General features: G+C 38.9%; 1 long non-coding RNA gene across 3 annotated transcripts; it reads left to right on the top strand.

Annotated features, from left to right (window-relative positions):
* Positions 1-49,230: 49,230 nt before the first annotated feature.
* LOC118479647 lies at positions 49,231-51,828 on the top strand. Of its 3 annotated transcripts, XR_004859778.1 has the most exons (6): positions 49,231-49,705; positions 49,804-50,387; positions 50,471-50,559; positions 50,764-50,877; positions 51,406-51,496; positions 51,650-51,828. It is a non-coding gene; the product is annotated as an uncharacterized LOC118479647 (long non-coding RNA). The 3 variants fall into 3 exon arrangements; XR_004859777.1 differs by having other exon boundaries at positions 49,804-50,559; XR_004859779.1 differs by having other exon boundaries at positions 49,804-50,559; positions 50,764-51,190.
* Positions 51,829-72,089: the final 20,261 nt, after the last annotated feature.

Here is a 72,089-nt window from a genome sequence, read left to right as displayed (position 1 = left end):
AGCTATCGACCTCGCGTTCATTGCAAAGCTCATAGCTAGAGTGATTACCGGACAAGATTCTGAACTTGCTTCCGTAGGAGATGGCTGCTCTTCCCTCTCGATCGTGAAGGTGCCTGACTACGGTAATGATGGCGAGGCAGAGGCGGCAACCTTGAACGAATTCTTAATCAACGGGACGAGATCCCAGCGACTTTTGTGAAGCAAGATTGACGACATACTTGACCAGAAAAGGAAGATGAAGTATTCGTCTTGAAGGTGCCCCTCCAACTACTGGGAATTCTCTTTATTCCTACTTCATCTAATCATCGTGCCTATTCGCGTGTAACGACAACGAGTGTTAGCGTGTGGACCACCGCAATGTTCCTTCCCAAGACAAGAGGTATAAGGACAGTAGTGTCCCCCCATTGATTGATCATCTGCTTGAACGAAGGAAAACTGGGGTAACTGTGCAAGACAATTAATTATTACGGGGGCCCACGTGATAACAACTTGTAGTGCATGGAAATCTTGGTGAAATCTGCGGGTCAAGCTAAAGATCACCATCCCTCCAAAAATAATCTATTGGTGTTCACACCTTCATATGGTAAAACAATACCTAGACAAGTGCCTTAGCACTTTATAAAGTAGGAAACCTGTTTTGCCTACTTCATGTACGAGACGTCTGAGAAAAGACATTTAAGCAAGTAAAGATGGATAGCATTCGAAAAGATTCAGCGACGTTACACTCTCTATCACCTCTACACGAACAACCCCATCACTAGGAAAATATACACATCAATAAAGCTAATATAGCAGGAAATAACTGAAACCTAAATGACCGAGGCGATGTAACCTCGAGTTCATTTTATTACAAACAATAAGCCATGTTGGCAAGCCTATGTGAAGGCTTAGTAATTGTTTCCTCGCTCATACATTGATTATATATACCTGTGATAATGGGTGATTACCTGTTTACTTATGGTGCTATAGACAATTATGGAATGTTGTCTAATCCATCCCGTATTTTTAACAGAAAAGAATGCCGCCCAGACGTGACACAAACGCCAGTACGTTACCAAGAACAGAAGTCGAGCTTCAAGAACGCATCTCGCAGGCAATAGCACGACATGAAGCCCTCCGCACCGAACATAGCGGGGGCACTCCCAGAAATAACCCTCCAACTGGCTGCACCTATAAACAATTCCTGGACTGCAAGCCATTAAACTTTGATGGCACAGGAGGTGCCGTTGCATTTGTTCGTTGGTCAGAAAAGACTAACTCCATTCTAAGAATAAGTAACTGTTCGCCGCAACAGAGTGTTACCTATATCTCAGGGTTGTTTTTGGATGGCGAACTCTCCTGGTGGAACCTTCAGGTTCAGACCCTTGGTGCAGATGCTGCTTATGCACTGAGCTGGGACGAGCTCAAGGAAATGATAGAAAAGAAATACTCTTCTAGGGCTGAAATCCAGAAGCTTGAGGTGGAGTTCTGGAATTTGAAAGTGGACGGACCGAAGATTCCTGAATATGTCCAGCGATTTCACGACTTGTCTAGAGTCGTCCCCTACTTAGTCAAGCCAAAATTCAAGAGGATTGAGCGATTCATTTGGGGACTTGCACCTCAGATCAGAAGCTTGGTTACTACCTCAAGGCCTACAACCATCGCAGAGGCTATCAATTTAAGCGTTACGCTTACTGAAGAAGCTCTATGTGCGGGAGAATTTTCGGAATCTGAGGATAACAAGAAAGAGACTCATGTGGAGTCATCAGGCAATAAGAAAAGGAAGTCTTCGAACCTAAAGGTGGGCACACAATCCGGCTATGGAAACTCTAAAGCAGGCAAAAGGAATAAAGTGAAACCGCCGCATGGCAGGAAAACTGATGGAGCCACTAATAAGGCCGTTAGTAAAATTTACTCGGGGACTAAGCCAAGGTGCGGGGAATGCAATTTCCACCATGAAGGATGGTGTCTGAGGCCTAAGTGCGGAAAGTGTGGAAAAGAAGGGCATAGCAAGGACGCCTGTTGGGCGAAGTACCCAGATGGGAGAAATAAGAGAGTACCAGGTTGCTACAAATGTGGTGAAGCAGGACACTTTAGGAAGGATTGCCCTAAGAAGAATCATGCAAGGAAGGGTTTTCACGATTGAAACTCGTGAAACACGCCAGGATCCAGATGCGGTTACGGGTACGTTCCCTATTAACCAACCTTATGCATCTATTGTTTATTAACACTGGCATCAACTTTAATTTTGTATGCTTAGAACTTAAGAAACTGCTTGGTCTAGTTCCGAGTAAAATAGACGTCCCGTATTCTTTAGAAATGGGCATACGGAAGGCTAGTTTAAGTAGACGAAGCAATCAAGGATCGTATTTAGGGACTCAGAAGGCCGGAACCTTCTGTTACCGTTGACTCGAGAAGTCATAACATGATAGTCAGCATGGATTGGATATCCAAGTATAGGGCCTGAGAACATCCCTGTGATGAAAGAAGTTCCAGAAGCATTTTCTGAAGACTTGCTAGGAACGCCCCTCCGCAGTGACAAGAGAGGATTAAGATGAGCCTCGTGCCAGAAGCAGCACCAGTGACAAGATGACGCCTTATCAACTAGCTTCGTCCGCGAAGCATGAGCCTCCGGTATGCCGACAAGAACTGCTAGACAAAGGAAATTAGAGACATGACATCCTTAGTTAAGGATCCCCAGAGAAAGTTGACAGTTCCATTTTACATAAAATCCGGAGAATCGAGAATCAGAATCCTTGCCAAGGATTGATGTCATGAACAGACGAATCGTAAGGTTCAAGTTACTACTCGAATATCGACTTGAGGACAAGGTGTCCTCAACTATGAATACAAGAGGAAATATCCCTAAAACGACTTTTAGGACTCGCTTCGAGCATTACGAGTTCCTTGTCATACCATTTGGCTTAACACATGCATCGAAAATATTCATGGACCTCATGAATCGAACGTGCAAGCCATACCTGGATAAATCACGATTATACTTATTGACATTTTTATATGGCCAACGACCAAGGAAGGTCGTGAGAAATAGCTGCAATTTACCTTGCAACTCTTAGAGAAAAGAACAGTTATGTGCTATGATAACGAAAAGCGTTTTTCTGAATTCGCGAGGTAAGAACTTTAAGATACATGATGGATAAAGAACGAGATCCATGCCAAACCTGCAACCAAGAGCTAAGGTGTTAGAGTTGCAGTTATGTGACGCTTCTTGACTAAGTCTCGATTGTACGTCGATGCAACGAGACCACAACATTGCATACGCGGCACATTGATTAAGGAATCATAAGAAGAAACCTTGAGCTAGATACAGTATTGCGCGCCGCAAATTTGACGTCATTACCTGAAGGAAAAAGCTGCACGATCTCTACTGATCACAAAGATTGCAGCGCACCGTTAATCGTAAGAACTTAAATATTAACATAGATGGACTAAGCTACTAAAGATTCAGGCGGTATGGACATGTTGCGTGCTTGTGTGATAAACTGTGATGAAAAGTTGGAACACTCACTTGCCCTTAGTGGGGTCTTCCTACAACAGTAATTATCACACCGCCGTTTAAACCGCTACGTGTGAAGTGTTAGATGGAACGTAATAAGTCAATCCCCGTCATGTTGAACGGAGACCGAAGATAAACAATCTACTGGTCCGAGATGGTCCAGGAAAAACTAGAGGCAAGATCGTTCAGATACGTGATCATATCGAGACAGCCGCGGAATACAGAAAGATTGCGCCGATGAGCAGCGGAAATCGTAAGAATTTGAGATAAGAAGTATGACTTTAATGAGAGCCTCACCTAGAGAAGGCGTAGTGTGATTTGGAAAACTAAAAGGGTCGAATCCCCGGTGTAGGGACCAGAACCATTGCGCACATGATGAAACTTCTAGAAAAGATCTGTAGTGATCGCGACACATTCATATGTCTAGTCTTTAGAGGAGTCTGACTCAAGGAACAGTCGTAGTTCCCACAAATAAGATTCACGTCATTGAAAAAATGACAAAATTACTATAAAACCTGTTAAGGTTTTGGACCAAGAGTCCACATTACTATAAAACCTGTTAAGGTTACGGACCAAGAGTCCACAAGGCACCAAAAAGACAATTGATTTACTTGAGTACGATAGAATTTATAACATGACCCAGAGTACATGGGCACATGAAGACAAATGTTAAACATAAGTGACCATATTTGATTCACAACTCCCCTGCGACCAATGGCATCCCTTGAATTTCGGGACAAAATTCTTTTAACAGGGGGAGACTGTGACAACTGTCACTTTTCCGTACATTCCGTACACTAGTTGAACAGTAATCTATACTTAAATAATTGTGCATGATCTAGTTTACAAGACAAATGAATTTTTGATTACTGTTATATACATACAATGGCATTTCATATTCGTTGCTACATACAACACGATATAGTGCTAACAATGCACAGAACATAATTGGCACCATTATTAGACAAACAACAAAAAAAAATGCTGACGAAGTTCAGTACATAGACAGACAATATTTTGAGGCCCTGTATGAGCTAGAGATGAGGTATTACACTAGTATAGTGTGTAGGAAAGTAAGGACCACAAAACTGCATGCTTAAATGATAGACAAAGTGTCGGAAAGTGCCTAAAACACACTAAAAGTGCAGATTCTACAGAAAATAACCAAAATTCAGCTATTTTCAGCATTTAAACGTCTAATTATAATGCAGAAAAATGGTTTAATGGTCCAAAATACTTTCCTAAGTGTCGGGAACCGAAACTGTCATAAAAGACAACATAATGATCCATTCCTGTTAACGAACTGGTAACCAACCGAACAACCGGACACTACCCGAAACACCAAATTTTCATTTGAAGCATTGTTTTAGTATTATGAAGCTAGTTATGGTAACGGAACATCGTAACATATCCTAAAATACCATAACACACATAACACTAACTATTATCCTTGAAAACTAACCAAGATCTTCAACTATCCATTACATCCTAACTAGCACCCCCCCCCCCGCCCCCTAATTCACGGTTGGAGACATGGGGTCCACCCCATGATTTTCTAACAATTGTTTAATAGATTTGTTTCATACTTTAGAAACATTTTAACCAATAGTTTATAAGATGTTAGAAGACTTTTTATATAACCATGAGTCTTAGCATACACATTCATTTCATCACTTTCAACTTACACCAACACCTCCCTTCCTTCCTCCATAGCTACGGCCCAACACCACCACCATACACTCTCCATTTTCAATCAATCTCCATCCATTATAAGCATGTTCTATCGTGTAAGAGGCTTAATGAAGAAGTGTGGAAGCATTGAAACTTGAAGGACCTCTCTCTAGTGCTATTAACCACCTCATCTTCACCTTGTGATCATCCCAAGCCTTGAGCTAGTAGTAAGATCATCTAAACTCCATTTTACATCTTATTTAGTTGGTTAAAGAATGATATAAGTAACTAATCTTGAAGAACACTATGAATCTTGAACATGAAACTTAAACATAAGCTTAAAAATCAAAAGAAATCATGTTGTTAAGTGTTATTATGCTTCTTGATGATTGATTATTTGTGTTTATGATGTTGATCATAATAAGAACCTTGCTAGATGATGATTAAACACATGATCTAGCAAGTATAAGGATAGATCTTAAGAAAATCATAATGGTCATCTTTTATGTAAACATGAACTTGAAAAATAAAGTTATTTTTATCTATAATGAAGTATGAAACATGTTATGAATCTTGTAAATGGGTGATTACAAAACTAGTTTTCTCAAGAAACTAAGTTAAATTAGAAGATTTACATAAACTTGGTTCTTAAAGAAACCAATCACATTTTTTGTGGTTAATCAAGTGTATAAACATGTATTTAACAAGAAAAATGCAAGAAGAAATATTTTTAGATAAAAATATTTTACAAGTTGTAAAGATCTAAATTCTTCAAAAATGATGTTTTAAATAAACAACGACACCTTAAAGGGTAACTAAGCTTACTAAACACACTAGTAAGTTACTACAAATCTTGTAAATTTTCAAGTTCATGACATAGTGTAAATTTCATATTTTTCACATATGGTAAGTGTTGAATGATTTGTTGATGACTGGTGATGATTTTACAAAAGAAAATGATATGCTTGAAAGCATGGAAACCTCCATTTTCAGGGGAAACTATGGCAAAATTTTCTAAAAATACCAACACTTAGAAAATATTTTCTAAACAAGTGTTTGCAAGTGTATTTTTAACTATGATTTTCCATACAAACTTTGCCATAGATTTTTGTAACAAAAATACAAGCATTGGAGATTGGTTTTTACAAATAAAAATGGGTAAATATGTATTTAGAATATATATTTACATTTAAGACATTGTGTGTGATTATGTGAAATAGTTATATTATTTTAGGGAAAATAATATAACTTACAAATACCAAGAATTTACAAACACCAAAATAATACCAAAAATTACATGAAATGGAATATATAAGTTACACACTTGATATTGTAAAAACAAACGCAATAACGTAACTTACGAAATATTCCGAGAAGTACCGTTACAATATATTTTTGGTAAATATTATTTTGGAAACGAAAGAAATGAAAATATGATTTTCGTTATTATTACAAAGTATATCATATTTTCGGCAAAGAGGAAATATATTACTTTGGAAGTAAAAATATATTTTCTTAGAATATTTTAGAAGATATATGATTTTTGAATAAAAATATATATTTTCTTGACGATACGATATTTTTGGACAATACAAGTCTACATATAATTTCTAAGTGAAAATATATTATTTTCAAAACTACAAATACAAGAATACATGTATGAAATACTCCCATCCTTGGGAAGGAAACACGAAAACGAATACTTGAAAAGTATTATAACTCTGGATGATGTAAAGACATAAAGAAAGCGTAACTCAAAACATGAATACTAAGGCATGGCAAGGCACGGCCCACTCGTCTAATAGACCCTAGCACATTGTCGGTAGTCGTATTTGCTGACGAGATTTGAGTTACGAGTACTGAAGACGCAAAATAGTGAGTTCATGCTCCCCCTTTTCTTTAACAGTTTTTGGTTTTATAACTCTCGGGGGTGAAATACATGTACAAATACTAAAACGGTATGAAATGCCTATGAAATACTAGATCATGTGAGCATAGACTAAATACTAAAAATGCCATAAAGTCTAGGTGAAAACTAGTACCAAGCCATTAAAAACATTCATTAATTAGGGACGAGGGTTAGATCTAACGGGTACGGCTAAACCCCACTCATGGTCACAACTAGTACCTAGTAGTGTTTCGGAGTCCCAGTCGAGGTTAATCGACACAGTCGAGGTTAATCGACACAGTCAAGGGTAATCGACACAGTCAAGGAGTCAGAACAAGTACTCCGACAAGGAATCAGAACGAGTATTCCGACAAGGAATCAAAAGGAGTATTCCGACAAGGAGTCATAACAAGTACTCCCCATGTCCTCACATGCCTTAAAAATTTTGTAAAACATTCATGTTCATACACGTTTTTCATACCTGTTTACAAAAGAGTCTCTCAAAGATTTACAAGAATTATAGTACACAAACTAGACGCATGAACTCGCTCAACTTTTTGTTGATGTTTTCCAAAATTACATGTATTACAGGTAACAGGAATGGATCTTGGACGCATGTGTCGTAACTAGAAGTTTAGATGTCATCCACTTTTGTTGGTTTGTAACCTAGTCGAAGGTTGTGTTTTAAAAAGTTGAATAAACAATGTTTGTAATACATAAATTTTATGAATGGATGAACATCGCTTTGATCATGTAGTTGTTTATTACGATTGAATGCAATGATATTAAACCAGTCACACATCTTACGCTTCCGCAAAAGACAGGGTGAAAATTTCGAGATAGAAACATAAAATCAATATCTTGCTTATCTCGTGGGGAACATCTCTCGGATGTATGCATAACCTCCGAAATCTCGTTTGAGAGGTTGTCTGGTTTTGAGATACAAGGTCTTTATACTGTTTGACATCTGGGGTATTATACTTGGTCTTCTGATTTTGCGTCAGCAATGGCCTAGACCTCATATAATACTTTGCGTGCTCTATAAAAAGCTTTCCCTCTGCATAAAATTTGAAAAATATCTAAAGATATAAATCTAGAGCAGTTGTAAAGAAGATCCCTAAGTGGGACACACCTAAAGTCAAGCCTTCATCTCTTTAACTTAACGGTAGTTCATACCTGAGCTCTCAAGGTGTCGCACTAACCTAAAGTACAGATATCAATATAGTAAACTAACCTGTAAAACTGAATCTAGGGAATCTTGATACGGGAGTATATTCTGAGGTGGGACACGTGAATAAGTTTAAGTTCTTAAAATACTAATCTCGTATCTCCAATCAGTTGAACTTTGTGTGAAAATTTAAGTGGATCAATATACTGACAATCTAAGTGAATCGTTTCGAACTTAAAGTGTTTATAGCTCAACGGTGCTAGTGATGTGATCCTTTGACACGAACTCAAACAAAAATATGTCTGTAAATATTTATTTACTGCTTTATGTTTTAGACAAAATACAAAAGGATTTTGTTTCTACTTTAGTTTCGACGACCGATGTCTGAATGCTAAGTTTCAAAATCTAAGTATGCTGAACATGTTTCTGAAAATAAATAAGTTCGTTAATTTGAAACTTGATGTTTTACACGAAAATTTCAAAAACAATTTGTGAAAATCTACAAGGTCATTAATTTGGACTTGGATGACTATCTATGAGGTTTTTGGATGCTTAAACTGTCAGATATAGAGTTTCTTGATAGGGGGAGTAGAATCGGATAATTCTGGAAGTCTACATATTGTTACATCTTTGTTTAGAGCCAGATTATCATTCAAAAAGCTTTCAATGTTAAATATTTGTGATTTTCAGATGAAGAACCAGGTGTCGATCCTGAAAAGCATGGAAGCTTAACGAAAGGGGGAGCCTAAAGAATGAGCCAACCGAAAGGGGGAGCTGATTCAGAACGCAGAATCAAGAAGAGCTTGAATAGGGAGTCTGTGGTGCTGAAGAGTGTTAAAGCTTCTAGAAGACTCAAAGAGAGAGAGAGAGAAGACAGAAAGCTACGATATTGACTGTTGTAATATCCAAAGGGGAGTCTGTGAGTGCATAATGTCTATCACTTCTGTCAGTCGTGCATCGTAGCAAAAACAGAACAAGACAAGGTTTTTGCAATATTAAATATAACGGAGTGTCCATCCGGACGGATGGAAGTGAGTCCATCCGGATGAATGGGAGGATATTAATGAGAGAATCCCTCCTTCCTTAGAACCTTAAAAATAGGACTTGTTTTGTTTCATTTACAACTTTTGCCACTTTTGTATCTTTGGAGCTTTAAAGGTCTAGAGAGAGAAAGTAGTGATCAAGGTGATTCAAGGTGTAAACATAGTCAGATTATTAATCGAATCATTATTATATTTTGTTCTTATGTTCGATCCACACACGTACACGGATTCCGCACGTGATACGTTTTCTTCGCAATCGTCATGAGTTCGTATTCGATCCTAAATCACATTCACTCAAAGAAAAGAAGGGCAAAGAAGCAGACAACTAAGAAGCGGACAACTCAGAAAAGAACTCCAAAGACGATGTTTCGTGATGAAAGTGAGGAAGATAATGTGATTTCTGCCACATCTGATAGAGAAATGGCTAAGAAGGAATAAAAGGTAGAAAAGGAAGAAAAAGTCAACTGATAGTGAAAATGAACCGTATGTTCCTTCAGATCAAGAACGACGAATTAATAAAGCAACGAAGAGACAAAAGAGTAAAGTTGGTTCTAGTGTGAAGAAGACTACTTCACCGTTGACTAAGAAGGCTAGAAAGAGAGTTGAAGAGCCTACGATCGAGAAAACAACTGCTGGAGCTGAACAAGTAGTTACTAAAAAGAGTATACCAACGGCTGAAGTAGAAAATGTGATCCCAATACAAAGTCCAATAGTTCCACAGCAAGTTCCTACAACACCAATTCCACCAATCTCTCCACAACCTCGAGTTCAACCTCAAGCACAACCACAATCTCAACAACTTCAACAATCACATCCAATTGGTCCATCTTTCATAGATACCGAATTTCTATTTGATGATGATCTTCAATTTCTAAACATTGATACGATGATTTTGGATTTCCTCGATGATCCTAATGATAAGAGAATAAAACATTTGGAAAGAAAGGTAAAGAAATTGGAAAGTGAAGCAAAGCATATGCAAGCTGTGATAGCTAGTCTTGTTTCTGAGAATGAAAGATTAAGGAAGACATCAAGTGATTTAGAAGCTGATAAATGTTTGAAAGACAAGAAGCTAGAGATGTTGTAGAAAGTATTAGAAAAGAGGTTTGGAATGAACACTAAAGATGAATTCAATAAGATAGAAATTGAGGAAGCAGGGATTAGAGTTGCTGAAAGGGTTAGAAAGTCTACTGCTGAACCAGATGTTGTTAGTACTAATAAAGGCAAAGGAAAGATTGATGCTATTTCAGAGATTATGCCTGAACTTGAAAAAGAAAAATCACCTGAACCTGAGAAAGAAAATCACCAGAGCCTTAAATAGAAAAGTCTTCTAAAAATGTGATTGCTACTGAGACTGAAGCAATTGATATTATGAAGTTTATTTTGGTTAAGAGTATATATGACGAAGAAGAGGAAAAAGAGGATGACGAAGAGTTGGATATTGACGGGTCAGATCGTGGTGATAATGATGAGAAGGGTTATGACGATGAAGATAATAATCAGGGCGGTACTTATTTAGTGGTGTATGAGGGGAGAACAACTAAAGATGATGTTCTGAATGAGTATATAAATGACACTGAAAATCAAGAGGATGCTAACAGAGAGGGGGAGTATGATAATGATATTGTGAATGATGAAGATACCTCAGGAATCTTCACAGGCGTTGTTCCTCTAACGGCTGTTCCTGAAAGTAACAAGAGAACTATATATCTCTGCCACGATATTGAAGAAGGTGAATATGTGCACAACTATTCAAAAGAAGAAATTGCGCAGATGTGCGGTATTGATGAAAACTCATTTGAGTTTGATTTTGAAGAAGAATTGAACAACATTGATATTGCAAAGCCTGATGACTATGTGTTCAAATACGTTCAAGAGGTTGATAACTACGATAATGTTGTCGTGGAAGATGATTCAGATAATGAAATGCCTAAGTATTCTGGTGAAGGAACTGGTGATTTCCCAACATTTCATGAGATGTTTGATCAAGAAACGAAAGATTTGTTAAAAGGAAAGATTGAAGAAACAATCAAACATGGTGAATTTCCAAGGCTGGATAAAGATCAGATTAAAGAAGCGAGAGAGGCTTGATTTAAAGCTATGTCCAGAGAAAGAAAGTTTAGAAGACCACGCATTCTTTACAAGAAACCAGGATGTATCACTGGGGGATATTGTTAGTTAGGGATGGATACCAGAGTTGACTTTTGGGGAATTAAAAGTAAATAGAGTTGGAGTTCAATACTTCCGATACTTGCAAGATATAAAGACTCTACCGTGGTGGGACATATAGAAGTTGTGTCAAACAAACCTGATTAACTTTCAGATGAAACGAGGTGATCAAAAGCTATAGAAGTACGTCAGATTTGAAGCGTGTCATAATTTTACTAAATGGAAACTACATTATCCTAAAAGAAAAATAGAGATTGTTCCAATAACACAACTGCCTGATGTGACCTTAATTGTTAAACGTGCTCGAGCCATGGAGCATATGCCTCTAATGAAGCTTGAACAAGTGTGACACCCGGCTTTTCAGGCCGTACTATACAATTGTAACACGTGTTGTGAATAGATAAAAGGCCGTATTTGACTATTTATGATGTTTATATGTGAAATTTAATGATTTGTAAATTTAAAGTTTGGTAAAAATTATGTTGGAAACGGTAAGATAAACCCTTATCGCGTAACAGTTAAAATGCGAAACGAACGTCGGTGACCACCCGATCAATGTTAAAATTATAAAAATAGTCTGTTATGATTAGAATAATAATTTTAATCATATTTTTGAGGAAAAATAATTTAAAAAGCTAAGAAACTCTATTTTTCGAGTTTAAGCGTGTATCGCACGATGCAGCGCGTGTACCGACAAAATACTTTCAACACAGCCTGTCAAGGCAACAGATAATCATTTTAGTAATAATTTGATGAGTTTATTACTATAGAAGGATAAAAATAAATAAAAACGCTTAAACTCCTATTTTTGCGATTTTAAGCGCGTACCACGCAGCACAGCGCGCATACTGCCAAATACAGGCAATGTCGCCAGTCCAGGCAAACAAGATATTGTTCAGTAATATTTTGGCGGGTTTATTTTTATAGAGCGTTAAAAATAATGTAAAACGCACTAAAACGGGATTAAAACGCCAGATAAAATACCCGGTATACAGTAAAATACCAGTTTTTGATCTATATATATATATATATATATATATATATATATATATATATATATATATATATATATTATACATACGTATGTGTGCATATATGTGTGAGAGATGGCATAAGGTGGGAGCCATATAGGTGCATTCTCTCTCCTCTCTCTCCTACAAGTATTGGCTAGAAAAGAGGTGGGGTGATGATTATGCTTTTGTGTAATCTTCCATATCTTACCTAAACCAAGAATTGAAATCACAACCATTCTCATTCTATCTCTCTACTCTACACACACATACACACACTAGAAAATTTAAATTTTGAAGTTCTTGAAGATTCATACTCATTTCAAGGCATTTTCAAGTCCATATGGTGGTTTAGAAGTGATTTCAAGGTGTTTTCAAGCAACAATCAAGCCCCAAATAATCAAATTTTACTAAAAATCATTCAAGAACTTGAAAGGTATAAAATTTATTTTAAAAATACATTCTTGATTTTAGTGATGATAGAGATGATTAAAGTTTCTCTTGAACTTGGAATTTAACATAAACTTGGAAACAATGAAGGATGAGATTTCCATCAAAATGAAAATGGGTGTATATATATATATATGTATGGCCGTGAGTTTATGTGTGTGTGTGTAAATGATTGTGTTTTGATTTTGATTGAAAGATTCATGATAAACATGTTACTTGAAAAGTAGGATGCATGTCAAAATCAATATATGTCATAAAAGAATGTTTTAGAAGATGATTCAAGATTTGAAAGTGATATGATAAAAGTGAACTTTGGAAGTTCATATGTATGTGTATATATGTCGTATATGTGTGTATGTGTATGCATACAATTGAAGTTTTGTTGCTAGTTCATAAATATGTGAGAACATGCTTCTTGTATTTATGGTAAATGATGAGGATTAACCATGTATAGATGATGATGTTCTTGACTACTTGAACATGACTTAAATGTATGTTGGGTATAAAATTTAGATAATATAAAATGATAATGATACTATAAGAATTCATTAGAAGCATTTATTTTGAACATGCATGATGAAAGATGAACATAAAATGATGATTTAGATATGATTTGATAAAAATGATTTAGATCAGATTCTAAACACTAAAATATGAATATTTGAAGTGTAAAAATGATATAAAACTATGTCATAAAGTTTGCTAGCTTTGCATGTGGTACTTGGCGCTTTATGTGTTGTAAAATACGTGAAATCGCATGATTTATGTGACTTACACAAAAACTGAACTAATCTGATTATAACCACTATTTTAATCAGTAAATAACATGTGTTGTGTTAAAATATCAAGTCGTTTCGAGTTGGGATGATTATAGTAACGTTTAACGCAAAACTATGCGTTAAAACAGTCAAAAATCGGCTTTTCGAGTGATTTTTATAAAACTGATTTAAATCAGTAAGTAAACTGATATTTTTAGTTTAAAAATAAGTATTTTAACTAATTTTAAGTTTACATGGTGTTTGGTTAGTCATACGTGACTTACGACGCCCGAAAACGTTACCGAATCACTAAAATACGCATTTTTCAAAGTACACTAGTATGGGTAAAATTTTGGGTAAACATTATGTGTTAAAATGTGTTATGTGATTTAAATATGAGAATGTGAAAATAAGTAAGTTTTGACATGATTTTAAAGATTGGATTATGTATGTATATTTATATGTTTTGTGCGGTAGAAACGGTAAAAATCGCGTTAAAGTGTGTAACTTGTTTGTCGAGCATGAAATTTGATACATATGAGATATTTTATGTATATTTGCTTTAAAAATGACAAAACAGATAAGTTAACAAGATTTCGTGTGTTTCGATGAAAATTTATGTGAACATTTAGGTATATATATATTACGACGCGCAAATCGTAGATATATTGCGTATAAACGGGAGTGTTAACGGGTTTACACAATAATGTTCACCAATAAAATCGTTCAAGTTGCAAAATCATAAATATATATATATATATATGGACTCATATATATATTAACGAGCCAACATGATAAAAAATGATAACTTTTCGAGAAAATCTCAAAGTTATGTGATAATTCTTAGAAACGGAGAAACTTAGGATTTTTGTGTTAAGAATGTTGATTTAAAATCGTTCCTATATATATATATTAGGACGTGTAGAAATCAATCACTGGGATTGCGCTATTTAAAATACGCACCCAAAGGTGAGTGTCACTAAACCTCTCTTTTTACTGCTTTGTATATATTTTGGGGGTAGAACACGTCATTAAAAGGGTTTAATAATGTTTTCGAAATAAAACATACCTTTTAATATAAAATATATATTTTCACTGAAAATATATGAAATTTGATAAGTTATACGTTTCGAAGTAAAACATTTTTGATGAATGAATATTGTATGTACGGTATTTCTTAAGTGAAACAAGACCGTACAGTTGGGGACGAATTCTTGACTGGGTCTCGTATGATGGAGAATAAGGGGAATTCGTACAACGTCGTGTATTAAATTGTCATACTAGTAGGATATATATTGTACCTGAGGTAGACATCATATTGTTCTCAAAGAGAGAATCATGCGCCCATGATGTCGTTTAATTAGTTAAGTATTGCACGCGGTGAATTTTTGGTAGATCTATCGGGTTGACAACCCCGTCGCGACCGGTCGCCCCATATCAAGTCAAACGTCGAATTAATATTCTGTTTATTGTCTAGCTTTGATTATCCCTGCATGGTTAATATATAGTCCGTATCGTCTAGCTAACATACGAGTCTGAAAATTGACGCAATAATTTAATATACAAACTTGGGCAATATATATATTACAGTTGTCGGATTGATGAACCGGCGGAAGGCCCATGGATTTTTATTACAAAAGTAAAATAGTCTTTCTAAAATTATATGGATGTTTTCAAATAAACACCTAGCAGGAAGTTTTCCTTGGAATAAAATTGTTTGTAAGTGAATAAGTGAACTCACCTTCCTTTGTGTTGACACTTGATTTTTAACGTGTTCTACAGGTACTTGAGTTCGGCTTCGGGAATTATGGCGTATCTTGTGGTTGTTGATGCATGTTTTGTCACTTAAATATGTTGGACTAATTTTAAAACTTTCTGGGACAAATGTAATAAGATCCATAAAGATCAAAGACAGTTTAACTATGTTGTGGTTGTGTCATGTTATGGGACGTCATACTTAAAAACTTATGTTTTAATTAAGTTAATATGTCCAATACTATAATGCATCAAACATCAAGATAGAAATGGGCACCAGCTTCCGTCACCACTACGTTTTATATTCCGCTGCGCCGTTTTTGGGGTGTGACAACAAGATTTTCATACAGATTTCAGATGGTGGGATTATGATCAAGTGACCGATGAAGCTGTGATTGTGCTGAAGACTGATGGTTTATGGAGGGCTATAAGGATTCTAGATCCTATGTGGTTGGTTAATTTGTTTGAAACAGGTACTTGAGTTCGGCTTCGGGAATTATGGCGTATCTTGTGGTTGTTGATGCATGTTTTGTCACTTAAATATGTTGGACTAATTTTAAAACTTTCTGGGACAAATGTAATAAGATCCATAAGGATCAAAGACAGTTTAACTATGTTGTGGTTGTGTCATGTTATGGGACGTCATACTTAAAAACTTATGTTTTAATTAAGTTAATATGTCCAACACTATAATGCATCAAACATCAAGATAGAAATGGGCACCAGCTTCCGTCACCACTACGTTTTATATTCCGCTGCGCCGTTTTTGGGGTGTGACAACAAGATTTTCATACAGATTTCAGATGGTGGGATTATGATCAAGTGACCGATGAAGCTGTGATTGTGCTGAAGACTGATGGTTTATGGAGGGCTATAAGGATTCTAGATCCTATGTGGTTGGTTAATTTGTTTGAAAAGGATATTGAGTGTTTGTACTACAACAAAACATGCTATCAGGTACAAGATATAGTACCGGCTATGCAGTACTAGAATGTCATCAAAATCTGCTATGCCTATAAGATTAATTCTAGGAAAATGTGGAACATGAAATGGCGAGAGATTGAAAGAAAAGAGTTTATGAATGATGTGCGAAAGGAAGAAAGGATTCCAGCGAGAATGAAAAAGGCTTCTGTCAGAAGATTTCAATTTATAAACAAGCCAATTCCTATAGATCAAACATCGATGTCATACTTTGAGCTAAAGCGTCAACGTGTTAGAAAGCATTTCTTCGGGCGTTGGAAGTTTTTGAATTTATGAAGATTTTGAAGACTGATCGAGACTGCGGCAACATCAAAGGGGGAGTTTGTTGATACACAATGTCTGCTGCCTACGTCATCGAGTCGTGTCGAGTCTGTAATAGGATTTAATGTTAGATTTTTCAGTTTATGTTTTGTAAATACATCCGTACAGATGAAGTCACTTCCGCACGGATGTAATCTCGTCCGCACGGATGAGCACGAAGATAATCTAGGTTCGCACGAAGATGTCTCATCGTAGCATAAACAGACATGAGGACTTAGTGTTTGGTAGATTTTGCTGAACTGGCAACGAAGCTCTATCGGATGGATTCCTTGATTGTAATCAATGACAAATTAATGAAATCATTGAAAAATTAACAAATCTTGTTATGTCACCTAATCAAAATGGATTCCGCACATTATGACTAGGTTATAGATACTACCTGAGCTAAACGTCTATGGAAAATGGTCTTCACAAGGCACTATTTCCACTAATAGATAACTAATATTTTAACAAGGTTAAATATACGTAGTTACATACTTTATGTTAATACTATAATGAAACATGGTAACCGAAATTTAGTATTTGAGGGGTGTTATAGAATACTATTTCCACCATTACAAACTTACTTGAAAGATTATTATTTTAATTCTACGAGAAATCGGGATGTTACAAGTCTACCCCCCTTAAATAGGTTTCGTCCTCAAACCCGAATCATACTCTACATTAGGATATTACCCTAGTAGTTTAATAACTATCTCACTTGTTTGCTCCTTAAGCTTAAGCAATGAGTTATTATTTTATTCAACAATCATTAAAACTAAAGGTGTCCATTAAATGGAAGTCACATTTACAATTTACTTACCTGTATGATCAAGTAGAGCATTCATCCATGCTCGTTTGAGTCCCGCTACATACCACCTATGCAACTTGCACACGCCTTCAACTTTTAGCTCTAAGCACTTCTTAGCCACCACACACACCTATTAGTCAGTTTTCTTGCTACAGTACTACAATAACTTAACATAATAGGCCAAAGCAATATATCAATGATCAATATCCTTATTTAAATATACATGTCCCATATTGAACACTAGTTCTAACATGAACCCCTTCCTTTATATGACGTTACACAACCTCTAGTTCTTTATTTCAATCCAAGTAAAATCTCTTAATTCTTTTATTATTAATTAGTTTTTGTTCACATTTTTGTTCCACCTCTGAGTGTTTATACATTTTGAAAGCGATTACTAATCATTTTACATTCACATTTCGTGAATATAACTTTTCATCTTTTACCCAATTAGTTAACAATGGTTTCACACATTACAATTTATGGGATTTAAATTTTACTTGACACTCATGAAGCTTAAGGCTAGTCACTCGTGTGGTACTTATCCTCATGTTCATTTCCCATGAAGTGCTTAGACATCAGTGTTATTACCCATGAAGTCCGGACACGTCATGTTTACACCCTTGAAATCCGTACACTTCAACTTATCATCCGCTAATGTTATTATTACAATTTATCACTCTAATTTCTTCCTTTTTATTTGCTAGAGTCTGTATTTTAAGGTTCTTAGGGGTTTTTCATGTAGGATCGGTTTTGACACCGTTCGATTGCGTAACGAACGTTCGACGTGCGGAATCCGTGAACGTGCGTGACCGAACACACAAGAACGTACTAATGACGTGATTCTATTGATATGATGTCGTGTACAAAGCCGTGAATCACGTAGAGAGACTTTCTCTCTCTAGGATTAAATCTCTAAATCTCCAAATGAGCCAAAAGTCTTAAACTTTACAACTAAATGATCTATTTATAGGCTAAGGGATATAATGAGAAATCTCATTATTTACAAAATTGCCACCTTGCCTTTCTAACTAGATTTAACACTAAAAGCTTAGAATTCTTCGGTTTCTGCTACGGACTAGATTGACGGAGGCGATATACAGATAATGCACTATCTGATGCAGTTACAAAACCTTTCAATTTCATTTCAAGTTCATCAATCTTGTTTCTTGAATTCTCAGCTTCTTTTTCAAGCTGAGAGATTCTTTCAAGATAGAACTTGATTGAATTTTCATTTTCAATTTTAAGATTTTTAAGAACAGATATTTCATTTTCCAAAACTTTTAACTGTTCTTGAAATCTTGTTTCATTTTTTTCAGATTTTTGTTTTCCAGTTTTATCAAGAAATCTTCATCTTCTGAAGATTTTCTTTTGCTTTCAAAATATTTTTCATTTTCTTTCAAAATTTTGTTTTCTGATGTCAAACTGTTTAAATCATTTAACAGTTTATCATTCTCAGATTTCAGTTTTTCACAGTTCAAGCGTAACTCCAGAATCTGTTCATCATCAGCTTTCTTGTCGATCTTCAAAGTTTTGTTTTCCAATGTCAAACTCTCCACTTCCTTCAAAAGTTTCACACTGTCTACTTCTGATTTTTCACAATTCGAACATTTTCCATTCATCTTTTTCTCTTCTTTTTCTTTCTTCTCTTTCTCTTCTTTCTCCTTTTTCTTTCATTTTCTTAGTTGGAGTTCCCCACCATTTATTCTGCCAATACTCATCCTCTTCTTTGTACTCCTTGATTATGGCTTCGATATCAAGTGTTTTGTCATCGATCGCAATGTTTCCATATGGATCAAGATAACACTCCCTGTTCGGATCCCATCTTTTTGCTCTTCTCGCTTCCAAATAGATACGAGAAACTCTAATGATTCTGTTTTCAGCAATCATTTTCCTATAGTTATACTTCTGCTCTTCAGTACGATTATCTTTCCACGGAATAGGTTCATCTTTCGCCATGAACTTATATTTGTGAATTACCTTGTAAATTGCCTCGTGTCACCTGCAAACCAACAATCAAACAATCAGTTTAAACTGAACTGAATACGTGAAATTGTGTTTGTGAAGCCAATCTAAGATTCGTTGTCAAAGGTTCGCGGATAAATGTTGTTCGGAAGAAATCTCTAAATAAATGAACTTGGGCCTTCACTGATTGGGCCGTAAACTTTTACACTTGATTTAATTGGAACAACAAATCCACTAAAGCCGACAATAGTGATGTTTCACTCAAATCTAATTAGTTCAAGATTACTTGGGCCAACACTTGAAATCATCTCACTTCTTTGGGCCTTTCAATTTGACAAGGAAAATCACAAGGGCCGGTGCACACTATCAGACCTTTATTGAGCCGCAAACATGTAATTAGATCCAAGTATATCACATGTAACCATCAATGATTGGGCCTTTTGTTTAAAGTTTATGATTGGGCCGACCTCTAAAACAAATGATATTATGTAAACAATTGGCTTGAGAATCTCAATTAAGGAGCCGACAAATCTAAATGTTCACTGTGATTGGACCAACACAGTGATTGCACCGATGACTTAACACATATTGTCAAAACCTTTGTGATTGTCAAAATTGTACTTCACTGTGATTGGACCGATGACTTAACATACACATATGATTGGGCCGCAAAAATGACCAACTACTTCAATTTGCCAACACAATATGTCCGACAATTTACAACCACCAGAGACTTTAATTTGGCCACCCAATCCACTTAACCGACAACATGAGTGGGCCTATTCAATATGTAGCACATGGATACAGACAATTCAAATTAATGCATCCTAAAATTTCATGTGAATTATATAAACGTGGCCGACATCATCAATCTCGAATCAATCCTATTGGGCCTTCACATCCACTAATCCGACAACATTTAATGTTCACAATTTTTTAATTGGGCTGTTGAATTATGTTGATCACATGCAGGATTCTTATTTAATTCTCGTGGCCGACAAACTTTATTTGACCATTGAAGCGAAGCTATATGACCAAATAAGCGAAACTCTTTAATGTTCACAAAAGCGAACCACAAAAGCGAAACCTGAGTTTTGATCGTATGAGCGGAACCTTTGGTTCACAAAAGCGAACCACACATGTCACAATAAGCGAAGCAGACATGTAACAATAAGCGAAACTACACATGTCAAAATAAGCGAACAAGACATGTCACAATAAGCGAAACTGCAGATTTTTGACGCGAAAACGGATCAAAAAACTTCGATTTCTCCTAAACGGCTAGAAGTTTGGATCTGAAACTTGGTAGGGTTATAGATCAGGTGTTTTCGCACAACATATCAAAAAATCAGCCGATTCGGACCGTAAAATCCCGTTCAATTTGACGAATTTCAGTAAAAACGTGAAAAATGAGTAGAAGATGAAGAAATGATGCAATTCGGATCTAAAAAAGCTGAAATCTGGTACGAATCAATGTGTTTGATCAGTGCAATCGAGCTCCTAGCTCTGATACCACTTGTAGGATCGGTTTTGACACCGTTCGATTGCGTAACGAACGTTCGACGTGCGGAATCCGTGAATGTGCGTGACCGAACACACAAGAACGTACTAATGACGTGATTCTATTGATATGATGTCGTGTACAAAGCCGTGAATCACGTAGAGATACTTTCTCTCTCTAGGATTAAATCTCTAAATCTCCAAATGAGCCAAAAGTCTTAAACTTTACAACTAAATGATCTATTTATAGGCTAAGGGATATAATGAGAAATCTCATTATTTACAAAATTGCCACCTTGCCTTTCTAACTAGATATAACACTAAAAGCTTAGAATTCTTCGGTTTCTGCTACGGACTAGATTGACGGAGGCGATAGACAGATAATGCACTAACATTTCAATCTAGAGTGCGGAATTGTCTATGGATCTTGACAGAATAGTCTATCCAATCTAGAGTGCGGAATCTTCTAGATAAGATTGTTACAGAAAATAGTAGAAACAGAATTATATTTAAACAATCTTCTATTGATTATCTAAACTTGCAGTTTTACAATCAACTCAAGACTCACTCAACCTCACAGCCTATCTCTGTGATCTTGTCTCACACACATAAATTTGTTTTTCTCTCTCTACGATGTCTCTCTCTAGAATTCTCCAAGACCTCTAAAACCTTAATCACAAAACATGTATACATACCACATGTCTGTGAACTGGACTTCTAACTGGGCAATGCCATTCTCCAAGCCCGTTACAATAATTAACCCCCTAACCAATATGCTAAGCCCTTTACAAAATATCCAAAAACTAATAATCAAACTATTAAGTTGTTGTCATAGAATATGCACCAACAGATTTCCCCTTGACAATAGCTTCATAGTGTAACTTTGTCTTCAAACATCTTATGTTCTTTTGGTCTTTGGATAGCTTCAGCTACAAAAAGTTTCTAATATCAACAGACTCCCCCTTAGTCGATGCTTCCAATCTCCAAAACTTTCATTCATTGTAGATCAGTGAACTAGCAAACTTTGGTTATTCACGTATCTCCAAATTCTTCATATCACTCTACAATGTATTAAAAGGGTCCTACCATGCATCTTCACATGTTCTTCACTTCACTCTTAATCTGCACTTTACTTGTATTTTGCACTTCATTTTGATAACTGCATCAATCTATTTAGAAATACAAGCAAGTATCTCGAAAAACCATTAGTCTTTTTAACAGTCAAGTTAAACCAATATTTTATCTTATCATGCAAAAACAAGAACCTATGAGTTCAATATGGAAGTCTTTTAGAAAGAAAATCTTTTTGGTAATTTTGATATTTTTCAAAAAAAAACTACACAAACTGAAAAAAATATATAGAATACATCTTTTTGTGAGACTTATGTGCAAGAAGATCATATCAGCAAAACCAAACTGTTTCACACACATAGTTCTTCAAGTTAATTTTCGTGAAATGCATTCCAAGACGATTACCAGTATTGTTTATCCACTTAAACAAAACACGTGAACATTTCAAGTTCCTTTAACTTGTTATATGATTAAGGTTATATTATACTGTTGTACTAGTGTGTCCCACTTCAGGACATACCCCCGCGATCAAGGTATGCACAAAGTTTCATCGTAGTAGGTGAGTACACCAAATTCATCCTTTTTGTTTAACAACGTTAGATAATTGGTGATCAGGTCAGTACTTTCGTATAGAAAAGAGACCAATATCGAACGAGGGCTAAGACAAATACCAACTTTGGTACGATTTATGCATTTTGCACATTTGAATGACTCTCTAGGAGAGCTTCTTCAATTTCTAGGTTTTTGCCATTTTTAGCTCTTCTAGGATATCTTGGTTGTGCTTAGGTCAGCATATATCTAGATGCAGCAGAAGGACAACCTACATATCACCGGATGAAATAACAATATAATGCCCTAAAACCTCAGAATTTGGCAATCTATCAATGTAAAATTTAAGGTTATAAAACCGTACGCCACTGATATGTTACTCACTCATACTCAGTTTGTTAGGTTTATATCACATTGGTAAGTTGACTATTTCAAGTATTTTTTTCTACTGGTACATCATATGCTGAAGCTGCTATCACACTTAAGCAAATTAATTTCAGTTCAAGTGTGACAGTCTAATTTGCTAATGTACTATCATCTCTTCTTTTTCACACAATGAAATCTCTTTTTTCAATTTTTTCACTTTTTTTTTGTTTTTCATTTTTCAATGTTTTTGGATTTTTTTAAAATTTTTAACTTACTCCCCTTAAACTCACGCACTAACTAAACTCTTTTTGGCTTAGGTAAATTTCTCCCCCTAAATTTTTGTTTTTATGGAGCAAGTTTTAATAACACAAATTTAAACACAAACAGACTTCCACTTCAACCTGACAATAAGTTTTTCAGTTTTGAAGTTTAGAATAATCATAACAATCATTAAAGTAAATAGTCTGTTACCACTTTTAACCTACTATTCACCTCAGATGCTTTACAGGAACAACCAATGTTGAACACATCAACAGTCCTTCTTGGTCATCCTGCACACACTCAACAACTAGTTAGAATGAAGAACCCAAGCCCAGATAGTCTTGGGTTGTCCAGATTCATCACAAATTTGAGCTTATTTCCAAGATTGATTTTCATTAGGTCGTTGGTCATGAGAGTTCCAATAAACTCTCGGAGTTTCCAACCTTCGAAAATTACTCTTTTGAACCCTTCTTCTCCCATTATCATACCATGAATTTTGAAAAAAAAGTTGGATTACGTTGAACATTTGAGTTACTAAAACCCCTATATTCGTTTCTTCTTTGAAACTTTCGATTACCCGAAGTCTGGTATCGATTTTTATATCCAAAATTTTCCTGATGGTGAAGTCTTCGACTTGATTTACCATTAAAATGACTAAATTGTCGAGAAATACTTCTTGGTCTATCAAATCTTCCTGATGGTGAAGTCTTTGACTGAAATCTTGGTTGATTACTTTGACAATGTGGTTCCACATTAGTATTTAAACCAACCCTATTCCCATCCTTAACTTCATCAACTTTTTCCTTATATTTCTTAAAAGGACAACAACTTGCCACATGCCCTTTATTGTGACATTTAAAATGAGATTTGTTCTTATGAATTTTCTTTTTGTTAAATCTCTTTTAAATATTTGCTCTTTTCGTCTTTAGTATCCTCATCCAATTTATGAGGTGTACTATTAGACCCAATAGATTCTTTCAAAGAAACTGGACTGTTTGGCAAGTCCCCAGTTATCAGATCCACTACAGGTGGTGTAGTAGGCACAAAATTAGTTAACTCATTCTCATTTGATAAAAAAACAGTAGTTTTGATTCTTAAAAGGTGAAGCTTTACTAAACCCCACCCCAGTTTTATCATTACTCTTTTTCAACCTTTCTTGAATGTGAACCCTAACTAATGAAGATTTTCCAAATTTGTCTAACTTTCTATTAAGTTCAATGATTTGGTCTTGTGCAATGGCTAATTCCCTGCACTTTTTAGAAAATACATTAGTTTTATCCTTCACAGTTTCGCGAGCCAAATTAATGATCTGCAACAGTTCGTTGACTTTGTTTGTCAAACTGCTGATTTCTTGTTCATTTGATTTGAGTTTATTTAAACAATTTGACTCACTTTTAATCAAAAGAACATTTGAATCTTTTAATTTTTATAAATCAGCTAACAAAATTTTGTTTTGCTTTGATAGTCTGTTAACCTTACCTTGTAGTGCAGTGCAATTATGACATGTATGACTTACAAGTTCTGATTGTAGCTTTACCTCTTTTGTAAGTTCATTCAAACCATTCAAGCACTTTGAGACTTCTGCATCCTTCTTCTCAACAGTCTCCTCATCAGCTTCCTTCTTCTCTTCTCCCACAACATCTGCTTCTGCATCTGAAGCACAATCTCCTACACTCTGTCTTGATGAACTCTGATAAAATTTTTCTAAAGCTTCCCATAGTTCTCTAGACGTCACATACTTACGGAAACTATAGCTAATTTCCACTAGTAAGGATTTCTTTATCACTGCTAAAGCTCATTTTTCAGCATCAAACACCTGTTTCTCAGATTGATCCATCTTCTCATATGAAAGCATTTGAATTCTCTCGTTAACTTGTTGTGTGGGAGAAATGTACCCATCAATCATACAGCTCCACATTATATCATCTTCACTTTGAACAAATGTTTCAAACTCCTTCTTTCAAACAGCGTATTGCAAGACTTTTATCAGTTGTGGCGGTTTATTTACAGTGTCACACCCCCAAAATCCACCTGCGGAGTATCACCGCTTGGGAGCGTGACTGACCAGGATCAAGCCACCAATCATATTGAACATGTAATTAATAAGTAAAAGTAAATGCCATTCAATCACCAATATGAAAGGTGTTCCAAAACATAAGTAGGTAATCACTGTTTAGCGGAAGCGTATAGATAAAACCCAACATAAATAAGTATGTAATGTCATAAAGTGTTTAACAAACAATCACGATCCAAGCCCACAAGGACCAGCTCCTCCCTGTGCAAGCTCCATGTATCTAACGACCTGCAAGGCATGTAACAGAGGATCAACAACTAGTTGAGCGAGTTCACAGAAAGTAAATGCATAATAGTAAGTTCATTTGTAACATGTGGCTCTACTGGGCTGATAGTACGTTCTATTGGAGGGGGCTTCCCATGTTGTATAACCACTAGACTATTCGTAACCATAAGTGTTCTACATATCCCGAGAACAGTAATACGTACAAATTTACGTAGGTTTTACGTAAGTATCCTTCACAACCGAGGATAGGGGTACGCGGGGATTTACGTAGGTTTTACGTAAGTGCCTGACACAACCGAGGCAGTAGTGAGTATAAGTTCACGTAGGTTTTACGTGAGTGTCCTTCGCAACCTGAGGACAGTGAGTAGCGTAAGTATACGTAGGTTTTACGTATGTGTCCTGCACAACCGAGGACGATGGTATGGTAGTCTAGTAACAGTGTATGTACGAATCTAGTCAATCTCATTCCTTCAATCCCATTCCCAAGCCCTTGGGAATCCCATGCCTTAGTAAGAGTGTGAACTCACCTCGATTTGCTCGATATGTTATTGCTTCTAGGGTTAATTAGTGTTTAAGTCCGTTACTCACGACCTAAGGTATATTGCACATAAATCCAAGATAAGTGTTGACGTTCAATTAGGGTTTACAGGTTCTTGATGCTCAAACAGTAACTTATAGAATCATATTACACAGTAGCATGTAGTTATAGTATCATACAGTATACAGTGTTTTGAATTCAGTATTGTAACCATTATAAGTATCTCAAACTATAATAGCATCAACAATGGTCACACTAAGTATCACTGCGAAGAAACTCGGACTATCAGCATGTAATCAAGGTAACACTATATTTAAATCATAAAAGTCGGAAACAACAACACAACTAAAAGGTCAGGCAACAATTCCAAGCCAAGAAATTCGGACCAAGGGTCATCAAGCATGAGGGTTGAACTAGTATACACAACAAACGTGGATTATGTGCATGTGTTGCCAAAAACTCGGACCCAAGGCTTCCCCCCTTACAAGATCGGACAGTGTTTTCCCCCCTAATGAAACTCGGACATGTATCATCAAAAAAGTCGGACTTTACTTCCACTTAATGAAACTCGGACATGGGGGGGGGGTTTCCCCTTCACAAAGTCGGACTAAGGGTCCCCCCTCACAAATTCGGACCCTTTACTACTTTAAAGGTCGGACTCCTTAATAGCCATAAAAGTCGGACACTTTTGAACTCACAAAGGTCGGACACTTGACGCTTATAAGAACTCGGACATCATCATTTAACAACAAAGATCGGACCACTTGTTTACTTGTGTAAAAACTCGGACATGTTTATGTTTGTACATGAAACTCGGACCTAATACACTTTTGCAAAAGGATCGGACTAGTACACATGATTAAAATTCGGACATTGGTATCTAAATAAAAGTCGGATCATGTTAATGTATAAAGAAGCTCGGACAACATAACACTTGAATAATTCGGACTATAACATATTTCACAAAACTCAGACTATTTGTCAATCAAAAGTCGGGCCACAAGTAACATCAATCATCGAGCAGAACATCATTCTCATGAACATCAGTTACGTTTTCATACGATCCAAAAACCCTAATTCATACATTTTCACAGTGAACTATTCAATTATCAATCGATCATTCTAACGTATCTTGTATCTTAATCATCAAACAATGATTCCACATCAACCATACCCATTTCACAATAAATCAGAATCAATTAACCACAGAATATCATATAACGAACTAGGGTTTACATGAACACAAGAATCAAGAATTGATAACAATCAAATAATCAATAAACAGTTACCTTGAATGATTCTAGAGAAAGAAAGGAATCAAGAGTGATGAATATCTTGTGCCAATGATGATGGTGACGATGATTGCCAGAGAAAGTGAATGTACGTGCTTGGATTTTTGTGAAAATGATTAGTGAACAAGGGATTAGGGTTAAGTATGGTTTAATTTTCATTAATAACTCTATACACCCTTAATTATTATATTTTACAATATCGCACCATCTCAAACACTTTCACAGTTTCACCACCAAGTTTATGCATTTGTCAAGTCTATCACAGTTAACACATAACCATGCACAAACACACAATACACTTCATTGTATCAAAACATTACAGTTCCATAGCCAATTATTTGTGCAATTAAACAACTAAACAATACATGAACGTGCAATAAATGCGAAATAGGAAATCTTGGAAATTCGAGTTGTCACATTATCCCCAACTTGAAAGAAATTTCGTCCCGAAATTTAGCATGCGGTTACTGAGGAAGCTAGGTGAGGTGTATCGTTTACTGATTTTCCTGGGGTGTCACATCATCCCCCCGTTGATTTGGAATTTCGTCCCGAAATTCCGCAGTAGTAGCTTCAGCCTCAGTAGTAGTTGCATTGGTTTCGAATAACTGGGGGTACTTTTCTGTCACCTGGTCTTCGTGTTCCCAGGTGTACTCTGGGCCACGACGGGAGTTCCAACGAACTCGAACAAGAGGGATTCTCTTGTTTTTGAGGACCTTAACATCCCGGTCCGTGATTTCAACTGGCTCCTCGACGAACTGCAACCGCTCGTCGATAGTGAGTTCCTTAAAAGGAACTATAAGGGTCTCATCTGACAGACACTTCTTCAGATTCGACACGTGAAATACATTGTGAACTGCACCGAGTTCAGCTGGTAGGTTTAGCTTGTAGGCCACTTTGCCTATTTTCTCAATAATCTCGAACGGTCCGACATACCGCGGATTTAGTTTGCCCCGTTTGCCAAAACGAACCACACCCTTCCAGGGTGAGACTTTTAGTAAAACCCGGTCCCCGACCTGAAATTCCAACGGTTTCCTACGCTTATCCGCGTAGGCTTTCTGACGGTCGCGCGCTGCCGCCATGCGTTGTCGTATTTGTGCAATCTTTTCTGTGGCGTCCACTACAATCTCCGGACCCGTGATCTGACTATCCCCCACCTCTGCCCAACAGAGAGGTGACCGGCATTTACGCCCGTACAATGCCTCGAATGGAGCAGCTTGTGTGCTGGTGTGGTAACTGTTATTGTATGAGAACTCCACCAAAGGGAGGTGCTTTTCCCAGCCGTTGCCGAAATCAATAACACATGCCCGAAGCATGTCTTCAAGAGTTTGGATCGTTCGCTCTGACTGCACATCCGTCTGAGGATGATACGCTCTGCTCATGTCTAACCGTGAGCCGAAAGATTTGTGCATCGCTTGCCATAGCTCTGATGTGAATCGTGCATCCCGATCCGAAATGATGGAGGTGGGCACCCCGTGCCTCGAAACAACTTCTTTAAGATAGATGTCTGCGAGAGTGGAGAACATATCCGTCTCCTTTATAGCCAGGAAGTGTGCAGACTTGGTGAGTCAATCCACGATCACCCATATGGTGTCATTCCCACGCTGGGATCTGGGTAGGCCTGTAACAAAATCCATGGAAATTTCTTCCCATTTCCATTGCGGTATCTTGGGTTACTGAAGTAGGCCCGCTGGTTTCTGATACTCCACTTTGACTTTTGCACATGTCAAACACTTGCCGACGTAAGTAGCGATGTGGGCTTTCATGCTAGGCCACCAATATGTTGTTCTGATGTCGTGATACATTTTATCCGAACCTGGATGTACCGAGTAGCGAGACTTGTGAGCTTCATCCATCACAAGTTCTCGTAAACCGCCGAATAGTGGTACCCAAATACGCCCTGTTACATAGTAGGCACTGTCTTCCTTCTGTTCTAATCGTTGCCTTGAGCCGCGTAAGGCTTCAGCCCTGACGTTTTCTGGTTTCAATGCTTCCACCTGAGCATCTCGTATTTGTGCAGGAAGATCAGACTGAATAGTGAGCTGCAAAGCTCGTACACGCCTAGGTAGAGTGTCTTTTCGACTGAGAGCGTCAGCCACAACATTGGCTTTGCCTGGATGGTACTTGATGGCGCATTCATAATCATTAAGTAACTCAACCCATCGTCGTTGACGCATGTTCAATTCCTTCTGCTTGAAGATATGCTCGAGACTCCTGTGATTGGTGTAAATTGTGCACTTGGTACCGTACAGGTAGTGTCGCCATATCTTGAGCGCGAAAACAACAGCTCCCAGCTCTAAATCGTGCGTTGTGTAGTTCTGTTCATGAACTTTGAGTTGACGAGAAGCGTAGGCAATAACTTTATCCCGTTGCATCAATACACAACCAAGCCCTTGTATCGATGCGTCACAATAGACCACAAAATCATCCGTGCCCTCTGGCAATGAGAGAATAGGTGCGCTGCATAGTCTATCCTTCAGGTACTGAAAAGCAGTTTCTTGCGTATTATCCCAACGATAGGTAACACCTTTCTGTGTCAACATAGTAAGCGGCTGTGCGATCTTGGAAAAGTCTTTGATGAATCGTCTGTAGTACCCCGCCAAACCCAAGAATTGGCGTATTTCCGTTGGTGTAAGCGGTGCAGGCCAGTTCCTGATCGAATCTACTTTGGATGGATCGACATGAATCCCATCCCTCTTCACCACATGGCCTAAGAAGTGGACTTCACGAAGCCAGAAGTCGCATTTTGAAAACTTGGCGTACAGTTGTTCCTTTCGAAGAAGTTCCAAGATAAGACGTAAGTGCTGCTCGTGTTCCTCCTGACTCTTGGAGTAGATCAGAATGTCGTCGATGAAGACAATGACGAACTTGTCAAGATAGGGTTTGCACACCCTGTTCATAAGATCCATGAAGACTGTAGGCGTGTTCGTAAGCCCAAATGGCATGACTAGAAACTCGTAGTGATCGTAGCGAGTTCTGAATGCTGTCTTGGAGACGTCCTCATCCCGGACTCTCAGCTGATGATAACCAGACCTTAGATCAATCTTGGAATAGTAACTCGACCCTTGCAACTGGTCGAATAAGTCGTCAATACGAGGAAGAGGATAACGGTTCTTCACTGTGACCTTGTTTAGTTCACGGTAGTCTATACACATCCTGAAAGTGCCATCCTTCTTTTTCACGAATCATACTAGAGCTCCCCAAGGCGAAGAGCTTGGAAGAATGAAGCCCTTATCCAAGAGCTCTTGTAGTTGCTTTGACAGTTCTCCCAGTTCAGTTGGAGCTAAACGATACGGTGCGCGAGCTATAGGTGCTGCTCCTGGAGCTAGCTCGACTTGAAACTCGACCTGGCGATGAGGCGGTAGACCAGGTAAATCTTCAGGAAACACTTGAGGAAATTCGTGTACAACTGGAATATCCTCTATTCTTCTCTCTTTCGTCGATGCATCAGTAACTAGTGCCAAGATAGCCGTATGACCCTTTCTTAAACATTTCTGAGCCTTCAAGAAAGAGATGATGCCAACCACAGCACCACTCTTGTCGCCTTGAACTTCGAGAGGTTCCTTACCCGAACGGGGAATGCGAATGATCTTCTCGTTACATAGAATCTCTGCCTGCTGCTTGGATAACCAATCCATACCAACGACGATGTCAAAACTACCCAGAACTATAGGAATGAGATCGATGGTGAAAGCTTGACCAGCGAGGATAAGATTACAACCCTGAACTATTTGTGTTGCTTCTAGACTTTTACCATTAGCTAACTCTACGACATGTTTGGTGTTTAGGGGAGTTGGTGCACGTTTTAACATTTGGCTAACTTTCAATGACACGTAACTTGTATCCGCACCCGAATCAAACAATACAGTAACATAAAAGTCGTCAAGAAGAAACTTACCCATAACGACGTTGGGATCATTTCTGGCATCACCCTGCCCCAACACAAATGCACGACCCCTTGCTTCATTGTCGTTGTTGTTCCCACCGTTGTTGTTGTTGTTGCCATTTCCCTAATTGTTGTTATTGTTGTTGTTCTGGTTCCTGTTCAGCTGAGGACAGTGCCTTTTGAAGTCCCCTTCTGTGCCACAATGAAAACACCCCTTATTGCCCTATTGCTGATTCTGCTGCGCTTGTGGCTGCTGTTGATTCTGGTTCGCAGGCCAAGGGCTTCTACAATCCTTGGCCTCATGACCCATCTTGAGGCATCTTTGACAGCGACCCTTGTTACACTGGCCACTGTGGTGTCTGTTGCAGTTGGTACACTTTGGGAGGTTCCCTCGATATCCGCCCTGCCTGTGGCTACCTGAAGAGTGCTAACTGGGACTCTGATAACTGTCAGTCTTTCGCTGCTGAACCTGTGACTGAACTGAAGCTGATCCCTTGCTGGAATCCCCATCCCATTTTCTCTTGTTGTCACTGGGAGTAGCAAGTGTAGCAGAAGTAGTAGCGGTAACAGTAGCGCTGATACGTTTAGGCAGTCTGTTATGATCCATTGCCTGATCTGTGATGCGATGAGCGAGGCGTTGAATAGCCTGGATGTTGTCAAGATTAGCCGATGTCACATGGCTCTGAATTTCTGGCGCCAAACCCTTGAGATACAACTCAATACGCTTAACTGGAGGGTCCACCATAGTTGGACATAGCACGGCCAGCTCATTTGACCTTTTGGTATAAGCTTCGATTTCTGACCCAGTCATTTTCAGGTGGTACAACTCGTCTTCCAACTTGTGAATGTCTTCCCGAGTGCAGTATTCCCTTTTGATCAGTTCCTTGAAATCATTCCAAGGGGTGGCGTTAGCAGCTGCCAACCCTAAGATCTGCACTTGCGCGTTCCACCAAGTTAGCGCGATTCCTTCCAATGTACCAGTGGCGTATTTCACCCTGCGAGCCTCAGGGCATTCACACATCTCGAACACAGACTCGAGCTTTTCGAACCAGTGGAGGAGTCCAACCGCTCCCTCCGTGCCACTGAACGTGCTAGGACGACAATCCATGAAGTTCTTGAAGGTACACACAGGTTGCTGAACGTGTTGACCTAATGTGTAAGAACAGAATGAGGTTAAACATAAGAGTTGATTAGGAACGTAGGATCTAAAGATCCTAGGATGAGTTACGACTGTAGGGTATACCTCCTGCGTTTGCAGCTGCAAGTGCCGCAGCAACTTGTTCATTGATAAGAGCCGTCAACTGGGCTTGTGTCAAGTTAATTCGTCCGGCCATTGATCTTCACATCAAAGGCAACATAAGTGAGAAAGGTTCGCGAATAGTGCGATGACAGAAGAGTGTAAGCACACAAGTGTTCTCAAGCAATAACAAGTAGTGAACAATGTAATCTAAGCATACTACGAGCAAAGTTCTATGCAATTCTAGCATGTAGGCAATAAACATAAACCTTATTACCTAGGATGTTGAGTCTTGCACGTGGAGCGAAGCGTCGTTGTGGATCGTTGAGAGCACTGTTCTGGTTATAGTCTGGTTTTAATAAAAACGTTTTCCCATATTAAAACCAAGTTCTCTATAACCAATGGCTCTGATACCAATCTGTCACACCCCCAAAATCCACCTGCGGAGTATCACCGCTTGGGAGCGTGACTGACCAGGATCAAGCCACCAATCATATTGAACATCTAATTAAGAAGTAAAAGTAAATGCCATTCAATCACGAATATGAAAGGTGTTCCAAAACATAAGTAGGTAATCACTGTTTAGCGGAAGCGTATAGATAAAACCCAACATAAATAAGTATGTAATGTCATAAAGTGTTTAACAAACAATCACGATCCAAGCCCACAACGACCAGCTCCTCCCTGTCCAAGCTCCATGTATCTAACGACCTGCAAGGCATGTAACAGAGGATCAACAACTAGTTGAGCGAGTTCACAGAAAGTAAATGCGTAATAGTAAGTTCGTTTGTAACATGTGGCTCTACTGGGCCGATAGTACGTTCTATTGGTGGGGGCTTCCCATGTTGTATAACCACTAGACTATTCGTAACCATAAGTGTTCTACATATCCCGAGAACAGTAATACGTACAAATTTACGTAGGTTTTACGTAAGTATCCTTCACAACCGAGGCAGTAGTGAGTATAAGTTCACGTAGGTTTTACGTGAGTGTCCTTCGCAACCTGAGGACAGTGAGTAGCGTAAGTATACGTAGGTTTTACCTATGTGTCCTGCACAACCGAGGACGATGGTATGGTAGTCTAGTAACAGTGTATGTACGAATCTAGTCAATCTCATTCCTTCAATCCCATTCCCAAGCCCTTGGGAATCCCATGCCTTAGTAAGAGTGTGAACTCACCTCGATTTGCTCGGTATGTTATTGCTTCTAGGGTTAATTAGTGTTTAAGTCCGTTACTCACGACCTAAGGTATATTGCACATAATTCCAAGATAAGTGTTGACGTTCAATTAGGGTTTACAGGTTCTTGATGCTCAAACAGTAACTTACAGAATCATATTACACAGTAGCATGCAGTTATAGTATCATACAGTATACAGTGTTTTGAATTCAGTATTGTAACCATTATAAGTATCTCAAACTATAATAGCATCAACAATGGTCACACTAAGTATCACTGCGAAGAAACTCGGACTATCAGCTTGTAATCAAGGCAACACTATATTTAAATCATAAAAGTTGGAAACAACAACACAACTAAAAGGTCAGGCAACAATTCCAAGCCAATAAATTCGGACCAAGGGTCATCAAGCATGAGGGTTGAACTAGTATACACAACAAACGTGGATTATGTGCATGTGTGGCCAAAAACTCGGACCCAAGGCTCCCCCCTTACAAGATCGGACAGTGTTTTCCCCCCTAATGAAACTCGGACATGTATCATCAAAAAAGTCGGACTTTACTTCCACTTAATGAAACTCGGACATGGGGGGGGGTTTCCCCTTCACAAAGTCGGACTAAGGGTCCCCCCTCACAAATTCGGACCCTTTACTACTTTAAAGGTCGGACTCCTTAATAGCCATAAAAGTCGGACACTTTTGAACTCACAAAGGTCGGACACTTGACGCTTATAAGAACTCGGACATCATCATTTAACAACAAAGATCGGACCACTTGTTTACTTGTGTAAAAACTCGGACATGTTTATGTTTGTACATGAAACTCGGACCTAATACACTTTTGCAAAAGGATCGGACTAGTACACATGATTAAAATTCGGACATTGGTATCTAAATAAAAGTCGGATCATGTTAATGTATAAAGAAGCTCGGACAACATAACACTTGAATAATTCGGACTATAACATATTTCACAAAACTCAGACTATTTGTCAATCAAAAGTCGGGCCACAAGTAACATCAATCATCGAGCAGAACATCATTCTCATGAACATCAGTTACGTTTTCATACGATCCAAAAACCCTAATTCATACATTTTCACAGTGAACTATTCAATTATCAATCGATCATTCTAACGTATCTTGTATCTTAATCATCAAACAATGATTCCACATCAACCATACCCATTTCACAATAAATCAGAATCAATTAACCACAGAATATCATATAACGAACTAGGGTTTACATGAACACAAGAATCAAGAATTGATAACAATCAAATAATCAATAAACAGTTACCTTGAATGATTCTAGAGAAAGAAAGGAATCAAGAGTGATGAATATCTTGTGCCAATGATGATGGTGACGATGATTGCCAGAGAAAGTGAATGTACGTGCTTGGATTTTTGTGAAAATGATTAGTGAACAAGGGATTAGGGTTAAGTATGGTTTAATTTTCATTAATAACTCTATACACCCTTAATTATTATATTTTACAATATTGCACCATCTCAAACACTTTCACAGTTTCACCACCAAGTTTATGCATTTGGCAAGTCTATCCCAATTAACACATAACCATGCACAAACACACAATACACTTCATTGTATCAAAACGTTACAGTTCCATAGCCAATTATTTGTGCAATTAAACAACTAAACAATACATGAACGTGCAATAAATGCGAAATAGGAAATCTTGGAAATTCGAGTTGTCACATACAGTCCCACTTACATTATCCATTCTGACCATGTTTAACACGCAACTTAAAAGTTTAAATAGATTTTAGTAACTTGTGTCAAAATCCAAATCTAACTTCTCTACTGGTCCTTGTCGAGTTTTCATCGTAACTGTACCGCTTAAACGTTCAAAAATTTTTCCGAAAAGTGTTTTTACCAAATTATACCGTTAGACTCTCAAGATTACAAATCCAATGATATATAATGTCCAAAACCTTTTCAGGATTTCCGAAGCTAACCGTGCAAGCGATTTGCTGAGATTGTTTACAGACAGTTGTCTATTCACGAAAACGTTAAATACTCTATACGTAGCTAAATACACCACTTTTTAAATAATCCACTTTTTAAATACTCCACCTTTTAAATACTCCAACAATTACGCTAACAAGACAAATACGCAGGTGGATAAATACGCTGATTAGTTACGTTGGCAAGTAAAAAATGTTGGGTTCCAACTACGTTGAGGTTAAATACGCTGAGGATTAAATACGTAGGTTAATTACGCTGGAACCAGTTCAGTATTCTAACGACTAGGAAATTCGCTGATCATCGTGATAATGTCGCAGGGGATAATTATCACAGTTACCAAAGTCGCCTTTGGATTTAAATACCCTGGTAATTACGAAGGGTATCAAATACGCTGGATGCAGCAGTGTTTATGACAAAAACTGACACTTTCTTGTTCACGAAGCAGTTATAAATACGCCGGATTTGATCAAATCTTTTCAAAATTGAAAAGATTTTATCCTGATCTCCTAACACTTTTCTACAAAATCAACACAGCAAATTATTAGTAATTTTCTTCAAAATCTGATGAACACTATGAAGAACACGAAGAACAGTTCTTCAAATCATCAAGTTTCCTTCAATAAAAAACACCAACTAAGCAGAATTAAATACGCTGGACACCAAAAACTGTTTTTTTTTTCAACCCAAAACTCAGTTCCAAAACCCTAAAATAACACAATTTCACAGACCAAACTAAAACCCTAGTTCTTCAGCCTTCATAATTTCGAATATGCCTTCAAAATTCCACCCTTTTCTACAGCAACCAATTCTGAGTCGAGCCAATCAAGAGCCTAATGCTCTGATACCAATTGTAGGTCCCTTAGTCGTATGGATCTTGAGAGAATTGTCTATCCAATCTAGAGTACGGAATCCGCTAGATCAGATTGTTATAGAAAATAGTAGAAACAAAATTAAATTCAAACAGTCTTCTATTGATTATCCAAACTTGCAGTTTTGCAATCAACTCAAGACTCACACAACCTCACAGCCTATCTCCGTGATCTTGTCTCACACACACAAATTTGTTTCTCTCTCTCTCTCTCTATGATCTCTCTCTCTCTAGAATTCTCCAAGACCTTAAAACCCTAATCACAAAACATGTTTATATACCACATGTCTGTGAACTAGGCTTCTAACTAGGCTAGGCCATTCTCCAAACCCATTACAATAATTAACTCCCTAACCAATATGCTCCCATTACAAAATATCCAAAGACTAAATAATCAAACTATTAAGTTGTTGTCATAGAATATGCACCAACACATTCCCTCTCTAAATCATGACATACACACACATACACACACACACACATTCTTGGGTGTATGTTTTGTGTTTTCATCTTTTAATACCCACACCTTTTGTTCATAACCCATTTTAGCACCTATGGTTTGGTTTTGTTATGATTAAGACACCATTCACTCGTTTATCCACATATTACATGTAATCAACTAGGTTAAATATTCCTAGGTATGTACATCATGGTAATTATTAAACAGACATGATAATTGGATTCACTAAGTTTGGGACGCTACAACCCGACTTAATTTAAGCCCCGATAACCTGGGCCTTTTATAAACTTTTATCTTATAATACATTTATTCATTTTTATTTAACATTAGGTTTATTTATTTAAATCCTTATGTTTATCGGGTTAACTTTTACCATTTACAGTATTTCACCCGTCCAACCCAATCAACTTGGTTTAATTATCAACCCATTTTTTCATTTGAGCACCGCCTAAACTTTATTCGTTCAATAATCTTATTAAGATGAGCGCAATGGCTAGATTATAAACACTATTTGACCTTTACCGGTCTTACCGGTTAGACTCATCAGTCACTAGTCACTTTATACCCCATCATTCGGGTATACCCACATTTTTTTACCTTGATTGCGTCTGTTGGACCGTGTTCCGACCCTGAAAAGTCAGTAGAGAACGTTCATCTTCACGTATGAAGGCGGAATCAACATAAATGAAGTAACAACAGCTTTCCTATTCAATTCCTTTCTTTTTATTGCTTTTCTGATGTAAATTTGACAGAGTTTCTGTAACAAAAGCAATGAGAGAGATCCGCTCCAAGGTTCACAAGTGACAAGTGAGTTTCGCTTATGTATCCTATATATAGTGCCTGTACTTTCGCTTATACGGACATGCCGTATAAGCGAACCTACCTAATTACCACATAAGCGAACCTGTTACATGACAAATAAGCGGACCACATCTAACCTATGTGTACATAAAAGCGGATCTATCAACATATTACATGATTTTGAATATCACATTTTCACATTTTTGCATTTTTTACTGTTTTTGTATTTTCTGAAAATATAACTATTTACAACTATCTACTCCCCCTAAATACCAAAACACGTAAAAAATCGACAAACCATTGCAGATTGTCTCTCGTCTTCATCCGCAACAGTACTCTCATCAATGCTCACAATTCCATCCGACACCGAAAGCAATTTCATACCATTAAGTTTTAACAAATATTGAAACCGATTTTTATCAAAAGCTTTGGTATGCAAATCAGCTTTTTGTTCGTTAGTGTGGATTTTCTCAATTCGTATCAACTTTTTCTCGAAACATCGCGAATAAAGTGATGACAAATTTCTATATGTTTAGTTTTAGCGTGATGTACTGGATTCTTAGTTATATTTATTGCGGCCTCATTATCAACAAACAGAGGTGTGTTAAGAAACTGCAAACCGTAGTCGCGCATCTGTTACTGTATCCACAGGATCTGAGAGCAGCAACTGCTAGCAGAAACATACTCCGCTTCACATGTAGATAACGCCACAGACGTTTGTTTCTTACACTGCCAAGTAACCAATCTAGGTCCAAAGAACTGGCATCCTGCAGTTGTTGATTTGGTGTTGACTTTGCAGCATCCGAAATCCGAATCGGAATACCCTTCGAGCGTAAAATCGCCTTTTCTAGGATACCACAACCCCAATGCGGGTGTTCCTTTCAAGTAACGTAATATCCTCTTGACAATGATCATGTGCGAAGCTCTCGGGTTAGATTGATATCTTGCTACGAGGCACGTTGGGTACATGATATCAGGACGTGAAGCAGTTAGATACATCAAAGAACCTATCATGGAACGGTAAAACGTTTCATCAGCCCTGTCTCCGGTGAGATCTGGGTGAATCCCATGATTAGTCGCAAGTGGGGTAGCAGCTGGAGTAGAACTTGACATTCCAAATTTCTCTAGAATATCATGCACGTAGTTCATCTAGTGAATGAAAATTCCCTCAGGTAGTTGTTCAACTTGTAGACCCAGAAAGAATTTCATCTCCCCCATTGATGACATTTCGAATTTTTGCTTCATCACCTGTTCGAAATCTTTGCACAATTTCTCATTCGTTGACCCAAAAATTATATCGTCTATGTAAATCTGAACTATCAGAAGATGTCCGTCGACCTCTTTAGTGAAGAGAGTGGCATCCACTTTTCCACGAATAAACTTGTTAGCGAGTAGGTGTTGAGACAAAGTCTCGTACCAGGCTCTCGGTGCTTGATGTAGACCATACAACGCTTTGTCCAGCAGATAAACTTTGTTCTTGTAGATTGGGTCAGTAAAGCCCGGCGGCTGACCGACATAAACCTCCTCTTTGACCTTCCCATAAAGAAACGCCAATTTTACATCCAACTGATAAACTTTGAAGTTCTTCCATGACGCAAATGCTAGGAAAATTCTGATTGCCTCTAGTCGTGCCACAGGAGCATAGACTTCTGTAAAATCAATCCCCTCCTGTTGACTAAAGCCCTGAACAACGAGTCGAGTTTTGTTCCTTACAACCACTCCTCTGTCGTCTCTCTTACACTTGAATACCCATTTCGTGTTGATTTTCCTTTGACCATCCGGTAAATCTACTAGCTTCCACACTCCCAACTTTTCAAACTGACTTAACTCTTCTTGCATTGCTATGACCCAAGAGTCTTCAGTAAGCGCCTCTTTGTAAGTTCTCGGTTCGATCTGCGAGATAAAACAACTTAATGAAAATTCAGTTTGTAAAGGTGCTACTGTAGAATAAAAACATGTTAAGCCCTGGTCTATTTGACGTCTTGTACGAACGCCTGAATGCAGTTCACCTATGATCAACTCCTTTGGATGATAAGAAAGAGTTCGCGACATCACTTCGCTTGGAACATCAACATTTCCCTCCAGATTAGTAACATTTTGTTTTGCATCTTGTTCACCAACTTGGTTTGTTTGACTTGATATCTGGATCTGCTCCCCCTTAGAGTCTGAATCACCATGATAAAAAACTGGCATATTTTCAGCTTCTTGATTATCATTCACCTCCGACTGATTACCAGGAGCAACTTCATCATCGTGTTCACCAGCATTGCTAGGACCTGCTTCATCATCATTTGAAGTTTCGTGAGATCTTCTAGAATACTCTGCTGGAAACCTGAGCTGCGACTCATACTCTCGCAAAATATCCAGCTCATCAAAGAAATCTTCATTATCCTCTGATTCTTCTCTCATGTCAAACGAATCCCAAAGTTTGTCATAATGATAACGCCATGAATCACCAGGATTCTGTGGCGGCATAGTGTGACCTTGACATTCAACATTCGCTGCTTCAATAATCCGCTTCTCACTTGGAACAAAGACACGTCGCAGTGGATTGGCATAACCAACAAATATACCCTCAATGCACTTCGAACCAAACTTTCCATTAGGCTCTATAACTGTACAGGGTGTCCCGAACGGTTCTAGATACTTCAAATTCGGTTTGCGGTTATTGATTAGCTCAAAGCATGTCTTGTTGAACTTCTTGACAGTAAGAACCCTGTTGAGCGTATAGCATGCGGCGGAAACAGCTTCAGCCCAGAAATTAATTGGTAACTTAGAATCTGCGAGCATAGCTCTAGCCGTCTCTATTAGTGTCCGATTTTTGCGTTCTCCGACTCCATTCTGTTGCGGAGTGTACGGAGCACTAAACTCATGCAGTATACCTCTTTCATCACAAAATTCTTCCATCTTACTATTTTTGAATTCAGTACCATTATCACTTCTAATTCTGCTGATAGGCCTTTGGTACAGATTCTCAATTCTTTTAAATAACGCCATTAAACTGTCAAATGTTTTGTCTTTCGTTTTCAAGAATGAAACCCACGAAAATCTGGAATAATCATCAGTCACGACCAAACAGTAGTAATCTCCTGTAATACTCTTGACATTCACCGGACCAAACAAATCCATATGAAGTCTTTCCAATGGTCTTGAAACTGAATTAACTTGCTTTGTAGGGTGTGACTTTTTCTTCTGTTTGCCTTTGACACAGCTTATGCACTCCCCTTCCAGATGAAAACCTTTGACATGAACTCCTGTAACCAAATCATTATACACCAAGTGATTCATCTTCCTTAGGTGAATATGCCCCATTTTCCGGTGCCACAATCTTGATTCTTTCTCAGTTGCTCTGGACACGAAACAATGAGCCTGACCCGTGGTTGTAGTAGCTACACTCATGTCCAACACGTACAGATCATTGACTCTTGGTGCCCTCATGATGATCCATTCCTCAGGTATCACAAATCCAGGTTTCAAGATCAAACATTCTTTGTCAGTGAAGTGAGTAGTATACATCTTGCCACAGATCTGGGAGATACTCAACAGATTATTCTCCAGCTCGGCGATGTAGTTAACTCTCTCAAACGTTACGATTCCGTTGGATAACGTTCCTTCACCTATAATCTTTCCTCCTTGATTTCCCGCAAAACCAACATAACCACCATTTATATTTCTCACATCATACAGTAACACAGTCTTCCCTGTCATATGTCTCGAAGCTCCACTATCCATGATCCATCTGGATACAAGTTTTGGAAGATCATGCACATAACAAACTTTGATTTAAACAACTTCAAAAAAGATGCCGATTCATGCTTCGCGATCCAGGAAGCTCCGGCAATTCAAACTGTTTAGTCAAACATGGAGTCCACCCAGGCCTCATCAGCCTTAGGTGTAACCTTGACTCTCGCAATTTGAGTTTTGAAATTTTCAGCCTTGAGAGGTGGGAAATTTGCATCATAATCAACCGTAATTGATTCTTCAGCATTTTTCACCTCAGAAGTTGAAATTTTCTTCTCAATTTTTGGCTTCCAAACTTGTTGAGATAATGCAACCCTTTTGTAAAATTTGTCGTTTTTAGTTACCAACTTCTTTACAGGTTCATTTTTCACTTTGGAGTTATCATTTTTCACACTCTTTTTCTCAACAACGATTGGTGTTTTACCCTTCACTTCAACTTTCTTCTGTTGAGTCTTCACAATTTCAGTCTTAGGCTTCACATTGGCACACTTTCGTGCAATGTGACCAACTTGATTACATCTGAAACATGTTCGAGTATCACCCACTCGACTAGTACCTTCAGACTGAGACTGAGAAGCTCTTTTCTCAAAGAACTCTTTGTTTCATTTTGAAAAAATTTCTTTTTCTTCATCAGCAAGTGAACTCGAACTGTTCACAAACTTTTTCTTCTCGACAAACCTCTTGTTTGGAACATTTCTTTTCTGATATGATGTACCCCCCTGATAACCACCCGACCAGTTGTTTCTGTTGTTATTGTAAAAACGCGGTGGATTAACAGCTTTCTTGTTGTAAACCTTATCTTTCTCAAACCTCATTTTATTTTTCTTTTGACTCACATTTTTCACTGCTGACAATTCGACTTCGACCAGTTTAAACACATTTGTCAATTTGTTCATGTTTACATTCTCGATTGGAAACTCTGAATCCGAAAACAACTTATCAGATCCCGACATCTTGTACATGACAAGAGTAGGTTCATCATTTAAGTTGTCCTTGGACTTTTGTTTTGGAATGTATTTGTCCAAGAAACACCCATCTTCCTCAGTAGTGTCACTATCCGTTTTAAGCACATTTTCAACAACACCTTTTACAATATCATTTTGGACACTATCGTCATTGGAAGATGTGAACGTGACATCAATGTTCTCCGGAAGTTTAACTTCACTTTCTTCCTCAAGTTCAACCAACCCAGATTGTTTTTTCGTGTAGTTATCAAGAACAGGTGGTGGAACTCTATGAAAACCCACCCCAGTTCCATCAGAATACACGTCTTCGCTAGCTTTATTTTTGCCAATGGGTTTTGGAACAATATGTTGCAAAACAAAGCTTGCAGAGCTATAGCTGTTAAGCTTCAACTGGATTCGCTCGTTTTCAATTTCAGCCTCTTGAACTATAAGTTTCAAATTAGCGATTTCCTCCAGTTGTTTGTTGATTGATTCTTCTTTTACTCTCAACACTTCCTTTAGATGCTCGTTTTCTTTAAAAGTTTTACCATTTCGATCATCACTATCTTTCACTGTGCTTTTGAGTTTTTCAAATTTTTCAGAAATCTGACGGTTTTCAAGAATTAACTTTTCATTTTCATTTTTAACTTTTTCATGTTCAATTTTATCAGTTTCAATTTGAGTAGTTAATTCTTTAAACCGTTCAGTTGAAGCTTTAACTGTTTTGTCACGACCAAGAATCTGATTCTCAACGCTTCTGACCTTTGCTGTCAGATCTTTAATTTTCTCACCGTTGAGATACGTGACAGTATTACAAAATTTGCACTCTTTGTTGCAATTTTTGCAATCAGCATTTCCTTCGATCTTTTTACCTGACGCATTCGTTGACGGGTTTGGACTGACCTGGCCTTTTGACTCAGACACGGAGTTAGAGTCTACCTCAAGTGCTTTAGCAGCCAGCACTTTGTCAGCCATTTTTCCCAGATTCTCTGCAGTCAACTCCTGCGTTGTATCGATAATGCCAGTATCAATCTTCTTTGCTTTCTCGATCTCTTCTTTTTGCTTTTTCTCTTTCTCTTCTTTCTCTTTCTCTTCTTCTTTCATTTTCTCTGTTGGAGTTCCCCACCATTTGTTTTGCCAATACTCATCCTCTTCTTTTATCTCCTTGATGATGGCTTCCAGATCAAGCGTTTTGTCATCAATCGCAATATTACCATACTCATCAAGATAACACTCCCTATCCGGATTCCATCTTCTCGCTCTTCTAGCTTCCAGATAGATACGAGAAATTCTAATGATTCTGTTTTCAGCAATCATTTTCCTATAGCTATACTTCTGCTCTTCAGTACAATCATCTTTCCACGGAATAGGTTCATCGTTTTTCGCCATGAATGCGTAACCAACCGCATCTTCTTCCGGTAAAACCTCTTTGCTCCAATCATACCCTTCATCATCATAAATCACCGCAAGAACTCTAGATTTCTCTCTGTTGTCTTCAGACTGCTTCAATCTTGGCGGCTCAGATTTATTCTGATGGTATATTGCCTTCTTGTAGTAGTCATCTCTGAAAGGATTCTCCGACTCATCAGCACACGCATTTCTGCATTCTCGTTTAAAGTGACCTTTCTGCTTACACTTGAAGCAAGTCACTTTGGACTTATCGAACCCCAATTTGGTAGATGGACCACCAATCGTCTTTCTGCCGACGAACAGTACTAGCCATAGCCCAACGAATATCGATTAGCTCCATTTCTTCAGGATCTATTTGGTCATAGTCCTCTTTCGTTAGGTTTGTGTTGCCGATCTTCCCAGCTACTAACCCTTTGTATGATTCCAACACCGACGCCAAGAAGACCATTTGTTGCTTAGCCGACTCCTCTTCAAAATTCTATGCATTCTTCAAATCTATTGCAATGTTGCACTGAAACTTTGCATCATAATGACTTGCAGATGATGAAGATCCACGTGATAACCACTGTGACTTCCATTGCTTTGACTGCTTTGACTTTCTTTGCTTGCTGTCGACACATTCTCAGCAGAAAATGCAGTTTTGGGAGAAGTAGCTTTCGGCATCATGCTTTTCGGATAATATAGATCCAAATTCTGCTGATAAGTTGAGTGATTGACTTTGTACGTCTTCTTCAACTCTAACTCGTGACTTTCAAGTCTCTCAATCACCAGATCTGGAGTCAACTTTGCAGGCTCAATAGTGTTTTTCAGCATAAGCGCATAATATCTCCAATCCACCTCGTCTGGTAATGAATCGAACAGTTTGTCAACAAGTTCTTCATCAGAATATTTGATTTCATGTCTTGCTAATTCCAGCTTCAGAAGACCGAACCTTTCTATCATTTTACAAACTGACTCATTCTTGAGACAACCAAACATATCAAACTCTTTCCTAAGAAGTTTCTTTTTACTTTTTACAATTTCAGTACTTCCTAGACATTTCTTTTCTAGCTTTTGCCAAAGATCTTTTGCATTTGAATAATCGATCAAAGAGATTATGTCCTCCCGAACCGACTGAAATAACAAAGCCACACACTTTTGCTCGGCTACAAATCCATCAATCTCTTCAGCTGATCTTAACGTTTCACCATTTTTGTTTCCATTTGCATAACCGTTCTTCAAACTTTTCCAGCTGGGAAATGCGAATGCCATCAGCCAATCTTCAAACTTCCTAGACCACCGGCTGTACTCTTCGATAGCCATTAGCTTTGGGGGTTTATTGAATGTTCCGAAGGCACTTTCCGATTCCCAAGCTTCCTTTTTCTTTTCTTTCGGCGGATTCTTATTTTCTTTACTTGATGAAGTATCATCGTTTCCGGAATTTCCCGTGAATGCATACATGTCGCTGAACGGGTTCAAGAATATATCATCCATTTTGAATGTACCTGCAAAATCAGCAAACACTTAGACAGATTTTCGAAATTTTAGAAAGTGATGACTGATAAGCGAAACTATCAGCAATTATGACAAACAAGCGAAACTGATAAGTGTCAGATAAGCGGAACTCCAATGTCCGAATAAGCGAACCAGGTAAATGTCCAAATAAGCGGACCAGGTAAGTGTCCGTTCAAGCGGAAGTATCAAACTGTGTGTTCAAGCGGAACTACAAGATTCGTTCAAGCGGATCTACTCAGTCCGGATAAGCGGAAGTGAAAAATTGTCCGTTCAAGCGAACCTAATTTGTTCGTTCGGGCGGATCTACTCTGTTCGTACGAGCGAAAGTGTCCGAAAAAGCGGATCTAATATGTAATTTTCGAGCGGAACTATTGTCTTTCAAGCGAAACCTTCAATGTCCGTATAAGCGGAACCTAGTTCTAACCAGTTTTCACCATGTTTTAGTCTGAATTTTAACTTGAAACTTTCTAGGGTTTGTTATTACTGTATTTCACACGTGATAGTCAAAATTCAGACAATTTCAACCGTAGGAACCACTTCAAATCGAAAAAGTATGAGAGAAAGTGAGTAGAAATGAGAGATTTCTGCAGATTCAAGCTGTAGTAGTAAGAACTCCTCGTCCTGAGCTCTGATACCACTTGTTGGACCGTGTTCCGACCCTGAATAGTCAGTAGAGAACGTTCATCTTCACGTATGAAGGCGGAATCAACATAAATGAAGTAACAACAGCTTTCCTATTCAATTCCTTTCTTTTTATTGCTTTTCTGATGTAAATTTGACAGGGTTTCTGTAACAAAAGCAATGAGAGAGATCCGCTCCAAGGTTCACAAGTGACAAGTGAGTTTCGCTTATGTATCCTATATATAGTGCCTGTACTTTCGCTTATACGGACATGCCGTATAAGCGAACCTACCTAATTACCACATAAGCGAACCTGTTACATGACAAATAAGCGGACCACATCTAACCTATGTGTACATAAAAGCGGATATATCAACATATTACATGATTCTGAATATCAAGACCCTATGTTGACCTAATTTGACCTAACACCTAATGCAGACGAAGTCAACAGACATTACATGCATCAACAGCGTCACGTCATGCTTAAGTTTATATCAACATTTCATTTTCGAGGATTTCCTTTTCAAAACTCATCTTGCACCTATTCATACCAAAACTTATTTCTATTAAGTACAACTATTTTCCAAATTTTATAGCTAACTCTTTACGTTCGTTAAAATTCTTGTTATTGACTAAAACCAAGTTTTAGTTTCACATTTTCTTTTTAACTTGCGTCAATTACTTGCGCTAAGGAATTAAAAACTAATTGTTTTCTCTTTACCATTTTTATTTTACGCCAGGGGAATCGTACCCGATTCCCACGGCTTTAACCCAGTTGACCAATATACCTTTTTTAACTTTACCCCCTAGAGGCTATTTCTTTATGCATTCATTTTTATTTGTGACCCTAAGGTCACATTTGTACCTTAGAACTTTACCACTTATTTACGACCTAAAGGTCGTGATAATCCCGTAAATCATTCTTTACCTGTGTCATCCTTTAAAATGTACTTAATGTCAACACACCAAATTTTTTTAAATCATTATTTTCAGGTGTCAAGACCATTCGGGTCTCGTGACCTTTTATACCATATGTTCTCATTTTCCTTTGTCACACAAGACCCTTTAGACCGTGAGTACCAAAATTAATATTCTTTCTTTTGCCTGCCAGTCATGGCCCTTTAGACCATGAAGACAATTTTCTATTTTATTCCAATCATTACCCATGACTATGTTTGATCTTTATAGACAATACCTCCGTTTTTATGACCCCGCGAGGTTTTACATGCCTTTTTGTCAACTATGGCTCTTTCGTCCATAATACTTAATCCAAGGATTTCATTTTCAACTGTAACCCATTACCTGGGCTCATTATCCTTGTCTTTCACGCTCCCATTACCTAGTTTGTGTTTACGTTTATTTGAGCCATTATGATGTTTAAGCGCTTAAGCTTAAACCATCCATAATCTTTTCATGGGATTATTCCCTTTTCCATGAACCTCGTTTTTCCTACATCAGACGTATATGCATTTATTATAAGAACTTCATTGTATCATGTGTTTACTAGTTACTTGGCCTAGGTAAACAATCAACACATGGCATGTATGACCTTATTATAACTAAGACATTACCTCCCATGTAAGTGATCTCGGTTCATATCTGTATCTTCGATTTTATTTGGTAAAACCACTTTTTTGTTATATTACATAAAGATATTAATTGTTTTTTTGTGGAACAATTAATTTAGTGGAAATAATTGGTATCATTTAAAGAGTTAAACAAATAATGATTTATTATTAGATAATAATGGAAAGGTTATTTTATTGAATAATAAAATAAAATCAAAATGGTTTTGACTAGTGGTTTATTATTAGCGGAAAATAATTGTTATTAGACGGAAACGAGGAGTGATTATTATTAGATGATAATTAAACAAAGTGGTTAATTATTAGGCAATAAAACAAAGGTCAAGGGGTTGACCGGTAATTAATAGTTAATCTAGGATTAACTACATGGAAAGGAAGTCAAGAGTTAATGGGCTAGAGTGTAATTAATTGATCTATAAATAAATTCTTAATCACAAACCCTAATTCTACCAATAACAAGAAGAAAAGGATTAAGTTGAAAACCCTAGCCACCAAACTCTCCCCCACCCCTCTCTCTTTACAATTTATGGCCGATCCCACCATCGTCGCCACCGTCTGCTGGCCATCGCCCCACTGCCACATCATCGAGCTGCCATGCCGCCTCTGCCATCCTCCACCACCTCGTATCTTGGTGATTCAGTTCGGATTTTTCTCGCGTGTGGATTCTCATGGTGATCTTGGAGATTTTGTGATTCTGCTTGCTAGCGGAGCCCTTCGTTGAATCCATTATACGAGTCTCCAGCTTTCGTCAAGCTATAACCCTAAACCCGCTATGGTTGTGGATATATACAATTATCTCATTAGACTGTAAGTGGATCGCCAGTGGGAGTATTATCCGTATTTGTGTTTTATCACACTTCCGCATCTGAACTAATACTAAGAGTTAATATTTTTATTATACAAATTGGATTTTATAAAATAAATTAGATACCCAGAAATCCCAACACCACTTATAGATACTCTATCTTTTAGGTGGCAATCTTATTTTTTTGGGGTGTTAAGAAACAACCCACTGCCTCAAAGATCTAGTTGTGTTTCCAAATATCGGGCTATGGTGAACACGACTGTAGGAAATTTTGTGGGTTACTCATTTCCTTCGAGAGCTTCATGCGTTGCCACCAGATCAACTGTCTACTATATTACAACAAGATTGCTTTGTTCATGACCCAAAATCCAGTTTCACATAAACGAGCTAAACACATTAATTTGGACGATCATTTCATTCATAAGTTGGTTGCCTTAGGGAAATTATATACCAAGTTCGTTTCTACCAATCTTCAAGCGGTTGACATCTTTACCAGTGTCTTCCTCGTGTTTAATTTGAAAATCTCCGTGTCATGTTGCGTCTTAGTCCTCCACTGTGCATATTGGGGTGGGGGAGGGTATTAAATACTATTGAAAAATATTTTTTTTTATTTAATTGAGTATCTTTTGTTTTCAATAAACTCCATATTTAAAGGAGTGATTTTTGTATTATTAATATTAATATTAATATCTATTAATAAGACCGTGGAAATGAATAGTGTTTGTATCCGTGGTTTATTCCAATTCACCTATTTGGGCGGCCATTCCCTCTTGAAACACGTGTCCTCATGTTTACACCTTACTCAATGGTTTTACTTCACATGAAAGAGAACCGGAATAGGGAAAAGGGAGAGAAAGAGAGGGGCGGTGACCGGAGGGCCAGTACCGTAGCACCACCACCACGATCACCATCTTCATGTTGTGGTGTTTCTGTTTCTTTTTAGGGGTTTTTTTTCCTCAAAAAAGAAAGAAAGGAAAGAGGGAAGGAGAAGAGGGAGGGGCGGTGACTGGAGGGTCACCACTGTCACACCACCACCACTGTCACCATCTGGTGTCTGTTTATTGGGGGTTTTGACCTCCATACGAATGCTGGGCTCTCTCCATTTAGCACCGCCTCTGTTTCTCTCTCTGCAAATTTCTCTCTCTCAACGGTCGGGGAAATGAACATTTATCTTCGTGGTTTGTTCCGATTGACCTATTTTGGTGGTCATCTCTCCTTGAGGTTTTCAGTTGCAGCCATGGACTTCTATTTGGCTTTAGAACTCTGAGCCTGGGATGGGAAGTGCAACCATCTTTTGTTGTTTATGATTTGTCAAGTTTTAGGCATCTTTTTTAAAAAGACAGAGTAAGATTAGAGTGGTTGTCTTCTATTAATTTTTTTCTTATATTGTTGTTGAAGTCGTTGTATTCTCTTATTTTTTTATCATACTTGCGATTTTCCAGGGAGCTAATCATTTTGTGGTTGCTTGCTTGCTAATGAACTGAAGTATCGCTACCCATATGCAAAGGTAAAGAACCCTAATCTTTGATGATTTCTGCAAAATACTGTTCACGAGATTTTTTTGAGTCTTTTCATTGTTTGTATCTTGCAACTTTATGTTGAAATCATTTTCTTTTTGTTGAGAATGATAATCTATATAGACAATAGTCTTATGTCGCTTTTATTGAGGGTGCAATCTCTAGGTATGTATTATGCCTACCTAAACTTATAGTTAAATTACTATGACCAAACGCAAATGACGTATGGAAGAGGATGTGGAGGGTTAATTTCAGTTCAAAATGCATAGGCCTGGTGAAGACGCATGTAAGAACCGTCATGAGGGTTTCAGTTCAAGATGTGTGAACCTGTTTATGGTTGTATGAAGATGGGTTTAATCTTTGATTTGTGAACTGTGTTTGATGTGTTGTTTTGTGGTAATGTGATTGATCTGATTAGGGTTTGCTTGATTGGTTTAAGATAAAGTGGGGAAGAGTGGGTCAAAAAACGTTCAAATATTAACGATGCGAGATTGGCAAAGATCAGTAGGGTATGTAACGTGGTGTTATATGCCAGCATCTCCATTTCTCTGTTGAAGATCAATTAACTATTATGTATGTATCCTTGATGTAGCACTTCTTTGGGGGGAGCAATGGGCGTCTTCACCACGCAACCACTTCTACACTCTGTTAAAAGTCAAGCTATGCCAGGTGTTGGTTAAGGTAATGGTGAATGACAAGCAATACCTTTTGGTTTGGGTCGATCTTTGAACTAGGGCTTCAGATCTTTATGAATGTTATCTAATTGCAAGTTGGCTTTTTAATACTTAATATATCATTATATGAAAATGATACTAATTTTTCTGGTCAATATTTGATATCGAAACGTGTCATGAAATGTTATAAGCTTGAGATTTTAAATTGTAGGAAGGATGGTGTGATCATAGAGGAACATGGCAAGATGTTAAAGCCAAGATTCAAATAAGGCAAGAAGGTGCCTTTAAACGTGAATGAGCGCTAGCATATGATCTTGCTCAGGAGGTAATGAATCCTTACCTACTTGAGATTGTAAAATGGGTGGGTCAGGCCTGTTCCGTAAAGGTTCAAATGGGTTAACATTTTTTGTTAACCATAAGGTTAAACATTAGCTGAATGGTGCCTATGGTCATAGAAACCGGTGAAACCACCGGCTGGACCATTGGGCACTGGGTTGGTTATAGCTTCACACATTGCAGGTGTATTATATACAGATCAAGGGGGATAGCTATTGAATGTAACTATTATGTGTTGACTGGTAACACTGGTTCATGCCATAGTGATCAACGGGATTCTTAAGATCAACAGTGGGGACAGTGTATGTTATCATCCCATGTTTTGTGAAAAAATATATATAAGATTACAAATCAGAAGACCAAGTTGTTGTCTTTGTTTGGAACAGATTGTTATCACTAGACACATACACATAGCAAAAGAATGATTTTAAATTAATTTTCCATCCTATCACATTTCTTTTCATTTTGCTAAAGCATGCCACTTAATTTAAAATTGACACTCACTAAAATGTTGCAGTTCTTTTCAACATTTGTGGGCCTCGAGTCGAGTCCCATCTGATGATGCAGAACGGCCTGAATACAAGCTCTTATTATACAAGATACTGCAGGTAAGTCTTTTTTCTTTATGTAATGTAAATTACTACATTGCCCCTGTACATGTGATTGTATGTTATATAAGTTTTTTTCAGCAAGCACTTCTGGTTAGCGTGTGTAATGGATTTAAGTGTTTCGGAGGTTAATCGGTTTGCTAAAATACACAGGTGAAAGCACTAGCGACACAAAGAAGACTAGGTACTCGGATGCATGAAGAAAAAAACTTTTGTGATTTATGTATAACTAGAAGACTATGTTCGTACTTCTATAATTCTCTTAATATGTCACGTTGAGACACATCAACAACTTTTTGTATCAACTTCATTACTACAAATGAAATGTTCAAACCGATAACAATTCAGTTTAGCGCGCCGCAACGCGGGCGTGGATATCAACCTAGTTTTGCTAAATATTCATTATCAAAGAATGATAAAACTGAGGTTGATTCAATACAATATCCATACACCTTAATCATTTTTATGGCTCAACCCTTATGTAAAGGATATCATCTGGTCTGTTTAACGAACCAATCAATACTTGTTTTGGGGAAAGCTTTCTATCTTATCCGCCTATTAATTTTGTGTGCCCACACAATACTATAATCTAAAACTGATCTCATACACGATTCAGAAAGTTAACCATAAATGAAAATGCGAAACTTACATGTTTCAATTTTTGCTACTGTTGTTTTGAGACAATAGATAAACCATGAGATCTCAAGATAAACCATGTTTTCAGCCTTGTAAATTGACCATAGCCTTGTTACACCCCTTGAGCTCGACCCCAACTCTACATAGTCTTCACATACCTAACCATTCGCTTTCTTGGTTTTTGAAAATTGTTCGATTTTGGTTTTTAAATTTTTAGTTTTCACTTTGCCATGTGGCTTTGGTTCAATTATGCTTCAGATTTCGATTTTACATTTGGTCTTAAAATGTTTGGGCTTAAAAAATTCGCCAAATATTATAAATTGGTGCAAAACTTTGGCCTTTTTTTTGTTAATTCAGTCCGTTAATTGAATATCAAACAGTTAAACAAGGTTAAGTTCGGTTTGAAACACTTCAATTTTAGAATGAGGTATAACCTAAATAGAATCTTTATTTTTGGTTTTCAAAGAAAATAAAACTCGACTATAGGTTTGGATCGATTGCTTGGGTTTAGTTTTGTCAGTATGCAAATTCGGTTTAGTTAATCGTTATTTTCTCACGGAATAGTTGTTATTCCATACCATGTGATAATTATAGTTGATTGAAAAGTAATAAAAACAATTGACATGATGTCCTCGACAAGTAGGTACATAATGATGGGATTTAATTTTGAATAACTTTTTTTTTTTTTTTTAACGGCTAACGAATCCTCCAAGTGGACTAGTGGCAAAATTCATCACAGCGATACACTGGCCTCCGAACCGGGGAAAACACTCACCTAGAGCCGAAGCCCATGAACACTCGCCCGAAGGCATCACAGTGCGGTGAGGTAAACCCCGCTCAGTTCAAGGAACGAACTAACGATCTGCACCTATTCTTCTAGTCTCCCATCATTACCAGGTGCCGCAACAGATAATGGGGAGGGCGGGAATCAAACTTGGGTCCCTTAGAATACCAATCCTCCCACTTAGGGCAGTGGGGGTGGATCGTTATAGTCCGTGATACTCCAAATATAATGCGTGGAACAAGCTTGCACACCGCCGCCACCACAAAACATCACGCGTGAACAATTCAACGCGCTGAAAACATCACGCGTGGAAAATGAATATTACAAGTTTGCTTTTTTGACCGTTTGGCACAATATGAACATTTTTTTGAATGTTTGTGAGTGATGACCACCGCCACTAAAAAAGGCTTGTGAGTGATAAAATAGTGGTTCATGACATGCCGGAACTTGATTGAATGTTTGTGAGTGATGGAATTCTATCACTAGTGATCACCTTCACTCCCCTTACTACTCCACCATCACCTCATTGGCAACATTTCTATTGCCATAGGATGGGTTGTACAAGGGGTTGCTCATAAGACTATGGGGTGTGGAGGGGCTCGGGTTGGAGGCATTGCTCGACACGTGGCAGATGTGGGTTCCACCAGTCCATACCAAAAAAGTGGAGTGTGGTAGCGGCGTGGCTAGGCCGGCGTAGGTTGCCATATGGTTTTATGTTTTTAGAGTTGAGAATTATATTAAATAACACAAGTTATATTAATTTAAAAAAAGGTTACCTAAAAGCCGATCCTAAAAAGTAAAAAAAAAAAAACTACTTAATAAATCCTAAAAAAAAAACTACTTATTATATCCTAAAAGATTAAAAAAATTACAAAGTAAGGTAAATATTAAAGTGGGGAACCCACTTAAAATCCGTATTCTTATCGTGCATGTACTCGATCTTCGCGACCTCGACTCGATCGTCGTGGTTCAAGTCGCCTGTATGGACACGGTCGAAGCAAACTTTTAACTGATCTAACTTTGGTTTGAGCTTACGCCATTTGTGTTGACACGCGTTTAAGTTGTGACGCGTGATCCCGACGTATTCTTGGTATTGTTAAAACGCTCGATCCCAATACACGGTTTGACAGTGTTGTAGGGTTCGTTGTGCGTCAACAATCGACGTCACTAGTGTTATTTCCTTCTCTTCGGTCCAATGCACCATTTTCGACCTTTTTTGTGAGTTTGGTTGAAGATACGTAATTTGTGTTGGGTATTGGTTGAAGAAGAATGGGAAAATATATAATTTGGGTTGGGTATTTATAAGTAAAAAAAAATGTATTTTTTTTTTTAATTTGATTTATCATACCCTAACCGCCACCCTCAATGAGTACCCCAAACGGCTATATATTGACCCAGCCAATCAAAATCAGCCATGTCACACTACCTCTCTTCCGCCCTGTGCCAACGGGGCAATACTATGGCCAACGCTGACCGGTATGGTCTAGCCTGTATTCATTGACAACCGCCGCCTCAACTCACGCCCTACACCGGTCTAACTACGAGACCAACCGATTCCTGTCAGATTGGTCGTACTAAAAAGAGTAAAAACAAGTTAAATAACAAAAGCTGACAATACATCACCTAGTAGCCAGCTAGGATGATGGAAAAGTTTGTTTGTCTATAGATTAAAGTCATTGCAGATAAAGATGTTATTAAAACATGATATAGTTTGATTATATTTGTATGGCGTTTTATTTTACTTTATCTTTCCTTTCTTCCATCTAAAAGAGTTTATGTTTGAAAACTCATTCCCAAAAAGGATGTAGTTGAAACATATTTATCGAACAATATATAAGGTAAATATCATTTAGTAAACACCATTTGTGTTGACAACAACAAGAACTAATGCGAACAAATCAAAACTACTTAAAAAGGGTTTAAAACACACACAATTTTTTTATTTAATTTTTTTTTTACTAAAATCCTAACTTTTTATTAATAATTTTTTTATTATTGGAAAGTCGAGATTGAAATGTAAAATTTTTTAATAATAATAATAATAATAATAATAATAATAATAATAATAATAATAATAATAATAATAATAATAATAATAATAATAATAATAGTTTTTTAGCATTTTGTTTTGAGTTTAGTTTTAGCATTTAGCTTGAGTATGGGTGGGTGGGAGGATTAGTTTTTTTTTATTTTTATTTTTAAGGGGAGTGTTTAGGTTTTTGGGGGGTGGGGTGGGGGTTTAGGGTTTTCTTTCTTTATTATTATGATTATTATTATTATTATTATTATTATTAATTTTTTTTTTTTTGGGGGGGGGGAGTAGTTTTTTGGTGTGGTTTAGGTTTTGAGGGGTATAGGTGGGGGTTCATTGTTTGTTTAGTGTTCATGCGAGAATCACCATTTATCGTGAGAACCACTTGTGAACACAACCAAAATAAAATAAAAACAAACAATGAACTCTGCACCCAACCACAACCCAGAAACCAAAACATCCATCCCCAAAAACCTTAAAAAACCTAACGTGCCACCCCCTACCCATGCTAAATGCTAAAAACTAAATCCTAAAGCTAAACCCAAAACTAAATGCTAAAAAAAATTTTTTATAGTTAAATCGTGACTTTTTAGAAAAAAAAATTTATTCTAAAGTTGTGATTTTAATGGAATTTCTTTTTAAAAAAGTTGTGTGTTTTCGCGATTATCGCAATAAATGGTGGTTCCTAAATGATCTCGCAATAAAAAACTGGGGAACCGTGGGGAACTGATTCAAACGAACCCCGATTAGACTCATTCCAGCAGCGTTGGAATCGGCTCGTCGAACCCTAAATAGGATCTCTTAACCCTAAATCCTAACCCCTAAACCCTAAATATATTAGGGTTTGGCTTTTAGGGACTTATATTAGGGTTGTGTGTTAGGGTTTTGCTTTAGGATTAATAATTAATATTTTGGGTTTAGCCTTTAGGATTAACTTTAAGTGTTTATGGTTTAGCTTAGATTTTAGCCTTATTGTTTAGCTTTAGGGTTTTGTTTTAGAATTTAGGGTTTAGAGTTTAAAATTTCGAATTTAGGGTTGAGGGAATATAGTTAGGGTGGATGAGTCAGTTCCAATGCCGATGGAACGAGTCCAATCAGAGTTCGTTTTAGTCGGTTCCCCAGTTTTTTAGTGTTACTCAATGAATAGGATTCGGTTCAACTAAGAACAACCCTGAGTTGCGAGAACCATGAGAACTCCTACTTCACATATGAGTTGGGCCACAATTTGTTGCACAAACGTAGATACAAATGTTATATGCACATCTCTATAAAAAAATTGTCGAGGCGATAGTTATGTCTGATGTAAATTTCCTTTACAACTCATGTAAATTTTTGCATGTGACGTTTTTAAACATATTAAAAATATCATAAAAAAGTGAGAATACGAGAAATTAAACATTTAACTTGTCAAAAATATCATAAAGAATTCAATTTAATATGTAAAAAGATAATTTTTTTCAAAAAAAAAAAAATTGGGAGCTTTTGAATCATAAACTTTGAGTCACCCTAGTTTGTGATACTTTACCCGAATAATTGTCGATTGGAGTGAAAGTATAGATGTATCCCAAGTTTAGACATTTAGTGATTAAGAGGTAATAGTTTTTAGGTGTTGATGACGGGGGTAGCCCAAGACCAAATAAAATGACTTAAGTACATAAACGTCCGAAAGGTTAAATGGTTCGAAGGTTAAAAAGCTGTGAGGTGGGGAAAAGCAATGTGGAAACAGTAACCAGTCACAGCCAGGGATTGCTTCACCAACCCACAGCCGCAAAAGCAATGCAGGTCTGCAGAGCACGCGCTATTATCCAGGGGTCAAAAGGCTTCAACCCCCGAAAGGGCAAGCCCCTCGCTGCAAGCAAGGTCACTAGTCAAATGAATGCCTCTTTGTATTCTCCTATATAATTGACACTTCATTTACTGAGTTGAGACATTCAGGACCAGGCTTGTTTCCTTAAAACTCTGGTCATTCACATCGGGTACTTGCTTCGTGCGAGTTACTCCCTTTCACATCCAACACACACATATTCTATTTGTTCCTTCATCCGAATCTGAACACACTTCAGAGAAGGATCCTTTGCAAACAACAAGAATAAACTAGTGAACCTCCTTCCACGTCTTGCAAACGTGGGGGGACCCCACGACCTGCGTTAGGCAAGGTTAAACCCTTTAACCCTTTTGCCTAACCATCCTCGCTACTATCCTTGGTCTATTGTTTGTTGCATCAACAAGTTGGCGCCCACCGTGGGGCTACGCCGCTATTTCTCCTCAAAAAGACCTAGTAGTGTAGCTCATTTCTCTTGAAATCACCATGTCTGAAAGTGGATCCCCGGGTGAAGTAAATCAGGTTCCAAACACTTCAACCCCGGGTAGCAGCCAAGCTCATGTGGCTATACCAACCTCTTTCTCAACTCCGGGGAGCACACCCGAGTTTCTTACCTTAACACTCCGACTCCTTCCAGATCCGGAGTTCCTTCCCCTAATGTTGGTGTCCCTGACACTCCAACGCGTATCGCACTTACCCCCGAGGGTGTTGCCAACAATTTCCTTGAGTTGAGGTCTCTCCTCAACCAATATGTGAACAAAGAAAGGGATAAGGGAGTAAGGATTCGTCTAGACTATGATGAGCCTGAACCAACGCTGTCTCCCGGACCTCCCATTCCACCTTTTACAACCAGGAATGAGGCTGGTCCCAGTAATCCTCCAAACCCTATTCCATATTTGTCTATAATGGCAAACCCTACAATGCATCCTCTCTTTTCATCTCAACCAGTTACGAGTGGTGCTCCTCTGGGCCATGAGCTGACCCTAGATCAGCTCCTGCAATCCCCAGTGACAAGCCTTCCAGCTTCTACAACAACTTCATGGGAGCAAGCCCTATCCGTGCTCCCCCTGGCACGAAGCGTTGCTATGAGCACCCCCTTTGGAGTTAACTATTCAGTTGCACCCGGAAGCCTTCAAGGCTTCAACCCCATACCCCAGATGATGACCCAGATGATGGCCAACTTCCCATGGCAGCACTTTATCAATCAAGTACTGGCCACTCAAGGAAACAACGGCAATGGCAATAACACGAGAGTAGGGGTTGAAGAAGATTTGGCCAAACCCTAAAAGCTAAGTAACCTTTCATGCTTTTCACAGCAAATAGCCGATTATGATTTTCAAACGAAGATCAAGATGCCATCCCACATCAGAACGTACGATGGGTTTGAGGACCCAGAGGACCATCTTGAAATCTTCACCGGTGCAGCAAGGATTGAGAAGTGGTCAAATGCTGAATGTTGTCTAATGTTCATGCAAACTCTTGCCGGATCGGCCAGAATCTGGTTCAATGATTTACCTGCTCGAAGCATTCGAAGTCTCGATGATCTTAGCAAAGGTTTTCTGGCCAACTTCTCCCAACAAAGGCGATATGTCAAAGATGCGACAGTGATCTTTCAAATAAAACAACGTGACAATGAAAGTCTTCGCGAGTTTATTGAACGATACAAGAAGGAAGGTCTGACATATGTAGGGGCAGATGAGAAAATTAGGGTAGCCAGTTTCATGAATGCTATCACCTCGAAATATCTCACAAGAGATTTCAACAAATCCCTGCCCAAGACCTTGGAAGAAGCTCTCGAAAGGGCAGAAGCCCATATCCGGGGAGAGGAGGCGGTTGATATTAAAGAGCAAAGGAAAAGAGGGTCTAGTTGGCGAAGCGACAGCCCAGCCAGAAAAAGAGGGAACTATAACTCCTACGACAAACGACAGAAGGGTTCAGACCATCGAAGGTCTGAAGGTCAGATCCCTCCAACCAGGGAGAAAGGCATGAGTTTCACACCCCTCACAAAGACTCCTCAAGATATCCTTGCCACGGAAGAAGTCAATCAGAACTTTAGGCCTCCTAGGCCTCTCCCCAAAAGCAGGAAAAATGAGAACTCCACACAGTATTGTGAGTTCCATGAAGAAAAGGGTCACCACACCAATGATTGCTTCCAGCTCAAGAAAAGAATTGAAAAGGCTGTTAAGTCTGGAGAACTCGCTCATTTGGTAAAAGGGGTTCGGGACAAAATGGCTGAAGGAAAGGGTAAGGAAGTCAATATGGTGGACTTCGATGGAAGGGTTCCTCACAAAAGACAACGGTTGGAAGATTGGGAGCTTCAGTGTGTTTGCTTTCCCCCAACAGAAAAAGATCCTCTTTCAAGCCCTCTTGTGGTTTAGCTTAGATTTTAGCCTTATTGTTTAGCTTTAGGGTTTTGTTTTAGAATTTAGGGTTTAGAGTTTAAAATTTCGAATTTAGGGTTGAGGGAATATAGTTAGGGTGGATGAGTCAGTTCCAATGCCGATGGAACGAGTCCAATCAGAGTTCGTTTTAGTCGGTTCCCCAGTTTTTTAGTGTTACTCAATGAATAGGATTCGGTTCAACTAAGAACAACCCTGAGTTGCGAGAACCATGAGAACTCCTACTTCACATATGAGTTGGGCCACAATTTGTTGCACAAACGTAGATACAAATGTTATATGCACATCTCTATAAAAAAATTGTCGAGGCGATAGTTATGTCTGATGTAAATTTCCTTTACAACTCATGTAAATTTTTGCATGTGACGTTTTTAAACATATTAAAAATATCATAAAAAAGTGAGAATACGAGAAATTAAACATTTAACTTGTCAAAAATATCATAAAGAATTCAATTTAATATGTAAAAAGATAATTTTTTTCAAAAAAAAAAAATTGGGAGCTTTTGAATCATAAACTTTGAGTCACCCTAGTTTGTGATACTTTACCCGAATAATTGTCGATTGGAGTGAAAGTATAGATGTATCCCAAGTTTAGACATTTAGTGATTAAGAGGTAATAGTTTTTAGGTGTTGATGACGGGGGTAGCCCAAGACCAAATAAAATGACTTAAGTACATAAACGTCCGAAAGGTTAAATGGTTCGAAGGTTAAAAAGCTGTGAGGTGGGGAAAAGCAATGTGGAAACAGTAACCAGTCACAGCCAGGGATTGCTTCACCAACCCACAGCCGCAAAAGCAATGCAGGTCTGCAGAGCACGCGCTATTATCCAGGGGTCAAAAGGCTTCAACCCCCGAAAGGGCAAGCCCCTCGCTGCAAGCAAGGTCACTAGTCAAATGAATGCCTCTTTGTATTCTCCTATATAATTGACACTTCATTTACTGAGTTGAGACATTCAGGACCAGGCTTGTTTCCTTAAAACTCTGGTCATTCACATCGGGTACTTGCTTCGTGCGAGTTACTCCCTTTCACATCCAACACACACATATTCTATTTGTTCCTTCATCCGAATCTGAACACACTTCAGAGAAGGATCCTTTGCAAACAACAAGAATAAACTAGTGAACCTCCTTCCACGTCTTGCAAACGTGGGGGGACCCCACGACCTGCGTTAGGCAAGGTTAAACCCTTTAACCCTTTTGCCTAACCATCCTCGCTACTATCCTTGGTCTATTGTTTGTTGCATCAACAAGTTGGCGCCCACCGTGGGGCTACGCCGCTATTTCTCCTCAAAAAGACCTAGTAGTGTAGCTCATTTCTCTTGAAATCACCATGTCTGAAAGTGGATCCCCGGGTGAAGTAAATCAGGTTCCAAACACTTCAACCCCGGGTAGCAGCCAAGCTCATGTGGCTATACCAACCTCTTTCTCAACTCCGGGGAGCACACCCGAGTTTCTTACCTTAACACTCCGACTCCTTCCAGATCCGGAGTTCCTTCCCCTAATGTTGGTGTCCCTGACACTCCAACGCGTATCGCACTTACCCCCGAGGGTGTTGCCAACAATTTCCTTGAGTTGAGGTCTCTCCTCAACCAATATGTGAACAAAGAAAGGGATAAGGGAGTAAGGATTCGTCTAGACTATGATGAGCCTGAACCAACGCTGTCTCCCGGACCTCCCATTCCACCTTTTACAACCAGGAATGAGGCTGGTCCCAGTAATCCTCCAAACCCTATTCCATATTTGTCTATAATGGCAAACCCTACAATGCATCCTCTCTTTTCATCTCAACCAGTTACGAGTGGTGCTCCTCTGGGCCATGAGCTGACCCTAGATCAGCTCCTGCAATCCCCAGTGACAAGCCTTCCAGCTTCTACAACAACTTCATGAGAGCAAGCCCTATCCGTGCTCCCCCTGGCACGAAGCGTTGCTATGAGCACCCCCTTTGGAGTTAACTATTCAGTTGCACCCGGAAGCCTTCAAGGCTTCAACCCCATACCCCAGATGATGACCCAGATGATGGCCAACTTCCCATGGCAGCACTTTATCAATCAAGTACTGGCCACTCAAGGAAACAACGGCAATGGCAATAACACGAGAGTAGGGGTTGAAGAAGATTTGGCCAAACCCTAAAAGCTAAGTAACCTTTCATGCTTTTCACAGCAAATAGCCGATTATGATTTTCAAACGAAGATCAAGATGCCATCCCACATCAGAACGTACGATGGGTTTGAGGACCCAGAGGACCATCTTGAAATCTTCACCGGTGCAGCAAGGATTGAGAAGTGGTCAAATGCTGAATGTTGTCTAATGTTCATGCAAACTCTTGCCGGATCGGCCAGAATCTGGTTCAATGATTTACCTGCTCGAAGCATTCGAAGCCTCGATGATCTTAGCAAAGGTTTTCTGGCCAACTTCTCCCAACAAAGGCGATATGTCAAAGATGCGACAGTGATCTTTCAAATAAAACAACGTGACAATGAAAGTCTTCGCGAGTTTATTGAACGATACAAGAAGGAAGGTCTGACATATGTAGGGGCAGATGAGAAAATTAGGGTAGCCAGTTTCATGAATGCTATCACCTCGAAATATCTCACAAGAGATTTCAACAAATCCCTGCCCAAGACCTTGGAAGAAGCTCTCGAAAGGGCAGAAGCCCATATCCGGGGAGAGGAGGCGGTTGATATTAAAGAGCAAAGGAAAAGAGGGTCTAGTTGGCGAAGCGACAGCCCAGCCAGAAAAAGAGGGAACTATAACTCCTACGACAAACGACAGAAGGGTTCAGACCATCGAAGGTCTGAAGGTCAGATCCCTCCAACCAGGGAGAAAGGCATGAGTTTCACACCCCTCACAAAGACTCCTCAAGATATCCTTGCCACGGAAGAAGTCAATCAGAACTTTAGGCCTCCTAGGCCTCTCCCCAAAAGCAGGAAAAATGAGAACTCCACACAGTATTGTGAGTTCCATGAAGAAAAGGGTCACCACACCAATGATTGCTTCCAGCTCAAGAAAAGAATTGAAAAGGCTGTTAAGTCTGGAGAACTCGCTCATTTGGTAAAAGGGGTTCGGGACAAAATGGCTGAAGGAAAGGGTAAGGAAGTCAATATGGTGGACTTCGATGGAAGGGTTCCTCACAAAAGACAACGGTTGGAAGATTGGGAGCTTCAGTGTGTTTGCTTTCCCCCAACAGAAAAAGATCCTCTTTCAAGCCCTCTTGTGGTAGAAGCTACTGTGGGAACGTTGCAAACATATAGGGCATACATAGACACTAGGGCGGCCACTGAAATCTTGTTCGAGAAATTCTTCAACCGTTTGAGTAATGAAGAACGTTCAAGGCTTCAACCCTCTGGAACCTCCATAAAAGGTATTGCCGATATCCCCCTCAAGCCTTTAGGACAACTGACACTTAATGTTCATTTCAGCGAAGGTCAGAAGGAAAGAATCCAACCACTCACCTTTGTGGTTATCAACATACCTTCAAACTATGATGTGATCATAGGAAGACTAGGACAGTGTGCATTCTACATGGCCGTGTTTGTTGGACATGGCACAGTCAAATTTCCAACCGAGAGGGGGATAGCAACCCTTCAACCCTCTCAAGAAGCCTACCTGGTTGAAGGTGAAAGTTCCAGAAGTGAAGAAGACAAGCAAAGGCTAATCATAAATCCTAAGTACCCTGAACAGAGAATAAGGGTCAATCCAAGCCTTTCACAGGAAACACTCTCTTATCTGGAAAAGTTGTTAACACATTACAGTGAGGTCTTCGCTTGGTGTCCATAGGATATGACAGGGATCCCCCGAAACATTGCTGAACATGAGTTAAAAATAGCAACCGATGTTAAGGCCGTGGTCCAAAAGAAAAGAAGCTTAGCACCCGAGAGAAGCCTGGCTGCTTGCCAAGAGGTCGAGAAGCTCGTATCAGCCGGCATTCTCCGAGAAGTCAAGTACCAATCATGGGTTGCAAACCCGGTTATGGTCAAGAAACCAGAAAACTCTTGGAGGATGTGCATAGACTTCAAGGATCTCAACAAGGCTTGTCCTAAGGACTGCTATTCACTACCGGAAATCGATCTCAAGGTTGACTCGCTCACCGGTTACCCTTTCAAATGCTTTCTTGATGCTTACAAAGGGTATCAGCAAGTACTCATGAAAGAAGAAGACGGAGAGAAGACAACGTTCCACACTGATAAAGGAATCTTCTGCTACAAGAAGATGCCTTTTGGACTCAAGAACGCAGGAGCAACCTACCAACGTCTAGTAAACAAAGCCTTTACAAGCCAAATTGGTAAAAACATGGAGGCATACTTCGATGACTTGGTGATCAAAAGCAAGACGGAGTATCAAATGCTTGACGACATTCAAGAAACTTTCAAGAATCTCAGAAAGGTTAACATGAAGCTTAACCCTGAAAAATGCTCATTTGGGTTTGAAGAAGGAAAATTCCTGGGTCACATTGTTGGGAAGCAAAGCATCAAGGCTAACCCAAACAAAGTAAAGGCTGTCCTCGAAACCAAACCACCAAAAACCAAAAAGGAGGTGGAAAGCTTAAACGGGAAGCTTGCAGCCTTGAAGCGTTTCACCTCCAAGTTGGCTGAAAGGTCTCTACCCTTCTACAAAACACTCAAAAATTGTTCTGATAAAAAGGATTTCAAGTGGACCGATGAGGCTGAAGAAGCCTTCAACCAGATGAAACAACATCTTGCTTCCTTGCCAGACATTGCAGCTCCTGAAACGGGGGAATTAATTTCAGTCTATCTATCAATTGCTGAAGAGGCCATAAGTGCAGTCCTCACCATCGAATGGGACACAGCTCAGTTACCCGTTTATTTCTTCAGCAAAACTTTAAAATTGGCTGAGACCAAATATCCTCCCCTTGAAAAGCTTGCCCTAGCCCTAGTTCAAATAGCTAGAAGGCTTCGAAGGTATTTCCAAGCACTTCCTATACAAGTGGTCACTGACCAATCTATTAAGAATGTGCTTGAAAAACCAGAGAATTCGGGAAGGTTGGCAAAATGGGCAGTGGAACTAGGTGAACACAACATCACCTACGTCCCACGAAAAGCTATCAAAGCCCAAGTCTTGGCTGATTTCATCGTGTGAACCAAATAATCGCTGAGTGAACACTACCACCACTGAACCTCCCAACCCTGAAGCCTGGAAGCTTTTTACCGACGGAGCTTCAAGTGTTGAATGGTTAGGGGCTGGGCTAATTTTGATCAATCCAGAAGTGTTGGAATTTACATATGCTCTTCATTTTGATTTTCAGACCACCAATAACGAGGCTGAATACGAGGCACCGATTGCCGGTTTAAGGCTGGCCAAAGAGATGAAGGTCCAAAAGCTTGAAGTGTTCACAGATTCATTACTGGTCTCATGCCAAGTAAACGATAGCTATGTTGCCAAAGAACCCAACATGAGAAGATACAAGGAAAAATCCAATGAGTTGATGAATACCTTCCAAGCATGCCGCATCAAACAAATTCCCAGATCCCAAAACAAAAAGGCTGATGCCTTAAGTAAGCTAGCATCTCTCACCTTTGCCTACCTCACCAAGAAGGTGTTGGTAGAAGTGCTGAAGGCTCCATCGATTGATGAATTGGAAGTTCAAGACGTAGTCACCGAGGAAGATCCAAACTGGATGACTCCCATCAAAAAGTTCCTTAAAAATGGTGAACTACCCAATGATCAAGTAGAAGCTGAAAGGGTTAAAATCAAGGCAAGGCAATATGTACTACAAGGAGAAACCCTTTACAAAAAGGGTTACCTTGCCCCCTTGCTAAGATGTGTTGGTCCTTAGCAAGGTAAGTATTTGATCAAAGAGATTCACGAAGGCATATGCGGAGCTCATTTTGGAGCTAGGTTGGTGGTTGCAAAACTCATGAACCTTGGATATTTCTGGCCCTCAATGCATCGTGATACCACTGAACAATTGAAGAAATGTGATGCTTGCTAGATTCATGCACCGATCCCAAAAAATCCCAAGCATGACCTTGTCCCAACAATCTCGGCATGGCCATTCCATAAATGGGGAATGGACATTGTTGGACCATTCCCCCCCCCCCCAAGCAAAGGAGGAGTAAAATTCTTGCTGGTGGCAATAGATTATTTCACCAAGAGGCCCGAGGTTAAACCACTCGCAAAGATCACAGGCAAACAAGTCATTGACTTTGTTTGGGAAAACATTATTTGCCGTTATGGATTGCCGGGAGTAATTGACACCGACTATGGGAAGCAATTTGCTGAGAAGCCTTTCAGCGTTTGGCGCAAAGAGTATAGAATCTACTAGGTTTTTGGCTCAGTGGCTTACCCACAATCAAACGGCCAGGTTGAAAGGGCAAATTGAAGCATAGTGGAAGGTATCAAGACAAGATTGGGAAGATACGAAAGCAACTGGCTTGAAGAATTGCCTAGTGTTCTATGGGCAATTAGAACAACCGAAAAAACAAGCCACAAGAAAACACCTTATAGCTTGGTATTTGGATCCAAGGCTTTAATCCCCGCTGAAATAGGAGTTGTAACCCAACGAATTGTCAACATGGATCCCGAAACAAACCAAAAAGAGACCATGTTGAATTTACAACTCCGAGAGGAAGCCCGAGATCAAGCCGCAATTCAAGAAGCCAAATACAAACAACGAATGGAAGCCTACTACAACAAGAAAGTCAAGAACGAACGTTTCAAGCCAGGGGACCTGGTCCTCAGAAAAAATGAAGCTAGCAAAAAAGAAAATCAAGGAAAGCTTGGCCCGAAATGGGAGGGTCCATATACCATCCTCGAAGCTCACAAGGGGGGATCCTACAAGCTAGCAGATTCAGAAGGCAAAAGGCTTCCAAGGCATTGGAATGGCAAAACCCTGAGAAGGTTCCATGTTTAGACAGGAAAGTTTGGTTTGTATCAAAATGTATTTCAAACAACACTATGAATACCTTTTGTAAAGTGCAAGTATTGCTTGAATGAATGAAGTTGTTTTATCAAACTTGTCTTTCTATCCTAAGATCAGGTTGAGAACCTAGCAAAAAACTCCATGGCAAGGGCCATGTAAGGGGATGAGCTCCCAGGCCACATCGTTCCAAAGGTTCAAGGTTTGAACGAACCTATATAAGGGGTGAGTTCCTAAATCAATACAACTCCATGAGACTTATTAAGTCAAAGCAAAATTGTCTCATAGACAGGTCTGAACAACCTACACCAAATGTTCCTTAAACCTTAGAAATATAACCAACAAACAGGCTTATGAAGTCAAATAAGTAACAAAGAAATGATAAAAAGGATAGGTGCTATGTCTTCTTGTTAAAAACACCAAGGCTAAGTGTCTGCAACACTGAACCCTTTAAGGTGTAAAAAACATAAAGGCAATACAAACTCGACAAAGACAAAGTTACAAGAAGACGAAAATTATCTAAGGAAGGATACAAGCGAAAAAAAAATTTCAAAAAAAAAAAAAACAAACCAAATCAGGTCATAAAGAGCCGTCAAGGCTTCAAGCCACCTACGTGACAACTCGAAACCCCGAAGGCTTCAACCTACCTACGGGTAGCCAAAAGGCTTGAAGGGTTAAAGCCAACCAAACTGCCTTAACAAAACAAGCATAAGTATAAAAACATAACACAAAGAAAATAGTTAAAGATCATACCATATCAAAGAAAGCCCAGAAAGACTTTCAAACAAGAGATAAGGCAAGTCCTAGTGACTTGCAAGTTTAGCTATTGTTCAAACGGCCATACAGGCCTAAAACACAACCAACAGGAACCTTAAGGGTTCCTGGAAACCTAATATTGTTCAAGTTAACATTACAAACCACAAATTGTTTTTGGGTGCTAAGAAAGCTATGAATCAAACATCAGCAGAGGACTTAGAAACCCCGGAACCTTCACCCTTCACCTTCTTTGCTTTTTTAGACTTCTTAGTCTTTGCATCCCCAGCACCGCCTACCGCTGAAGCCTCCAAGCTTGCATCCTTTGGAACACCTTGTTCTGCTAAAAAAGTGTCATCACTATCGCCCGAGTAGGACCTTTTCCTTGAAAGGGAACCCAAGATTTCAGCACAGACCTTTTCGTTAAGGCCTTCCAGCTTCAAGTCCTGCAACACAGCAAGAGGCTTACTAAAACAAGCAGAAACTTGATGAATGTAAGGGTAGGCCAGCTTCTCCATCTGCTCAACGGAGCCTTTGAAAACATCGGAAGCCTCGGGACGAAACAAAGGAGACTTCACCAAAGGGTGGCCGGATTCATGAAGCTTATAACCAACGATGAGGCGTTGGTGTTTCCCCAGGTTGAGCAACTTAGTATAAACTTCACCAAGGGTAGAGTTAAACTCCTTGGAATGAAGAAGGTAAGTAACAACCTAATGAAAACCCTGCTCAATTAACCACTGATTATCAATGGTGGATCGAGCAACCGAAGCCTTCAACCCCTCCTTTTCCTCATCAAAAACCCGCTGCTGAACAAATAAAGCTTCCCTATCAGCTTTAAGCTTCAATCGATCAGCCTCAAAGCTTTTCATCAAGTTACTCATCAATCTCATGCACCCTAGTAAGCTCACTAACCTTTTTGTCCCACGCCTCTTCCTTCTCAACAAAACCAGCTATCTCCTTTTTCATCGCAGCCATGGAGGATTTCATTTTATCCTTCTTCTTCGAAAATTCTTCATATTCCTGCATCCTCTTACGAAAACGAGCAATCCCTTGAGGAAGCATAGAAGCAAGGTTACAGGTGCTCAAAATCATACGGGATAACATTAAGTTATCATCCATCCCAGCAATAGTATTGTGAACCGAAGGAGGAGCAAGATGACTCAGAGCATCTTCACAAACAGCAGGATCCTTAAAGCTGTCATCATTTTTCACTGACCAACCAGGCACATAAACCTCTTCGGGATCCAACCCTTCAACATCCCTGCTTGAAGAACCCTGAACAGGGGTCACAACAACCTTTTTGCTCGAAGCCTTCTTACCATGAACAACCAATCCCTTCTCCTTTTCAACACCCGCCTCAACACCTTGATCTTCAGAAGCTTCAACATCATTACTCAAATCCACTGGTTCAGTAGAAGTGGATTGAGGAGCAGCCTTCAACAAACGGCGGGTAGATCGACGGTGTTTTGGTCAAAAATCAAGCAATGATAATGCAACCAAACTTTCTGTTGTGAGGTATGATGCTTGAATCAATGAACAATATTAAGGATCACTCTGAAATGTAATGAACAAGTGACACAGAGATTTATACGAGGAAAAAGCCCTTGATCAATGAATGATCTACGACATAAAAAACCTCGGGTGATGGAAACTACCGATCACTAACTCAGATTAAACAAGAAATGTGTTACAACTTCGGATGATAGCGAGCTAATTACAAGGATCACTATAGTGTAATGTGCACAAAGGTGTGTAATCGCCAAGTGAATTGTCAAAAGCTGGTGAGAGCAGTTACGAGTGTGTGTGTTAAGCTAAAAATAGCCAAGTGTTTCTATTTAGCTCGCTATCCCCTTTAAAAATGGAAAATATCTAAGCTAACAAACATTCCGCATTTGGTGCAAGTCCTCCACGACCTCCATAACGTCCATTTTAGCCATGCACGTGCGGAATAAATATGGAATATGCTCCAGGAATATCGCCAAGACCAAGTCCAAGCTCGTACTCCTGCAAAACAACATCATATTCAAAGTAGACAATCGTTAGTATAAGGATCCTTACGATGATCCATGATCCTGATCCTGCAATACTTCTGAGGATCACTAACTCAAACAGAAGTGAGGATCACTAAACCCAACAGTAATTGAGGATCAGTGATCATTGGAAAATCCTCCGCTAACAATTGCCCCCAAAATATGAGGAGTAATAATGTAGATAACGAGTTATATTTTCTGTTCTTATCCTCAATGAATCAGTCGGACAACTAGCCGTTATAAGCGGACTAGCCGTTAACATCCTGACGTCACTGAAGTGACCATCCTGCAAAATCATCATTATAAATTGAAGTTAGAGATAAGGGTTAGAGAGCATTTAAATTCATGCGTTTCCTCTTTAAATCCTCATTCGAAGACTTGATCAGGTATGTCTCTTTCCTTTCTCTCTTCATCTTCTCACTCTATTTCTCTTCTTCACCACCGTCATAATGAAGATGATGCTGAGATCCACACCGGCTAAGGATCACAAGAAGGACAGCCCCTTCAAAAGCCAAGGAATCATAAAAGATTCTGCAAAAGAACGTTGCTGCTTCACCGATCCACAGATAGACAGAATCCGCCATTGTTTTCCGGCGAATACCATTTTCAAACCATTTGATCCCACCGTCCTGAGTGATTTCGTATCTGAGACTTGGGTAGCTTTCCCGGTCACCCCATTCACAATAGGATACACATACCCTTTTCCAGATTTCACCCAATCCTTCTTCTCTCTCACTGGCATCTCTTACATCCAAGCGATGCCTATGATCTGGAGGGTCTTGATCACCCTTGAAAGGATCACAGAGCAGCAAGATATTGATCTGGGAATATCGGAGCTCGCAGAGATGTACGACCTTGTAAGCCATGGGTCTCACCGGTATCTACTCAAACATAAACCTGGTGAAGAACATCCCATCTTCAAAGCCACTAAGAATGACACCAACTGGAAACGGCGATTCTTCTTTGTCAGAAGGGATTCTATCGCTGATGGAAAGGATCTGCCTAGAAAATGGACCACTCATGGTAGGATAGAGGATCCTTAGAAGGATCACCAGATGAGTTTGCTTCTGATCAGGATCACTAACATATATCCATTTCTTTTGTGCAGCTATTTCTGTTTCACACATCATCATAACACCTGCAACAGAGGAAAGGCTTGCCGCTTTCCGGAGACTTGATCATGCAAAAAGATCATTTAAAACAAACACCCAGGATTCTCAAGAGGTATCCTCAGGTTCTGTCACCATGTCAAGTAAGTATCCATGTTTATATGTAATTAAATGCTTAAATTAAAATGAAATAAGGATACTTATCTGTTTTGAATGTGTAGGCACTGGAAAATCTTCAAGATCTGCCTCCAAATTTAGTGACACTGACCTTGACACTGTCCGATCCTCAAAGAAGAAGCTTGCTGCCAGTCCAACTGTCATGATCCCCAAGGCAACCACTTCTAAAGGCAAGGCTGGCAAGAAAAGGAAGACCTCTGAGGCTGAAAATCTACAAGGCTTGCCTCTGATCCGTCATCAGTTCCTTGAGTATTTTTCTGATGTAAGGAACATTGACTTAGCTTAAATATCCTGCTCACTTGAGGATCACGTGATTCTGAACTTTGCATTGTCTTCTTTGCATAAATTTGCTGAAATCGAGGACTATGTTGGGAACGTTGAAGAGCTGGAAGGGAAATACTCGGACCTCCAACAAGTATCGGTGCTCAAGGATCACAAGATTGCTTCTCTTGAAAAGGACCTCAATGGTGCCAAAACCCAGACGGCTAAAGTTCTGATCAACGCTGACTATGAGAAGCATGAGCTCATGGAGGGTGCTAAAGTCTCCGCTGCCATTGCCATGTAATGAACAAGTGACACAGAGATTTATACGAGGAAAAAGCCCTTGATCAATAAATGATCTCCGGCATAAAAAACCTCGGGTGATGGAAACTACCGATCACCAACTCAGATTAAACAAGAAATGTATTACAGCTTCGGATGATAGCGAGCTAATTACAAGGATCACTATAGTGTAATGTGCACAAAGGTGTGTAATCGCCAAGTGAATTCTCAAGAGCTGGTGAGAGCAGTTACGAGTGTGTGTGTTAAGCTAAAAATAGCCAAGTGTTTCTATTTAGCTCGCTATCCCCTTTAAAAATGGAAAATATCTAAGCTAACAAACATTCCGCATTTGGTGCAAGTCCTCCACGACCTCCATAACGTCCATTTTAGCCATGCATGTGCGGAATAAATATGGAATATGCTCCAGGAATATCGACAATACCAAGTCCAAGCTCGTACTCCTGCAAAACAACATCATATTCAAAGTAGACAATCGTTAGTATAAGGATCCTTACGATGATCCATGATCCTGATCCTGCAATACTTCTGAGGATCACTAACTCAAACAGAAGTGAGGATCACTAAACCCAACAGTAATTGAGGATCACTGATCATTGGAAAATCCTCCCCTAATAGACGGGTTGAGGACTTGGGAGCACTAGGCATAGAAAACCCTTTGACATTGGAAGTACTAATATAACCGGAACCCTCGAACCTCTGCTCAGCAGTTCTAGTTACAACATTTTCACCAGGAACAGATGGAGCATCCCCAAACACAACATCAGAGGTGTCGTCACTCTTAATAAAATCCAGAGCAAACATGACTGCAAATAACAAAACAAAAACACATAAGGCATAAGTCAAGAAAAAGCGAAGAGGGCAAAAAAGGAAAATGCATACCCATGCCACCTCTCATTAGAACCGGATCCCGATCGGCATTTCCCCAGATTTTACTAACCCCTAAAAGAACTAGTAAATGTTCAGGAAAGGGACGAACCCTCGAAGGGCACTCCCGGATGGCTTTGAGAAAAACATCATTCAACTCAGATTCAAAGGGCTCCGGATCATTAAGAACGGCATCGGGGTGCCTCCACACCATCTTGAATGGAACAATAGTATCGGAAACCCAGAAAAAACGATCCTTCCAAGTCCCAAGTGTTGTAACCATAGACGAAATAAGGCAAGAATCAACCTTGGATGTTTCAAAGGTGAACCAATCGCCATTTTTGGCCAAACGAAAAAACCGGCGAAAAAGCAACAATGAAGGATCATATCCGAGGGCACGGCACAAAACCTCAAAATGTAAAACCCTAGCCATGCCCTTCGGATGAACTTGCCCAAAGGAAATCCGATAATACTCTAGCAGATTCAGAACAAAGAGAGAAAAGGGATAGCGAAGATTCGAAAACTCAAAGTGGCGACAATAAAGA

The sequence above is a fragment of the Helianthus annuus genome, chromosome 6 (assembly GCF_002127325.2).
Source record: "Helianthus annuus cultivar XRQ/B chromosome 6, HanXRQr2.0-SUNRISE, whole genome shotgun sequence".
NCBI lineage: Eukaryota > Viridiplantae > Streptophyta > Magnoliopsida > Asterales > Asteraceae > Helianthus > Helianthus annuus.
This window is presented reverse-complemented; position numbering and strand designations above follow the sequence as displayed.